The 66,377-nt window shown below is 35.3% G+C and overlaps 2 protein-coding genes across 2 annotated transcripts in view; one reads left to right on the forward strand and one right to left on the reverse strand.

Annotated features, from left to right (window-relative positions):
* The first annotated feature begins 33,456 nt into the window (after nucleotides 1-33,456).
* On the forward strand, nucleotides 33,457-46,195 carry LOC126969491 (ionotropic receptor 75a-like). The gene is made up of 10 exons (XM_050814957.1): nucleotides 33,457-33,579; nucleotides 34,335-34,392; nucleotides 35,294-35,406; nucleotides 36,547-36,755; nucleotides 38,985-39,029; nucleotides 39,646-39,830; nucleotides 40,247-40,373; nucleotides 43,167-43,329; nucleotides 45,043-45,219; nucleotides 46,047-46,195. Exons 1-10 carry the CDS (start codon nucleotides 33,542-33,544, stop codon nucleotides 46,087-46,089), a joined length of 1,158 nt encoding a protein of 385 aa, XP_050670914.1. The 5' UTR covers nucleotides 33,457-33,541; the 3' UTR covers nucleotides 46,090-46,195.
* Nucleotides 46,196-64,448: 18,253 nt separating this feature from the next.
* LOC126969514 (crustacyanin-A1 subunit-like) overlaps nucleotides 64,449-66,377 on the reverse strand; it is a 9,191-nt gene continuing 7,262 nt past the window's right edge. Inside the window, exon 4 of the mRNA XM_050814983.1 lies at nucleotides 64,449-66,207. Coding sequence (XP_050670940.1) covers nucleotides 65,990-66,207 — 218 coding nt within the window. The 3' untranslated portion in view covers nucleotides 64,449-65,989. The remainder of the gene's footprint in view (nucleotides 66,208-66,377) is intronic.

A 66,377-nucleotide genomic window follows, 5' to 3' on the forward strand; every position in this document is an offset into this window, starting at 1 on the left:
GAAAGGCTAGGCTCACGTACCACCGATCATGCAGGGAGATCTGTCCACGACTTCGCCTTAGCATACGGTCTGACGCAACTGGTTATTGCGCCAACGCGAATCCCAGATGTGCAAGATCATACACCTTGACTGTTGGACCTTCTGTTGACCTCACATCCGGACGGTTACCTAGTTTCCGTTGACCCTCCTCTGGGATCTTCGGACCACTGCCTGATCCGGAGCACCGTGCCTATCACGCGCCTAACACGGTCCCGATTCTTAGGCTGTCGCCGCGTGTGGCACTATAGGTCAGCAGAGTGGGTCGAGATGCGGTGCTTTTTTGCATCCTACCCGTGGAGGCAGATCTGTTTTTCGCTGGGAGATCCAGATGCCGCTGCTGACGCTGTTGCTGATGTGGTACTGCAAGGTATGGAACTTTTCATTCCATCCTCCTCTGTGCCCATCGGTGGCAGGTCCCAACCATGGTTCTCGTGCGTTCTGGTAGCTCGCCAAGGCTGTCCAAGGAAACTTCTGCCAGCCAGCCATTCCGCCACTGCACAGGGATGATGACTCGCTGGCCCATGACGCGAAAGAGAAAGCTGATCTCCTGGGCTCCCTCTTCGCGTCCAACTCGACTCTGGATGACCAAGGTGCACCACCACCGCATATTCCGCGGTGCGAGTCATACATGCCGGAGGTAAAAATCTGGCATGGCACCGTGCTTAAGGCGCTTCTCACCTTGGACATTTACAAATCGAGCAGGCCCGATGGCATTCCCCCGATAGTGCTGCGGACATGTGCTCCAAAACTGGCGCCGGTCCTAACCTGTCTTTTCAGGCTCTCCTACTCATCAGGCGTAGTCCCGAAATTATGGAAGGCGGCTTTAGTGCATCCGATCCCTAAGAAAGGTGTACGCTCAGATCCGTCCACCTACCACCCCATTGCCATTACCTCCATTTTCTCCAAATTAATGGAGTCGATCATCAACCGCCAGCTCTTGGGATACCTAGAGGGGCACCAGCTGATCAGCGACTGCCAGTACGGTTTCCGTCAGGTTCGCTCAGCTGGTGATCTTCTTGCATACCTCACCCATAAATAGGCGCAAGCGGTTGAGTCGAAGGGAGAGGCGTTGGCGGTGAGTTTGGACATAGCGAAGGCCTTCGATCGGGTGTGGCATAAAGCGCTTATAGCGAAACTGCCATCCTATGGGCTTCCCGAGAAGTTGTGCAAATGGGTCACTAGCCTTTTGGCTGATCGGAGCATCAAGGTTGTTATCACCGGTGCATGCTCCGACTTAAAACCCATAAACGCTGGTGTTCCGCAAGGCTGCGTGCTATCCCCTACGCTGTTTCTTCTGCATATCAATGATATGCTGCAAATCAGTAATATTCATTGCTATGCAGACAACAGCACAGGGTATGCTTCCTACAGGCCGTGCCAACATGTCCCGGGATAGCGTCGACGAGAACCGGAACAAACTTGTGTGCTATGCTTTGCAAAGTCTAGGAATGGGGCCGACAAAATTTAGTCCAATTCAACCCCAAGAAGACACAAGTTTGTGCGTTCACCACTAAAAAGTCTCCCATTGTCGTATCCTCTCGATTCGAGAACACTCCTCTGACTGCCACAGCCTGTATTGGCATACTTGGCGTCGATATATCGAGCGACGTTCAGTTCCGTGGTCACTTGGAAGAGAAGGCCAAACTGGCCTCTAAAAAGTTTGGTGTACTCAGTAAGGCGAGACAGTACTTCACTAAAAGCCACCGCCTGCAACTTTATAAGGCGCAAATTCGGCCTCACATGGAGTACTGTTCTCACCTCTGGGCGGGTGCTCCCCAGTACCAGCTTCTTCCATTTGACCGCATACAACGAAGAGCGGCTCGAATCATCGGCGATCAAGTCATCTCCGATCGGCTTGATTCTCTAGCATTGCGTAGAGATGTGGGTTCTGTCTGCATCTTCTATTTCTCGCATTTATCACGGGGAGTGCTCAGAGGAGCTGTTCGGGTTGATTCCAGCCGCCGAATTCCACCACCGGACATTACGTGCAAAGTACCATCCGCATCACGTAGACGTCTGGCATTCCACAACCGCGCGTTATGTCCGAAATTTCATGCCTCGCACAGCCACTTAGTGGAATCAACTACCGGCAGCGGTCTTCCCGAACAGATACGACTCGGGGACCTTCAAGAAAAAAGCATACTCCCACCTTAAAGGCCGGCAACGCATTTCTTGACACACCTGTTGTTGCGGATGTCCATGGGCGGTTGCCTCACCTCTCCCCATCCCGTGAGCCTCTTGCCCATTTGTCCCCTCTCATAAAAAAAAAAGTTCCTTTCATAGATCTGATAATGTCTTTGGAGGAGAGAGTTCCGTTGGGATGAGATGCTAGCACGATATTATCTGGTTCCCTCATTCTACAAAAATTTAAACGTGTTTCAAAATGCGAACTGTAGTTATTATTATAAAATTATTAGTTAATAATACTAATTATTGTTACATTATAACTCCTGTTAATAGAGTTAATACTAGTTTGGTTTTTTAACTGTTACTAGAGTTAATACTAGTCATACTAATTTGGTTCCGTAACATATGCAACATTTATCAAACTTTGTGCCTGTGAGTTAGTTTTAGCGGCCGGTGCGTTGTGTGACCACTTTCAAATTAAAGTTGCTCAAACGTTAAAGTTGATCCAGTAAAATTACTACCGGTTGATAAACGACGTATGAATTCCGACAATGCCTTCTTATCGAATATAACTCGAAATAAATATGATTGTCTAGATCTATCCATTTACGTACACTTGATTTAAAGTGATACGAGTGGGAGGCTCGTTTGCACAGGATGCCGGCTAAAATATAGGTACCACAACGGCGCCTATTTCTGCCGTGAAGCAGTAATGTGTAAGCATTACTGTGTTTCGGTCTGAAGGGCGCTGAAGCTAGTGAAATTACTGGGCAAATGAGACTTAACATCTTATCTTTCAAGGTGACGAGCACAGTTGTAGTGACGCTCAGAATTTTTGGGGTTTTTCAAGAATCCTGAGCGGCACTGCATTGTACCCAGGGCGTATCAATTATCATCAGCTGGCTGACCTGCTCGTCTCTACCCTTATTTTCATAAAATGAAAGATCTTTTCTCGAAAATTTTATTGAAGACATTGTTTATTATAATACGCTTTAGCTGTTAAATCAACTCATTTCAAAGTCAATTTATTTAATTAAATTAGTTTAAAACAATTACCACCACTTCGATAAAGTTGTGAAGAAGTGGCAAGAAACTCCTTTTTAATCAACATTCACAGCTTCATCGTTTTACAATCAAGTATTTAATTTTGATTGACTATTTATTATTTACAATATATGTACAATGATACAATAAAAATACTCAAAAGTTAAATACTCAATAACTTACAGGAGTAAAAAAACTCCAAGTGTTATTGAGTACAGTAGATGCATCAATACATACAATAAATACGAGCTATAATACGATCTATTTTTTTTGTATGAAAATAAGGGCTACTAAGGGTAATTGATACGATGCAATGTCGCTCAGAATTATTGAAAAACCCAAAAATTCTGAGCGACACTATAACTGCACTCGTCAGTCTTCAGACCGAAACATAGTAATGCTTACACATTACTGCTTCATGGTAGAAATAGGCGCCGTTGTAGTACCCATAATCTAGCCGGCATCCTGTGCGAAGGAGCCTCCTACTGGTATACTAACGATTTTTTTAAATATGAAAATATACCTCACCATCTACTAACTACAGACTCAATATTTAAACTATTTTGTGAGCTTGTTGTACCTATAATAAACTGAGCAGAGAAATCATCAGTTAATATAAATGCTTTACACATTTGTTAAGGTTCAGGATCACGCCAACGACCTTTTTTTATGAAAATAAGGGACTAGATGAGCAGTACGTTCAGCTGATGGAAATTGAAACGCCTTACTCATTACAATGCAGTGCCGCTCAGGATTCTTGAAAATTCCAAAAATTCTGAGCTGCACTACAATTGCGCTCGTCACCTTAAGACATAAGATGTTAAGTCTTATTAGCCCAGTAATTTCACTAGCAACGGCGCCCTTCAGACCGAAACACTGTAATGTTTACACATTACTGCTTCACGGTAGAAATAGGCGCATTTCTGGTACCCATAAGCAGTCCTCAGCGTTTGGGCGGAGGTCACCTCGATTCACGCGTGCACACCACACCCAAACAAATATAATTCGTGTAAAGTCAGTGGCACACTGCCTCCCGTCGCCCGCACATGGATCAGCGGACGGCCGTTTGTAATGAATATAGTATAATTTCCCAAATATCATGGTTTTTACATTTATACAATGATGAAATTATTATTTTCTCTTGTTAGAGCGATAAAAATATCACCAGTAGTTTAGAAGCAGTAGCAAATTGAAAGTTGAAGACAGCTTTATTTCAATAACTTCTGTATCATGGTATTGTAAGTTTTACAAAATTTTTAAACGTTCAGATCGGAGATAACATAAAAGTCCCTAACATATATTTTTTTTTATCTTCTAGCTAACATTACAGAGCATTAGGCCCTCAAAAATGATCATTTCACGATACGAAGACCTTTAACGCAACAAAACAAATCATTTTTCGAATCCGTTGACTGACCTGTTAAAAAAATTATTGAAGTAGGCGTTACTTTGCGGAAATCCATAACTATCCAAATGTTTTGAGTTTTCTTTAGTGTTAATTCCGCCAATATTTGTCTTTTAAACAATTCCACACGTGTTTCGCCTCTACACGAGGCATCGTTAGGACATGTTGAAAATCTGGCACGAGACGAGATGTCTCGTAATGTATTCTTATTATTAGATATTAATCATGTAAGATACTTGTTAATTCGTTGAACTTCTTTTGTCAATTAGTGTGTACCTGTGATTAAGATTAAATCTGTCTGTGATTAGATGAGATCCCAGTTACTTTATTGAATTATGCCTTATTTTGCAGAAATCTATAATAATCTATGTTAAATATGAGTTATCCCTAAGTCTTAATTCCGATAAGAAAAACTTAGAGTTATTTTAAAAACGGCTTAAAGTTAGGGGTTATACGCGTCTTCCACCGAAGAATCGACCCTGAACCCCCGACCGAATAATGAGGTAAATCGGTAACGTAAATATCTGCTGAACCCAATTTGACACTTGTTTCGCTTTTGTACGAGGCATCCTCAGGACCTTGACGCACTGTGGAACGAAATTTACCTCTCGGGGACTTGCATATTTATGTAGACTTATAAAGCTTAGAGGGATAAAACCTTATAACATTTAGAAAGATCTATGTTGCTTATTAATCGAAACGGCGACAGAATGTAATTCCAATTTAAATATAATTAAATGTTGGATGTCTGTAGAGAAACTAATAAAGCATATCTTAAAATAACCTAACCCTAATAACCTGTATGAAATATAGTATGGTTTGGACTATAGAAAACTTCATATTTATAATTTTTTGAACAAAACTCCAATCAATCACACTTGAAACTTTTCCCAAAAATTCCTTATCTTTGCTAGACCAGGTGCAAAAAATACCTTCACCGTTAATAGGCACGATGTCAGGTTTTAGATTTCTCATCTATTTAGTCGGTGGATGTCTATTAGTTTGGAAAAAACTTTATTTCAGTAATTAAAATTAATTTATCTTTGAGTATCTACTTTAAATACGCGCTGAATCGTATATTAGTGTCATAGTCGCCGAACATGACGTCACGTCTCAGAAATCAATGTTTACACGAAATATAACAACCACATTTTCAAGTTATTCTATTACATTGCTAAATTCATTTGTGTTTAATTAAACTTAATTTGATTTGATCCAGACTTTTACTATATTCGTCATGTTATCGTTTGTTATTAAAGTGAATCTTTTATTACATCGTCTTTGTGTTGCATATCGCGTGACGGTCGGGCGGCGCCTATAGTTCGCAGCAGCAGACCGTGTAGAGTATAGACTATTAGTCATTTGTGCCAGTGCTCCACGCTATTTCCCATTATCATTCCAATTTTCCAAGTATAAAATTAAGATCATTAAGCGATTTTTATACCCTTAATGGAATATTATTCCAAAAATTTTTAGTTAAATGTCTATAAGGTGATGAATAGTTTCACTTTTACCATGGTTTCATAAAACCACACAATCCTTTTTTTTTCTTTTGGCGACGTCGTGGGGCGGGTCGTTTCCTTCCCTAGAATATGGTCGAGGACGGTGATTGCTGATCCATGCGACATTCTTGCATGGGCGCTACTTGTGGTGCCTGGATGATCCTGTCATCAGGAGCTCTACTTCACATAGCTAATTTTAAAATTAATATATTTATAGTAACATTAATATTATATATTTTCATGATGTTGATCTAATGCTCCTATCATGGCTTTATTTATGTACAGGGTATGTGGATTGATATATTCACAATAATTAATAGCTCATGAGGTTTTTTTACCTTTCTAATTATTAATGTACCCATGTTACTCATGACGTTTAAGGATTTTTGTAGCATCGCTTCAATTAGATTTTAATTAAAATAATTTGTAAAATGATGACACTGTAAATATTGATTTAAAAGAATGACAGACCATTTCCCGTAACGATAGTAAAATGTAATACGATAAGTTTTAACAAACATAACTTACATTTTTGACCTAATTAATTAATCTGATTTGATTTGTTTAATTTAATTATAAAATATTAACATTACCTTGATCCTGAGTCACTCTTGATGTTTCTATAATACCTAGGAAACACTGAAAATGTTTAGAAAATGAAAAGCGGCTTAATGTAGAAAGTTGCTGATACTTTTATTGTTTTTCGAAGTAATACAGTCCTGCTGTATGGCGGATGACTCATTATCTTGACACCTCCCATAGTCAAATATTCAACAGTCCATTTTGCGGAGAGCGCTGAAGCATTGTCCTGGTGATGGAGGATCCTGCTTCGCGGGCGCTGCTATCGAATTTTTTCCAAGACAATGGGCAAACACCGATTCACATACCAGTCTGCAGTAACTGTCCTTCCATCTTCTAGCACGACTGTCGCGAAATGACCTTTCTGACTAAAGAATGAGGCAATCATCTTTTTTCCTTGACTTTTTCCTTTCTTTACTAAAGTAACCAAGGTTAGCCGATCCTCGAAAGGAAACACCCACTGAGCTGATTATCTTTTGATTTCGGGTTCGTAGGAATATATCCAGCTTTCATCACCTGTGACGATGTAAAATACAGCATTTGAGTCACCGCAGTTGAACTTATCTAACATTTGGCGACACCAGTCCATGCGAAGGTGTTCCTGTTCGTCGGTTAAAGTACAGGGAAACCATCTGGTACAAAGCTTCCTGACTCCTAAATGTTCGTCTAATATTTTTTGAACTTGACTCATACCAATGCATTTCATTTGCAATGTTTCTTACTAGCCAGTTCTAAACATTTTCAGTGTTACCCACGTATTATCTAGGAAATTTTATTGAAGTAGGCGTTACTTTGCGAAAATCCATAATTATGTGGATAATTATGGATTTCCGCATTGATGCTTTGAGTTTTCTTTTGTGTTGATTCCGCCAATATTTGTCCTTAAACAATTCGACACGTGCTACGCCTCTACACGAGGCTTCCTCAGGAGATGTTGACTCGCCAAACTCTGGAACAAGACTGCGAAATATTGCCGGAATGAACACTAAAGAAAACTCAAAGCATTTGGATAATTTTATATTTAACCTTTCAAACTAGTACGGTTTTAAGAAATATAATGTAAAGTTTGCCATGACCATGAAAATGATTGAATAAGGCGTAATTTTGCGGAAATTATAATAATCCGAATATTATGAGTTTTCTTGAGTGATAATTCCGCTAAGATTTTTCTTTAATCAATTTGACACGTGCGCCTGTACACGAGGCGTCCTCAGGAGATATTGTCTCGCCAAATTTTGGCACGAGACTACAGACTAGTCTGTTAATGATTTCTTCACCACCTAGAAATACCCATTTATTTAAAATCCTCCAATTTTGCTTACACCCCATCCTGTATTTATGAAATGTAAAAAATTTTCATTCTATAAACAAAGTCTCCAACAGGAAAACAGAACTAATGAAATAACTCCTCCGAATATAATCCAAAATACTAAACAAACTACCAACTAGGAAAAATAACAATCTGTGTATACGATACGATGTGAGCGTACGTGCGTACTTAATTAAAACTTGTCTGTGGATGACGCGACTTCATTTTCGTATCATGTTCAAATATTTTATGCCGCAATTTTGTTGCAGAAATTTTACTGGGTTTAGTTTTTTTTACTTTATATTTTGAAACTGTCATCTGTAAATTATTCCATTTTCTAATTAATATGAGCATTCCGTATGTTAGGGAGTTTACTAAATAACCCAAAACAAATGTGTTACGAAATTTAAAAGAATTGTTAAAAAACGTTTGTGTGGGAAAGGTTATTATAACATAAACGATTTTCTTAATGACACCACGGACTGGGAATAAAGCGAACACCCTCAGGCTCTTTAATTATAAATGTTTATTGTACGATATCACATTGTAATTCATATTTTATATTTAAAAAAAAAGACCGCTGAGTTTCTTGCGCCCATTCTTCTCAGGTCTGAGGCAGTCTCTTTTGAATGGGTGGTAGTTTTTGACGTTCAATAAGTGATTTTAAATCCTATTTTGAATAAAAATATTTGAATTTGTATTTGAACACTTCTTTGAGTAAACTATTAAAGGCTTTCATATAAAGGCGATAGAGAAGCCTTCATCAGTACTGGCCACGGAGATTCACTTGGGCGTTTAAACGGAGATCAAGATAAAAGTCTGGTATCAGTTATAAAATCACTTTACTTTACGATCCACATTACACTTTAGCCCAAAAATCAATCCCGTATAACCATGGCGGTTAGACAAAGAATGCCCCCACTTGGATGTTTAGCGACATCGACACATCGTTCCGCCAGAAATGACAGTTGTCAAATCTAGTTCCGGAGTAATCTACAATGACATTTTGAATGCGCTGTCACATATTAAACCATAGGTATTTTTATTTATCTTTGATTGACAAAATAATCACCTAAGACTATTTAATGGACGGAGTAATGAAATCCATACTGTGTGCGTGTTTGTTCGTCTAAGCCTAGATAATCCCAGAAGACTAGCAGTCTTTTTAAATTGTTGCACGATCGGCTTATGAAAACATGAGACGAGACAAGCAGAATGTTCAGCTGATTGTAATGGATACGCTCTGCCCATTACAATGCAGTGCCGCTCAGGGTTCTTAAAAAACCCAAAAATTCTGAGCGGCACTACAATTATTGTGCTCGTCACCTGGAGACGTTAAGTCTATGTTAAGATGTTAAGTCTCAACTGCCCAGGAATTTCACTATACAGCTATGGCGCCCTTCAGACGTAAACACAGTTATGTTCAGATATTACTGCTTCACGGCTGAAATAGGCGTTGTTGTGGTACCCATAATCTAGCCGGCATCCTGTACAAAGGAGCCTCCCACTGGTGAATTGAACTGGCGGATACTGGAGATCGGAGAATTTGTGCCCATTTGTGTTTCTTCTGCCTCCATGCATCCACTGCACAAAGGGCTGTCTGATACACCTATAATAGATAATTGCTTATTCAAGGGACAGTGACCGGTGACCATCCCTACTATTTTACGTATTTTGTCCTTGTCTGATCAGGTTGCAGGCGAACCTCTTTGATGGCGCCAGAACCGCATGCGGATATTTCAGCAGTATATTTTTACAATGTATTTTATATACACATGTGAATTTATAAACTATACTATTAATTTAGCGCAATGAAATAATATTTGAAGCTAAAGTTCAGTTTCGAACATTTAAAGTAATTAGTATTAAAACAATATTTGAAAAGGCTATCACAATCACAAACAAACATTACTTCTTGAGGATATGACACACACGATATTGTTTTACCTGACGGATTATAACGGAAGTTAGTCATGGAATAACCAGAATTAAGATTACCTGATGATAAGGGGATGTCCCACTGCTTAGTTGGTTGGGTGATGTATCACTTGCCCGTAGCAGTGTCTAACGTAGCAACGTAGTGTATAAGGCTACGACATATCACACACCAATAAGAGATCGCATAACGTTCGTGTTCAAGAATGATTTTCAGTTATCTGTTCAGGAATTAGTTAATTAGCTAAAAGTAGACATACGTAGTCATGCACACTAAAGTAATAAGCCGGGCCTGTTGTCATGCCTTGCCCAACAGCAAGAGTCATTTTTTCAACAGAAATAGGTGTAATTATTGACACACTTCTACATATTAAACTATCTAGCCGATAACAATATGCGAAAGTTTGAGTGAAAAGTACTGTGAATGAAAGACAACAATACATTTTATATGATATACTATAAATATATACCTAAAAAGAGCGCAAAAAAGGAATGCTGGGAGAGTTTCTTGCGCCACTTCTTCTCTCTCAGAGTGCCATTTGTTTCCGAAGAGTAGTAGTATCTTATATATTAGAAATGAAATCAAAAAGAATTCTAAAGAAATCAATTTTGAGGAAAATAAATGCCTTTATGCCTTTAAAAAAACATACATTCATACTTAACATTCATGAGTCGGTATCAAACATCCATATCTATCATATAAACGTTCATATGTACTGTGATTCGAACCCGGAACCTTCTTGCTCGGTAGCCTAGGTTACTAACTACTGGGCTATATAGATCGTCCAGTATAGCGGCATTATTGACCCGAATAAATACTGCACAAAGTTCCTTTTAATACTACTAAATATCAAACAATAAGTAAGTTCAGTTTATCGTTCGCAGAACTCAATTTCTTTATCGAAGGTCGATTGGCCACTAATGACCAAACTGATTCATTTCTCCCCGACCAAATGAAACCTGTTAAATTTCCACTGTTCCCTAATCGAACATTTATGTCACTTTTTAGGTTTCCTTTGCACATAAAGTTTACTAAAGAATCTTTAATATCTGTTTGGTTTTATTAATGGGAATGGAGTGTATTTTCGTATACGTCACGATTTTCTTACAACATTGTGAAATAGTAAACTAGTCTAATTCCAATTTATAAACAATCTTCTACATTTATGAACCCCAGCTGTTGTGAAAATTCACTTATATTTTCATTGGACAGTCGTAATACAATTGCCACGAAATAAATTTATGTTACTGTGTTTTCCAATTTTCTTTTATGGGTATAGTTTTTTATGACAGTCCTAGGGTTAGTGGATGAAATTATATCATAAAAAACATAATATAACTTCCACGGTAGTTATCAAAAGCGATTTCAATGATAATTTTCATAAATCGACTGAATTATTATTTTTTTAAATCATAATAATATGTAGGTATTTTGTAAACTGTGAGTGGCATTTTATGTGTACCAAAAATGTATGTGCGTGCTTCAGGGGTGTTGCAATGCCGCTCAGGATCCTTAAAAGACCCAAAAACTCTAAGTGGCACTACAATTTCGCTTGAGACATAAGATGTTAACTCTCATTTGCCCAGTAATTTCACAATGGCGTCCTTCAGACCGAAATACACATATTAATTTATATATTATGGCTTATACATTACTGCTTCACGGCAGAAAGCATCGTTGTGGTACCCATAATCTAACAGGCATCCGGTGCAAAGGAGCCTGTCACTGGTATTTAATAATAAGTTCAGTTCTCATAATCATAGAAGTGAGGGTTATCACTTTAAAAATATAACAAATTGTTTAGATTTACAAGAGCGTAATCTCAAGTCAATTTTCTAATATGCATATATTGGGGTTGCGCACGTTATCAACTGTAAAATAGATCCTGTAGATGAAGCCACAACCTGAAAGTTGAACAAGGCATACAAGATTTTATGACGATACGTCACTCGAACGGTTAGTTCAGCTGGCAGAGCACTCGCACGGAACGCGAGAGGTCGTGGGTTCGAGACCCGCATCGTTCATAAAATTTTGTTTTCCAACTTTATTTGTGCAGTTAGAATTTAGTTCCCATACTGTTAGCTACTCAGTACATGTTTTACTGTACGATTCTCACTTACCCCTGATCTATTTTATGAAGTAGGTATTCAGGTCCCATACTAGGTTAATATCATTGTACATATAGTCATAATTTAGTGTAGATTTGTGTAGATAATTATTTCTTTTGTTTTCCTTTTTGTGTTTATTAATTGTTTGATTTTTATAAATTTAATTTACTCCAACTAGCCATAATATTAAGAACATTGTTTATTTCTCTTTAGTTTCAATAAGTATTGTATAAACATTTATTTTTGTACCTAACATTGAATACCTCTAAGTTTTTCATAGTAAGATGTGGATAGCGTATCTGACTACAATTTTATTAGACTTAATTGTTATTTCTTTATGTATCTACTTTGTAAGTTGTAGTTGTTTTCTTTTTCTAATAAAAACAAAAAAAAATACTATTAGCTACTCAATAGATCTCTATCCCTGAGTCGCAGTTTCGACTAGCTCCAATATTGTACGATTCTCAATTGCCCCTTCCCTCTTAAAAATATGTTATATATGTATTCAAACTTTTATCATCGCGGCTCTTTAACATTGTAATTATTATGACGGGTACTCACAATATATATTTTTCATTTCTCATACTCAGAAAGTATTATTGTTTTGATCGGATTATTGGGTAGAAAATGCTGCTTCCCTCCACAGAGAGGGAATAACTCATACAAATTACTACCTAAAATACCTAAGGGCCGGAATGAACTTTAAAAATAGAACTGCTGACAGCTGTGAAGAGTTTTATGTAAAAGAAAAACTCATAAAAAAAATTGCTGCAGCCATGTGACTTTCAAAACAGCCAGTGTGAACTTAGCGCAAATTCTTTGAGCGGAATAAGCTGCAACAATTACGCGGTGAGTTCCATATTTAAAATTCAAAAAGTCGACATAAATAGTCCTAATTTGACAATTAATTTTAAATAGGTACTACTAATATACTAATATTATAACATTTTATCTATGAATAGTTTAGATAAACAAATATCTCGAAAATTGATTCTTTCGACCCTCTGTTAACAATCTACTATTATTAATTTGATGCCGATATTTCATATTGTCAGTAGCGTGTGTCGTGAATTAGGGAATCAAAGACCAAAACGAACTAGGAGCCATGTGGACAGATTTATGTACTATTAATGTCAAGTGTCAATGTGATAAGTGTTTCTCGCCGCCTTCGCAGTTCCGCGGCGACCACGATTCATGCAATAGCATCGAAATATCGGCATCAAATTGATAAAATCTATATCGTGAGTACAGTACTATCTCTTATTTGCAGTTTGCAGCAGATCCTATACCGTTCACAACTCATTTACCTCTGATGTAACCAGGGCTATAAATTTCTGTACTGGCCATTTGTAATGCAGTTATTTAATATATTTTTTATTTATTTATTGATACGGAACATCAACATCATACTATATTTAACAAACACTTAGTAGTATCTAGTAGTTATTAGAAATGACATCAAAAACAATTCTAAAGGAATCAATTTTGAGAAAATTAATGCCTTTTATGCCTTTTTGCCTTTTAATGAGTCTTATTTTATAAGGGAACAAACACTGATACACATGACTATAATAGATGTACACATCACTCAGTTTGGGTCATTAGTAAAATCTAAATTCAGAAACATATAACTAAATAACAATAATGGTTATGAGATCAACTTACGTAATTTTTTTTTTAAGTTTATAAAGCTACAAATTATAAGATCGGATAAGGATAAGGTTATATACCATATTTGAAAAAACAACTGTCACCTTCTTAGTATGTTTTTCTTGGATAGCCAGATCTTTTTCTGCCACAAATACAGAAGGTTTCATTGTAAAGATTATTAGTACGCTAAACTTAGACTCACATGAAGTGGAAGAAGAGTTTATAAAATTGCATTTGGTTCCAGGCTTCTTTGTGAATGCTACCACCGCGCTCCATTTTAATATATCATCAATATACAAATGATTTAAGTTTTCTTTACTGTTAATTCCGCCAATATTTGTTTTTAAATAATTCGACACGTGCTTCGTCTGTACACGAGGCATCCTCAGGACCTGTTGTCTTGCCAAAATCTGGCACGAGACTGAATCAAATGAGCCGGAAGCCGCCTTTTCCGCCGGCCGGGAAACACGTGTCGAATTGTTTAAAAACAAATATTGGCGGAATTTACACTAAAGAAAACTTAAATCATTTGTATAATTATGGATTTCCGCAAAGTAACGCCTACTTCAATAAAAAAAATATCATCAATATATAAGACAATTAATAAAGAATGATGAAAATATTGACAAAAATTGACGCAAAAATGAGAATTACTTACACTTGATAAATGAACATTGTCCGCTAAAGACGTCTAGACGGTTTGACTGAGGGATCATACTGTCTCACTTTATTAATTAGTAAGCAAGACAAGACAAGAAGTAAGCAATTTTTCAACAAATACTTTACAAAGGATATTTTTATGCATATTTTTAATTTTTTTTCATTAGGCTTTTTTTTATGTGTTAAGTGATCACCGCCGCCCACAATCTCTTGCAACACCAGAGGAATCATAGGAGCGTTGCCGGCCTTTAAGGAAGGTGTACGCACTTTTTTTGAAGGTACCCATGTCGTATCGTCCCGGAAACACCGCACAAGGAAGTTTATTCCACTGCTTTGTAGTACGTGGAAGAAAGCTCCTTGAAAACCGCACTGTGGAGGACCGCCACACATCCAGATGGTGGGGGTCGTGCGCCTAACTTGTGGCGTGTCGTGCGAAGGTGGAATTCGGCGGCAGGAATCAGGTTAAACAGCTCATCGGAACACTCCTCGCTTATAATAAGTCTTATCACCATAGTAATTACTGTTCCTATCTATGAATATTATTCACCCGTGAACACAGACCTACTTTTATGGTTGGTGTACCAGCAATAGACATTGCTCTTGGGTGCTATGGTGTTAAGTATATGTATAAATAGTAATTATGTATTATCATAAAAGAATAATATATAAATTTAATTTATTTTTAACGTTATTATATTACGTTACATGAACACATTATTTAATTCATAGATTTATTGTTTCTTTTAATTTTAGTACAGAACTAAATATTTTGTTTCACTTATACGTAAAAAATCTTAACATAAATCATTCATTTTAATTCTCTTTTGAAATACTTGTGATATTCTATCGTGTTTGCTCATTTCTCAAGAGAGAATTCTGTAACAAAAACTAAAGCTATTCAAAAGTAAGGTGTCACTTGAAGCAGTTTAAATTACAAAGGTAACACGTTGGCTACAATCCAAGTGTATTTTAAAAACGTTAGACCTGGGTCGGTAGTTATAGCGTATTGATAAATTCATAGTTTAAGAGTCGCGGTTTCATATATCAGGTTTTAATTAGCAAGCGGAGACAGCACTTTCATCCATAAAATTTAAATAATTTGGAAATGGACTTCACTTGATGGCTGGTGATAAACAACCGTCCATTTTGTCGTAAATGATATTCCACCTTATAACATCTTCCATACTTGCAATTATTTCTAAATTAAGGATGACTTTAACCGCTTTTAATGGCTCCTTTATTTAAACGGGGGCTAATTTTAATGCGTTTTTGTTAAGCTTCCTTTCCCAAAGGGTAACCATGAAAAACTCATTACGCTGGACATCTGTAAATCCCCCCATTTGTCTGTTTATAAGAGTTTGTATCTCACAAACGCAATATCTAGACAGAAAAATTTGACAGAAGACTCTGTCAAATTTTTCTGTTTGCAGACGCAAACGAACAGAAATACCCATAACAATAAAGCCTTATTCGACGGTATTGTACCCTTCGCGTGCGAGCCGAAATAAATCAGAATTAAGAATAATATTATTACAAAACTCACCTTACCTTAAAATAATTGTAGCTGTTGATTATTTAGACTTGTTGAAATTTGATAATAACTAAAATGCCTAGGCTACACGTCTGGAGTATCTCATCATCGTCAGATACATTCAATCAAATTCTGCCTGCCTAGTTTATTTATCAAGTAAAGTATAAAGTATTTCACATAAGCTTATTAACTCGCTACTAGTCAGGCCCCACATCATACCAGCTAACTACACCTCGTTTATTCTACAGAAGATTTTAAAATCACCACGAAGCCACCACACGTGATAAAGTTCACGCCACCGCTGGTTCCGTTCATAAATTTTAGTTTAAGTCGAGTTTCGTTCACAACCATCTCCGATATTGTAATTTACTGGCATTTCTTGCACTTTGTTTGCATACAGATCTTGATCATAAATATATATGGATTTGTTTCACAATAGCTGAGTGTAGTCGTGAGCAGCTTTTCGATAAATTAAAAAAATGGCAGATATATTCTCTTAAAACCGTAACTTATTTCAAAATGATTCATCAGTTTGTAAATGTTGTAAATGTAAACAGATTGGAAGAGCTAAGGACAAACAGATTGATTTAACTGAAAAAGGCCTTTAATAAAGTGATCTTACAAGAAGGTGGTCCCTACACATCTACAGTTGACGCGTTTGGCATTCTAACACAACTGTTGTCTATAATCATCATGAAATGTAAGGTAAAATAAGGGACGAGACGAGCAGGACGTTCAGTTGATGGTAATTGATACGCCCTACCCCATAACAATGCAGTGCCGCTCAGGATTCTCGAAAAACCCAAAAATTCTGAGCTATACTACAATTGCGCTCGTCACCTTAAGACATAAGATGTTAAGTCTCATTTGCCCAGTAATTTCACTAGCTACGGCACCCTTCAGACCGAAACACAGTAATGTTTACACATTACTGCTTCACGGCAGAAAAAGGCGCCGTTGTGGTATAACGTAGCCGGCATCCTTTGCAAAGGAGGCTCCCACCTCAGACAAAGGAATAGTCAGTAAGCAGGTGAATTTGATGCATCCAATGTAGGAAAGAGTTATCCTCTGGAGGCTTGGAGATTATCCCTCGTCGCTGTGGGATTGTATTTACATACGTATCAAGTTACTGTACGAGATCGCGGAATGGTGTACGTGAACTGCATTATACGATATTATGCATTTTGATTGGGTATTTACTGAGATATACTAGGACTTTAGATCATATCATGTTATATGATTACGCTATCGTGATAGCCTATGCTAGGTTTACACCACGGATCGGAACGCCAGAGAACCTATAATAATATTGACGTCTTTTGAGTAGTAAGTATACAATTTTTTATTCACTTTGCTGTTCTATATGTCAGTCATGTATTTTCTTTTCAGAATTCCGTGGAATTTACGAAAAAAATTATTAAAAGTTTTGGAACGTTTCTAAAATCAATCTTAAATAAAACATGATTTTTTTTTCTATTGCATAAAACATTTATAAATGTAGTTAATAAAAATATACGAATCTCGATCAAAATTATCTCACTTTTTCATGGGAAAATTCTTCACTGAAAATCTTATAATTAGTTTTAGGAACTATCAGTTACGTAGCATGGACAATAAATTATAATTCATTGGCTTTAGATCTGGACTAGCTGACTAGTCTTCAGCTAAAAATCACTGATCGTGTTCTATTACTCTTCTTTAGTTAAAGTTAGAAACACGAGACATAAAGATTTAATCTTCTTTTTAGATCTAGATTTAATCTTTACTTATGCCAAATTTTCAAGCAATAAAATTTTATTCTTTTTGTTGATGACTGAACACGAATAATCACCATTAATAGCTTTTATTCGACTTATTACAAGATCTGATTATTAATATTAGGATACACATAGTGTACGGCAAAAGGCGCCCCTCTCAAAACTTCCATCATTTGGGCTTCCCGAGAGCTTGTGCAAGTGGACCTCCAGCTTCCTCACTGGGCGCAGCACACAGGTCGTTGTCGACGGACATTGCTCGAACCCGAAGCCCGTGAATGTTGGAGTGCCCCAAGGCTGTGTGCTATCTCCTACGCTGTTTCTTCTGCATATCAATGATATGTTGGACACCTCCAACATTCAATGATATGCGGATGACAGCACTGGTGATGCCGTATACACGGGCCATGCAGGTCTCTCTCGGGAAATCGTCGACCAGTGCCGGGAGAAACTTGTGTCTTCTATCGAGTCCTCTCTTGAGAAGGTCGCGGAATGGGGTAAATTGAACCTTGTCCAATTTAACCCCCAGAAGACTCAAGTTTGCGCGTTTACCACTAAAAAACCCCATTTGTCATATCACCGCTCTTCGACTACACTTCCCTTAAAGCCTCGCCTAGTATCGGAATACTGGGTCTCGAAATCTTGAGCGATTGCCAATTTCGTGGCCATCTGGAGGACAAAGCCAAATTGGCTTCAAAGAAATTGGGCGTCATTAATAGAGCACGGCAATACTTCAAGCCGGCCCACATTCTAGCGCTGTACAAAGTGCAGGTCCGGCCACACATGGAGTATTGCTGTCATCTCTGGTCTGGCGCACCCCAGTATCAGCTTGATCCATTTGACCGCGTGCAACGCAGAGCAGCTCGAATTATCGGGGACCCAGTGCTCTGTGAACGGCTGGATCAACTGGCGTTGCTTAGAGACGTCGCTTCATTGTGTGCCTTCTACCGCATTTATCACGGGAAGTGTTCCGAAGAGCTGTTCAACCTGATTCCTGCCGCCGAATTCCACCTTCGCACGACACGCCACAAGTTAGGATATCATCCCCACCATCTGGATGTGTGGCGGTCCTCCACAGTGTGGTTTTCAAGGAGCTTTCTTCCACGTGCTACAGAGCTGTGGAATGAACTTCCTTGTGCGGTGTTTCCGGGACGATACGACATGGGTACCTTCAAAAAAAGCGCGTACACCTTCCTTAAAGGCTGGCAACGCTCCTGTGATTCCTCTGGTGTTGCAAGAGATTGTGGGCGGCGGTGATCACTTAACAACAGGTGACCCGAACCGTACGCTCGTTTGTCCTCCTATTCCATAAAAAAAAACACAACTTTATTAACATATTAAAATAAAGTATCAAAATAGAATATCATTTTCATAATATTAAATTTCAAGCTACGTTTTGTATATTACAGTTTTTAGCGAGAAAAATATTGGGTTAATATAACGCTATTGTACATCTCATTACAGCGAGTTTATTAAAAAGAAAACGATATTAAGAGTACGTAATGGCGTCGTGAATATCAGCTAAACTCATCCTTTTAAAATACGGAATTCGGTACGAAATAAACGTACCTACTAAACATAAGTAGGGTGACACTCATGTGTTGAATACTTGAAACAAAATCTTTATTTCGTAAAGGCTTGACCACACCCGCAATCAAACGAATATTTTAAGATGAATCACAAAAGCAATGCCGGACTTTGAAAGAAAGAAACAAAAATCATTTATTCAATTAGTAATTGTAGTGTCATAATGACATAAGTATCATTAATAAGTGAATGTCAAAGATTTAATCACCATTTCAGGAAAATTTAGTTTTGAGAAAATGTGACAAGAAACATAGTGCCGCTCTTTTTAATTTATATTTACAGTTCCAGCATTTTACAATATATTTTTTACAATGTAGGTAAATTGATGCACCAAAATTACTCAAACATTTTGATTTGCTAGTACTCGTTAAAAAAAGAAAAAGAAGTGATAAATTTAAGAAAACCTCAAAAGAGTAACGAGTACAGTAAATATATAAATTCGCATACACTCTAAATAAGTAAAGGTATTTTGCGATCAATTATATATTTAAACTAATAACATAAAATGGTATATTATCAATTTAAAAATAATACCAGGCACCACAAGCAGCACCTGTTCCCGAGTATGACGCATGGACCAGCCATCCATTTGCTTTAACCGTAAGTATCCATCCCTACTCTGTTCTTTAACTATTTAATATTTCTTTACATCATTCTGACAGCCGTTTAATTTATGTTGAAAATAAAATGAATCTATTATTATATTATTACTACAAAAATTCTCTAAGCTTGCTGGTCTACTTTAACGTGACATTTGCAAACTTGTGGTATACCTTCCACAGGAGCCATAGTAGGAAGAATATAATAGAATTATATTATTACGATTATCACTGTAATAACATTATGTGTCATTAAAATTTTCACCAAAGGAGCGCCAAACTTTTTGGACCTTAACCAATAGACCAATAAAATTTTTAAATTAGCTTACTACTATAGGCCCGTGTCAATTATTCATAAAATGCATTTTTGTGTATAAAATAGAGAAATGAGAATTCGTATTTTTAAAAATGACACTACCATTAAATTTCGTGTCAGATATTTGTGCTTATATTGTATGGTTTGATTAACAAAAATTTTAAGTAAGCAGTTAAATAATTTGATTTTTTGATTTTTTTTACAATTTAAGAAAACAACCGACCAAGAAAGACCAAGAATAATAAAAAACACACAAAATATGGTTTTATTTGTATTAAAGGTAAGAATTTCCTCAATACAAAAATTATCCGAATGAGTTTTATGATGAAAATAATTAATAAGTAAAAACTTCTGATAAATGTTTTCGTGATCATCTTTTTGTATATTTTGGTTATCTGAACGCATGGTCACACCAAATCGAGTCGTAACAATGTACACACCAATGAATTGGTATTTTGAAAACTATTCGGAAACGATTCATTCGCCGTTCAATAGTCCGTATGTTTTAGTAGCGTCAACAAATTAGTTCACTTGAATGAATTTACTTATTTTTGATGATTTTTTTAAATTTCAATCACGGAAGATTATTAACGGAATTACGGATTTTTTTGCCGAATATAAATAAATATATATTTTATCACAAGTTAAATAGAGTTATCATTCACAATGATAATTGGCAATTTTGATTTTGCCTTTGTATAAATTTTATATAACAAGAGATTATACCATAGGTTCGGTCAAAAGTCGCATTTGCTAAAATCAGGTGAATTATAATATTATCAAAGTCATCTAATATATTATCAAAATATCAATCAGATAACTGAGATTTTCTGATGATATTGTTATGTTTTTCTGGGATAGGTTTATAACTGCAAATGGTCGAATCATTACAGAACCAAATCTTACAAAGACCATGTTAATGACAAACATCTGTAAAATACCAAGAACAGCTGATGGAAATATAATGGAACACACCGTAATCAGTTTTGATAGAAGAAATAGAGATATAGAAATAAAAGGCAGAATATAACAAACATGAAATAAATACTGGATTAAATAAATCTTAAAGAGTTACATAGCAATAAGTTTGAAAATGGATATTATGAACTCGAGCCTGTAACAGGTAGCGAGACTTACAGACGTGATGGACTATGGAACAAGACCACAAGAAAAATGAAGGAGCCGAACGCCACTGTCTCAGTTGGACGATAGTAATACACATACGACATGAAAGCACTGCACTACCGTCTCAAAATCAAATGGCATTCTGCGGACGAATCATAATCTAGTGACACAAAGTATGATCATTTAGATATTCGACTGTTGAGAAGTAAGATTTATAGCAGAAACTATTTTTAATGAAACCTTTAAATTTATTTCTAGATAACTAACTTCTCAACAGTGGCTCTACTTTATTTTAAAAGTACTTATTTAGTACTTTTTAGAACAAAAAAATCTTATAGCAGGCGGTACTTTGCGGATAATATTCGTATCTTTTTTTGGGAGATGCTATTATTTGTTATGGCGCATTGCTCAAGACGGGCTCCTACCAGAGGAATTCTGTTTTCGGTTAGCATTTTACAACCCATGATATTATATATATTAAATAAAATGGTTTTTATAAATTTAAGAAAACCAAGATTTGATGTAATGGTGATTTGGTGCTTTTAAAATATCATTTCAAATTAAATAGATGTTTTTAAAATTATTATTAAATATTTTTATTTTATTATTTTAGAATCTAGGAGGTATTTTACTTTATAAAGATTACGTTGCTTTCCAAGAAGCGCTGTCAAGAAAGCTAAGTAATGTTTACAACGATAAAATTGCTTCATTCTTAGGTACATTAATTTTAGAGCTTAGTTATATCATAATTTCTGTGTCGTATAGTCTCTTGCACTTGTCTCTTGAGCGGTAAGTGAAACTGGTGTTCAATTGTAAGTCACGTGCATTCACAGTCCACGGTACAATAATGGGAGACGAACGTTAATTGTGTTCTAGGTGTGCCGCAAGAACATCTTCCGCCAATTGGACTATATTTCTGACTCATGGCCGTTAAATAATTGTAGCAATGCTTATAAATTTTGTGAAATTACATTTAATAAAATAAAAACGGTAAATTAAAGACTATTTCACTAGACTGCATTCCTGTGTAATTTGGAAATGGAAAAACCCTAAAACAAGAAAGTCGTCATACCAGATTTCACTTAACTAATGAATTAGCCAAAGACTTTTTAGAAAGACAAATTGACAATTTATGCCTTACATAATAGTTTCAGGCACTTTAAGTTGTTTAGTGCAAACGGGAATTCGACTAATGGGGGTAGGTAAATGATTGAACAGAAGCTCATTGTATTTTTATAAATGATATTTATAAATACAAGAAAAAATTGTAGCAGTCGGGACCCTTTCTAGAAATGGAGGCTTTGTGAAATGAGAGCACATACCTTTATTACATTGCAGATTGCTCCAATCTGCTGACGATTTTGCTGACTTTAATCCTCTATATAACATTAAGATTGTCCTCTATATAATTTACAATACTAAAGTAACTATCCTTTTTTGTCAAAGAAACTTTAACACATTTCTTGAGTACTCAGTGAGTTCTAGTATCTATGCTATTAAATCACACGAATTGTGCAACTTCTTATAATAAATATTATATTGATTGTGTTGACGGTACCTTTCCGTTACAATGTAATGCGGCCGCTTATTGGCTGCGCTGAAAGCTGTATCTAGAACAATATTGAGATTTAGGAGTCGTAGCTCTGCCCGAGAACTGTTTCCTAAACGTAAATCATTTATTGTAGTCCAGATGCTATGTTCTAGCGCAGGTAATGCACACATTTCCTTTTAGGGTACCGTTATCTAAATATGAGTACTCCTGACAGGCTTGTTTACTAATTAAAAGAAATGTAAATCGAAGCGTCATGTGTATTTTTGGTGCATCATTATTCATAAATTGAATAATGATTTTGTTAAGTGTTAAAGTCAATATTAATTTATCAACGTTTAAAGACAAGATTTTATCTGTCCATAGTTATGTCCAATATAGTTATAGTCCAATGCTCTGTGTCGATAGGTTAGATTAGATAGACAGATAGATCTAGTAAGTTAAACTAAGGATAGATAGGTAATTAAATGTAAATATGGAAACGGCCGTTAAAGCTTAGATCATTTATACGTCTAGATAGACTTATGACAGCTGTGAAAACGCCGCAAAAAAATTAATGTATAACTAACCTCTATTTTGAGAAATGCACGCACACTAACACAAAGTGTAATACAAATCGCGAGTGTAAGACGTAGCACGCACACTAAACTAATTTTCCTGGCCTGTTTATCGGTTGTCTTACAGCAAGACACTCTATCTAGACAGATAGAGATAAATCTTAGATAATTTGTACGTCTAGACGTAAAGATTTAAATAGTGATTAGAACTGGACTTTTCATAACTGTTGGAACTAAATATGTTAATGTCTATCGCACTTTTATATATTTTTAATAACAGTATGTGTCATTTTGTTCGATCGACTCGATCTCGTTACTGTAGCGAGAGTTGTGATATAAAAGTAATAAGTGTTAACCTGACACTGCTTAAATCAGTCTGAAGAGAGAGAGAGAGAGATAAGCTGCACAGAGCTTCGTTTTACCAGTGGGGGGCTCCTTTGCACAGGATGCCGGCTAGATTGTGGGTACCACAATGGCGCCTATATCTACCGTGATGCAGTGATGTGTAAGCATTATTGTGTTTATGTCTGACGGGCGCCGTATCTAGTAAATTACTAGGCAAATGAGACTTAACATCTCTAGGTAACGAGCGCAATTGTAGTGCCGCTCAGAATTTTTGGGTATTTCAATAATCCTGAGCGGTACTGCATTGTAATGCGCAGGACATATCCATTACCATCAACTCAACGTTCATCTCGTCCCTTATTTTTATTATTAAAAAAAATCTAAATGGCATTTTATTGATGTATAAACAAAAAAAGTTTTATGAAAAAAAAAAAAAGAAAAAAGGTCTTTTCCGTTTAATAATATTTATGGCAAGCCACAAAATATGTAACATTATTTTCTGCCACGAAACATCAAACGTTGTCACACCGATAAAACTCTTGAATAAAATTCTCTTTATGATGATATTAAATTGGCGTAATATTCTGAAATATGATTCCTAGATCAAAGTTGGGCTTGACTTCGGTAATTCGAATGAATTTTTATATGCTATTACGTTTCCCTTCAAATTACCTTAACAAGAATTGCTTTGTGATATTTTATTGATGGTTCTATTTGATGTTTGCTGTAGAAATATTGTTGTGTGTTCATGTGAAGCAAAACTAACTATGCTTTGCCTGTGAATCTGCGTTTTATTTTTGCGTATTTTCGTTTATTCTATAAACCCTACATTAATTTCCGTATCCCTGATAACAGTTGTTCTTGGCTTACGGCTGTTCCCAATATACTATCTACAGATAGAGATAAATTACTTCTTTCTACTGTCAATAATCTGAAGCTGTCCCAATATACCTGATAAGTCATTCTTATCGCCTTATATTGGGACACGCGTCCCAATATAACTTTTCATACAAACTTCTATCTTTGGTAAGATAAGGTGAGTTACCGTCGATAAGTTTATTGGGACAGAAAATCAACGATAGTTACGATTTTTATCTTAACTATGCCACAACCGGAGATAGACTGAATATTGGGAACGGCCGTTAGATCATGTATCATACGTCTAGCGGCCGTTTTCAATAACGTATCTCTAGTTACGAATACATTGTTGTCACCGTTTAATGACAAGATTTTATCTATCCATAGTTATGTCTTATATAGTTATAGTTCAATGCTTTTCGGCCGTTCCCAATATACTATCTACAGATAGAAATAAATTACTACTTTCTACTGTCAGTAATTAGCTGTCAATAATCTGAAGCTGTTCCAATATACCCGATAAGTCATTCTTATCGCCTTATATTGGGACGAGTGAATTGCAATTTCCATACAAACTTCTATCTCTGGTAAGCTATACGTCCTCCCATTGACAGACAACGTGTATGGATAAGGTGAGTTACCGTCGACAAGTTTATTGGGACCGAAAATCAACGATAGTTACGATTTTTATTATAGCAGGCCACAACCGGAGATAGACTGAATATCGGGAACGGTTGCTAGATCATGTTTCATACGTCTAGATTGACTATGACAGCTGTAAAAACGTCGTGAATTTAGAACTAACCACTATTTTGGGTAATTCACACACACTAACACAAAGTGTCTTACATATTGCGAGTGTAAGACGTAGCTTGTCACACACACTAAACTAATATTCCTGGCCTGTTCTTATCGGTTGTCTAACAGCAAGAGACTATCTAGACGTATAAATTATCTAAGATTATCTGTTAGAATCTATGAAAATATTGTTTCGTTATCTGTCTTGTTGTGTAAGTTCGAATTTTCCTTTCGTCAATTCTTCAATTCTTTACATTCCGAGCTTTTGCTCAGTTTTCTTAATAATAACATTTTTTTTTATGGAATAGGAGGACAAACGAGCGTACGGGTCACCTGTTGTTAAGTGATAACCGCCGCCCACAATCTCTTGCAACACCAGAGGAATCACAGGAGCGTTGCCGGCCTTTAAGGAAGGTGTACGCGCTTTTTTTGGAGGTACCCATGTCGTATCGTCCCGGAAACACCGCACAAGGAAGTTCATTCCACAGCTTTGTAGTACGTGGAAAAAAGCTCCTTGTAAACCGCACTGTGGAGGACCGCCACCCATCCAGATGGTGGGGATGATATCCTAACTTGTGGCGTGTCGTGCGAAGGTGGAATTCGGCGGCAGGAATCAGGTTAAACAGCTCTTCGGAACACTCCCCGTGATAGATGCGGTAGAAGACACACAATGAAGCGACGTCTCTACGCAACGCCAAGTGATCCAGCCGTTCACAGAGCACTGGGTCCCCGACAATTCGAGCTGCTCTGCGTTGCACGCGGTCAAATGGATCGAACTGATACTGGTTATATATATATATATTATATTTTATGTGTCACGACATAGGCCTTCTCCAGTATTTTCCATTGTTTCCTATCCACCACCACTCTGAGCCAAAAGGGGAGCTGTGTTCAATTTAAATTCTTCCTATCGTCTTCTTAGCTTCGATTTCGTCTTCTATTGTTTGCTCCAATCTAATCCAATTCACTTTTACAATGGAGAAAATTCCCAGTCAATGGAGATGCATTTTAGTTGGTCAATGCATGTCTGTTAGTTTCGTTTTACACACACCTTATGTCTGTATTACTGATTTTGTCTATTAGTTTTTACCCTAGAATGCTCCTTTCCATGGCTCTCCGACATTTTTCAAGTATGGTTTTATGTCAAAGCCTAGGTTTCACATCCGTTCGAATTCGGGTATAGTTATTGAATAAGAGAATGTCAAAAATATTGTACTCTGTGAGCAAAGTATCAGTAACAATCAAGTAATCAATGTTTATTATTTATATAAAACTAGCGGACCCGACAGACGTTGTCCTGTACACACGTCTTAAATTTGAAAAATCGGTCTAGCCGTTAGGAGTAGTTCACTAACATACACATAAGCAGGAGAATTATATTATATGGACGGAATTGAGAATCTAAACCAATGTCAAATTCACTGGCACACACAAAAATATCATCAAAATTGGTCCAGCCGTTTTGGAGGTAGTTCTATTGTAAATCTAAACCATTCTCGAATCCACCTGAAGACATACACCAATCTCAAATTCAATGGAACACACAAAAAATCATCAAAATCGGTCCAGCCGTTCAGGAGGTTGTTTTCAAGGACATACACACGCACACAAGAAATATATATATATAAAGATTATCCAAATTAACAAACAAATTATGATATATAGGGAGTTTGTTGATATCATTTTACAACTTTTTAATATGTTTTATCTAGAGTGCTCAAATGAATTAAAGCTATAGTAGAATTTCTAAAAAATATCTGCTAAACTCAAAATATATATTTTTAACAACCAGCGAACCAAAATTAATTCGGACAGTTACCATTACTTTACAATTAATTTGGGCTCACTACAACGTATTTTTATACAGCTCAGTACAATGTCTATTGTTTTTTTATTGGTTATACCTAAATTATTGTAAGTTTGACTTAAAACTTCGATGTCAAAATCTACCACCGATTATAAAAATATCCCACAGATCTGAGAGAAACGCGCGCCAAAATCTGAGTGTGTGTCTTTTGATTTATAATAAAGTTAGTTACAATAATATTTAGTAATTAAATGGCCTGAGTGCGGTTGCTCAATTCCCATGGTGACCACACCACAATGATACCAGACATTTAGAAAGTAATTTACTTATAAACTTACCATATAAACGTTAAATTTATTTTTATTTCGCCACACATTTTGTATATATTTTATTATTCGACGGACCGTCTATGATGATAATACCGACGGTATTACATAATTATATATTTATGCATAAGTAGTGCAACTATAAAAGCAGGCAGCAATAATTTTTAATGTCAAAATGAAGTTACCTTTTCTTGTCATATTATGTTTGATTAGACTAACAGAATGCTTAAGCACACATCAAATTTCATTGTCTTTGGACTTTTTCAAGGAAAAACATGTGGATACAGTTTGTATCTTATCTTGTCCAACATCAGCTCGTACAGGTATAGTATCGATAAATTTAAATTTTTCAAGATTCAAATGTAGATTTTTTTAATTAATAATTACATAATATAATTGGTTGGAACCTTGGTTAAGGTGATAAAACCTGTGTCAGAAGATCCCTCTCTTCCATATCTAGAAACATAAAATAAGTACCTAATTAACACTATCAAGGTGCGGGTGTGTGTGTGACGATGTGTGTGAAGTAAGAATAAAGTTCTTAGGATTTATTATCTGTTTTTTGGTTATAAATATATATTGAGTTAATAAAGTGATAAATTAATACGTATTATAGAGTAGGGAGATATAAACTGTATTTTTGTTTACTTTAAAATCAATAAAAAGGTCTCGTTTCCTCATAGTTTTAGGTTTTTCATCTAGTTACAAATTTTTTACAGTCATAATTATGTTTTTATTTACGTATTATTTAACAATTTTGTAAAGTCGTGTAGATTTATTTTAGTATTGATACTCTCTATATAAAAGAGATTTCCACGTATATAGATACTCATCACGATATCTCTGGAACCATTAGAGCTAAAGACTTGAAATTTGGTACGAAATTCTTTTCACCGAGTAGAGGTCAGCTAAGAACGGATTTTACGAAATTCCAAGTTTTTTTTTATTATGAACAGAACAACGTCTGTCGGGTGTCGTCAACTAGTGAACTTATAAATATCCTGTCGCTTCTTCTTTTCATCTTAACATTACTATCATAAGCTAAATTTTTATTCAAAATTGACTTAATTGATTGTATTTATTTGTTTTAAAATTGACATTCTGACAATGCGATCATGTGATATTTGTATCAGTTGGATAGTAAGGTGATAATGATAAGTTGATTTTAAGTTATATCACATAATATGACTTATAAAACACACATATTAAACTTTTGATCTAACTGTAAAACCTTCGATTAAGGATTGATCTCCGCTGCGCTCCAACTCGATACCGCAGGCTAAGACGCAACTGCAGCAACATTTACTGCGCCCAAATGGGCGTAGGTACTCGAGCCAGTCTCGAATAAAGTGTGATGTTGACGTGCTATATGTTCTGTTAGACTTTGCTAATAATCGAAACTAATATGTCTGGTTGCGTACTTTGTAAAAATAATATTATAAGAAATAAGAAAGACAATGGGATCACATATCATCAGTAACTATTTTGTATTTTATTAATCTCAATGTAAAATAACACGAAGCGTATGTTACAAAAATTGAAGGATGCTATTTAGGGTCAAGATGACCACGCGCACAAGCATCTAATAGTTGCCGTAATAAAAAAGGTATTGTTCTTAGGTAGTGCGGTATCTAGTTAGAGCGCAGCCGAGACAAATCCATAATCTTAGTGTAAAATAAATAATGTTTTCATGTTTTGTTCGATTATTTTATTAAATATGTGTTTTTTTTCTACATTGTTACCTTCATTATAATTAAAATAAATAAAGATATATTTAATATTTGAAGTACCTAGTTGTTAAATATCTTTCGCTTTGATTGTTTTTTTAGGTTATATCAACTTGATAAAGCATGCAGCGAAGATATCTACAACTGTCTCACTTTTCGTTATTAATACAACGCAAGATAAAACATTATATCTGTGTGTTCAGCAAAAGTATTCAAATACCGGTATTGTTGTAAATGGAAACTGTCCATATTTAGATGATATTTTGATTTATGTAAGTAGTTTTTATATTAAAAATAAGATATAAAATAAAACTGTAATATAAAAGCGTAAGTATCAAGAACTATTGTATAGTTATAACTTAAAAATCCATCATTAAAGAACAGTAGCTAGTTTTTCCTCTTGTGTTGGACGTATACATTGGCGACGGTGATCACTTTACTCCAGATGACCCTATCATCGTTCGCCCTCCACTCCCACAAAAAAAAACACCAATTAAATGAATTTCTTACAAAGCAAAGCATGCAATTTTAAAGTTTTAAATAATTTTTTTTCCAACCTAAAACCGCTTAATAACTATTATAATCATAAGAGTTACAGTTATTATTCAATATCTTAAATGAAAAAAAATCAAACAAACAATTGAGGTAAGCGGGCCCGGAGTATTGAATGTTCATTGGTCAGATAATGATCACAACATGTGACACGTGCGATCGTTTGTCCTCCTTCATAAAAAAATACGGACGCAGTAGACAATAATTCACTTCTTCATTACAGGCTTCTGAAAGCACTCTTTTTGATTCAAACCGTATTTGGTTTGTAATATACGAACAAAATACCGTAAATGAAAGTGCTTATGTAAAAGATTTGAATCAAAAGAAAATTGATTATAATAAATTGAATTTATCCGTGAATGCTGATGTGACATTGGCTGTAAGTGATGGTAAGTTTGTGTAAATAAGTTAACGCATTTAAAGGTATGATTCTGTGTGTGGAGTCTGTGAGTGCCCTTATAGAGGAGTAAACTAAAAATATCCTAGGAAATCTGCCAGGAAAAATGTTATAACATTATTCGAGAAAAAAAAATCAATCACACCAACAGCCCAATATAGCAATACTTCATATGTTGCCGGACCTGCGATTTGTAGAAATAAAAATAGTTTGAAACAACATATGTTGCCGGACCTGCGGTTTGTAGAAATAAAAATAGTTTGAAACAACTAAAAACACGCTTTGGTTGAAAAGATAAAGGTTGAAATTTAAAATTAACATCATCTCCTGCCTTATTGATGATAGATGAAAAAATTATATAAATAAACAAAATACTGATTTTGCAAATTGATAAAAGGAATAATTTTACTAAATGAATGTGTTGTCATCGGTCCTCGATAAATCTACTAAGTTTGAACGCGATCTGGCCGTTTGAAGTGGGTCAAAGTCGCGCCAAATTGAGACGGTTACAAACAAACATACATACAGGTGAAGCTAATAAAAAGCGTGTATTAATGTAGGGATCGACTTGAATATTGCCCTGCTCTATTTATGACACCCAACTTCTGAGAAGGGAATTTGGCTTTACATCGAGATAACCGCGGAATTGGTACTCGAGATTTCGAGACCCAGTATTCTGATACAAGACGAGGCTATAAGGGAAGCGTTTGCGAAGAGCAGTGAGGCGAAATATGGTACGTTTAGTGGCAGTGAACATGAGTCTTTTGGGGGTTAATTCGACACTGGTCAACAATTTTCCAAGTAAAACTGGCATGGCATAGCAATCCATGGAGGCGTTCAACATATAATTCATATGCAGAAATATATGTATTTTGTATCAAGGATTTTTGTTTGACCACCAGGTCTGATAATTGGAGAGTTAAGTCCTTAACATGATTTCAGTTATCTGCTAAATGTATTGTTAAAAAATTATTATATTCGTGTTCCATAGGCATAATATTTAATTAAAACAATCACGACAAAAAGCTGTTTAAAGAGTTAAGTTAGACTTTATTCTGTATTATTTTAGGTTCAGAAAAATATATCTTGTACGAAGTTTTCAACTATGGCAAGATGCAAGGTGGTTCCGTAATAATTGATCCTTTTGGCAACTGGAAAATGAACACAGGTAACTTTTAACAAGATCAATCTGCTTATTAGTATATTTCTTTCGATCTTAAGATTGAGACAAGTCGTTCCACTTGTATTCCCTGGCTGAATAGAATGCATGTCGCAGTCATTTGATTTCCTCTATATTTATTACTACACACTGAAGCCGCTCTTCAGAATATTTTACCAGTGGGAGGCTCCTTTGCACAGGATGCCGGCTAGATTACGGGTACCAAAACGGCGCCTATTTCTGCCGTGAAGCTATTGCTTCATTTTATACATTACTATGTATAAACATTACTGTGTTTCGATCTGAAGGGCGTCGTAGTTAGTCAAATTACTGGGCAAATGAAACTTAACATCTTATGTCTCAAGGTGACGAGCGCAATTGTAGTGCCGCTCAGAATTTTTGGGATTATCAAGAATCCTGAGTGGCGTTACATTGTAATGGGTAGGGTGTATCAATTACCATCAGCTGAACGTCCTGTTCGTCTCATCCATTATTTTCATAAAAAAAAATATGGAAGCGATCAGACATTTGGGATTAGATTTTGATTATGATTATTTTATTCCAATACCAATGACACAGTACAATATTTCTTAAGTAGATTTATATGGCAAAACAAAAATGCAATTTCCTTCTACATATATGAGTTGTAGTTGTAGAATCTTGTAGTTCTTGTTTGTTGACGGAAAATTTATTCCAAAATAATTATCTAGTTTAGAGCTAACTCGACATAAGAAACTAAAATAGATTTACATTCAGCATCTTTTTTCATTATGGAGAATACCGTTAATTTAAAAATCCTGCTTCAGTGTTTAGTACATTTAGAATCCAGTTTAGAAAAAAATCATAATGTATTTCATTAAATTAAATTTTTCGTTGAAGTTCTTTAAAAATAAAACATATTCCGTTTAATTTCCTATAGAGTGCTCTTTAATTGAAATTTTTAATGTAAGTTTTTTGTGTCGTTTCTTATCTCTCAGCGTTTCCAAAACCTAGCTTTAATTGATATCATATATTATACGATAGGAATCAAGTTTGAGAAAATAAATAACTTTTTCCTATTATCGTGCGTAAAGTTTGATTTTGCGCATGCATTTGCGTTCGCTAAGTACCACTTTCCCACACGTTGACAAGAGCGTGCGGGAATGTAGCTGAGCGTGCGGGAATGTTTGAAAATAATTATAGTGGTCGAACTTTGCGCAACTTAATAGAAAAATTAGTATACGATACAAGTGCGCAAAGTAGGTCTTTCCCGCACTAGCGAAGCGACTGAGAGTAATGTACTATTATGCTTTTCATATATTTGGATTGTGTTATATTTTATAATAAACTCCCAAATGAAATTAAAATATTACCTATTAAAAAATTTAAATGTATTGTAAAAAATAAATTAACATCTAAGGCCATAATATAATGTGAAAGATTATTTGAATGATAAAGATAGTTGGAATTAATGTTCTAAATTTTGTTAATGAATATTGTTGTACTCATTTGAATGCTATTGTAACTTTTGTACTTCATCCCGACTTGCACTAAATAACTTATAAAGTTTTACAGTGAATAAAGATTTTTTGACTTGACTTGACTATACATAAAACCGCTGTAACAGTAAATAACTTGAACCATCGCTTTAAGGTTACACCTTAGCTGAAACATTATTATTATAATTTTAATATTTTTAATTTTTTTTTCTGTTAATATTTTTTGTACTTTTAAAGGTTTAAATATAAAGCAAGGGTACAAATACATGCGCAGGTTTGATTTCCAAGGGCTTTTTCTTCGGCTAATGATTGTGGTATGTTACATTTCATATTATACAATTAAGCTAAAGTTAATTCTCAACAATGCGAATTTGATGTGTTTGAAGGTTTTTTGAAGTAAAACTTCCTTACGCACGTCTGACTCGGGGAATGAGCTAGTGAATACTTATTTTCTGCTTTATTTGAATGACAGGAAATTTTAGTCACAATTTACAATGTCATGTTAAAGTACCATTTAACTGATATGATTGTATGTACATTTATATTTAAATGTGTTCTTAGTGCTCGAATAAATTTTGAGGTCCTTGTGGTAATCTTAACTTAAATAATATTGAGGATTGATTTAAGTTTCAAGGAGACCCTGAAAAGTTCAAACCGGAAATTCTTTTGGAAAGAGAACTGTCGGCTGGAATATCTATAGTGACTCAAACAAGTGCTATGATACTACACGAGGTGGCGTCTATACATAATATTAGGTGAGATATAAGAGTTCTTTCGCACTACGTCCGATCCGAATCCGATCCATGTCCGTGGAAACACGGTCCGGTGTAGCCGTAGAATTAATTCTATGGTAGTTAACGCACTAGATCCGGCTTCCGTCATACGATTACTTTCCGTCAACCGTTAATCTACGTTCCGGAGAAAATTATTGATGGACCGGTTCTACTGAACCGAATTTACTTAAATTCTGCCTTTCCTCATCTCAACTTGCGTGATTTATAATATAATTATACCAACGAACCAAGTTTGTCTATATAAAAAAACCTTAGCCGATATGAGAGAAATTCATTACAGATATCAATCGCTAATATGTCTTTAGGCATTCATTAAAAAAAACCGGCTAAATGTAAGATGGACTCGCTCAAGTTGGTGCCGTACCATTATTTTTAAAAAAACACGACTGGTGTATGAGAGTGCCCTTAAATATTTCTTTTATTTTATTCTTTTGTGTTTATTATAGTGGCAACAGAAACACATCATCTGTGAAAATTTCAACTGTCATGAGATTCAGACGGATAGACAGACAGACGGAAGGATGGATGGCGGAGTCTTAGTAATAGGTTTCCGTTTTTACCCTTTAGGTACGGCACCTTAATTGCATTTTGTATAGGTTTTCTGTTTAATGTATTGGTGAGCGTGTACATCGCAAAATGACTAACTATGATAAATTTCAAGCAAATAATTGGGAATAAACTTCTAGAAGATAATGAAAGTGTATGTTGGATTTCAGATTTAGCTATAGTATTTGTGACAGATGGGTGGGCGATTATAAAAGAGAAAGTCCATATGTAAGTAAATCATTGTATGTTATTCTAGTAAGTACGTATTGACAAGTAGAAAAAGCCAGAGGAATAGCGAATGATTAGCAAGCTATGTTGCCGAATTTAAATTCATATTTTTTTATTCAAAATAGGACATAGAATCACCTAGGACGTTAAAAATCCATTTGAAAAGATATGTCTCAGGTCTGAGAAGAAAGGGATCAAAAACTAAGACGGCCCCATGAAATTTCATTGCAGTATTACTGTAGTTACATTTACCACACAAACGGATTTTAACAATTCGTTTGAATTTTGTAACACATTCATGTCAGATGTTACATTTTACCCTTTACCACCATTTCGGAAAAGGTTGAGATTTAATGAAAAAACCTCTTTTCTTAAAGCAATATATACAGCGCCTATATTATACAAATTATTTTAAATTCAAATATATAACATAACAAATATATAATAATAATAATATTGACACACTTTTTACACAAATTATCTTGCCCCAAGTTAAGCATATATAGTCTGTGTTTTGGGCTACAAGACAATGATATATTTATTACAATATACTTACTTAAACATACATAAATACATTTAAACATCCATCACTCGGAAACAAACATCTATATTCGTCATATAAATGCTTGCACCTACCGGGATTCGAACCCGGGACCTCTAGCTTACTAGGTAGGATCGCTAACCACTCGGCTATACAGGTTGATAGATAAAGAGATTCAAAATAAATAAAAGTTTGAATGCTTAGTCAATGCTTAATGATTACTTAGATGCTGTGAAAACGCGTGCGTGATCAAACGAGGATAGCGGGAAGAAGTTAATAAATGTGTTGATAATATTAAAATTAAAATGACAAGAAGAATACATTTTTTCTAGCAAATAATAAAGCATTTCTGTCTTGCAGGCAGTGACTAATGCGCTTTACTTTCATGACATTGATATTACTCCCATTCTGCGTTTCCTGCCGTTCCATATGGACTACTATGACGTCATACACCAACCAGTCACACACGTAGAGTAAGTCTAATACATTTAATTTAATCGTAGCATTACTGCGACATGATTATATACACTAATGTGAATGCAATGGCAAAATTCATAATTAATAAAATAAATAATAAGCACGTTCACTCACTTAAAAAGGGCGGTAACGCGTGTTGTTTGAGTTGTTCCCTTAATCCGGCTTGAAGGACCATATATAATTTTTTATAAGCATCCTCATGATGATTATGTCTGTACTGAATTTATAGTGATGATTGAAGCTCTGCAGGTGATTTTTAAGGACCCTTTGAATCTTTTTTCTGTTGCTGTGACGCTTGATATAACACCTCGGTTCCTTATCTTTGGCAAACCTAGCACGTGTGTTCCTATGGTACTGCAAGAAGGGCGGCGGTGGTTAATCTGGTATCTCGTACTCTCATTTCTCCTCCTGTTCAATACCAACATATAAACATAAATAATAAGCGCCGTGTGTGTTTATCCTAGCTCTTGACTACAGGATATCTCTGAGATGTTTGAGATTCACTGTGCCTCTTGGTAAATGCCGCCTCCAACAGTTCCCACTGCATCATGTCCATGGCATATCGTCTCCAATTCGAACAAACTATAAGTTTGAACTCATCATCCCACCTATGGTGCAGACGGAATTCCACTTCTCTTACCAAATTTTAAGATACAATTTGCTTCACTAGTCCTGGGTGCTTCGCATAATTTGACTAATCTCCACTTACGCTGGTCTATTTTTGATAGCACATACATCATTTAGGTTTTGTCTTTTCTTTTATTTGGCTATTCCTTTGTGTATTCTTTTTCTTAACATATTTCAAAGTCTCGCAGCTGATACCTTAAATAAATATACGCCTATGATTTACACTGGGAAAGCTTTTCAAAACGGATAAGAAAGACAAGGTTTATTTTGTGAATCTTCTCAATTCTTTGTATATGATCCTCATTCAATACTTTGTTTGTACAAGGCAGGATATTATTCGAAAACAATGAAGAAGTACAAATCCAAACATTGAGCATATGATATTTAGATTAAGGTGCAAGGTACGCTGCTGCAAAGTGACAGGAATCAAGTAGCCTGATATACTTATCTACTTCTTCGCAATAATAATAAGTCTTCATTATTCGCTGAGGAAAATATTTTATTTTCAGAGCTCGCTATTTCTATCGAATACCAACGACTGGTGTTGGTAAATTTGAAAACCAGTTTCTAACACCGTTTAGTATTGGAGTGTGGTGGTGCGTGTTCGGTATCTTGCTGATGTGTGCTCTAGGACTGCTGATCTCTGCTGCATTGGAGAGACGACCTCAATCCACGGCTTACGCGGTCTTCTCTGTTGTGGCACTGACCTGTCAGCAGTGTAAGTTTGTACAAATTCAAATATTTGTAATCAAATAGAATGTGACATCACTTATTGAAATTCAAAAACTACTTATTGAAATTCAAAATAGTTTAGTAGTAGTCCACCCATTCTAATACGAATGCCTCAGACCTGAGAAGAATGGGCGCAACAAACTCAGCGGGAATATGTTTACAAAGTAATATTGTACAATTAAACTTATTATTTAATAGCCTGAGGGCGGTCGCTCCATTCCCAATCTCTGGTATCATTAAGAAAGTCATTTATGTTATAGTAACCTTTACTACACAAACGTTTTTTATCAATTCTTTTGAATTACGTTATACTTTTGTATTCAACATTTTCTGGGATCTTGTTGTAAAAGCATATATACATTGCCCCACAAAAGACTTAATAACTCGACTTAGCCGAGTAGTAGGCATTATAAGTTTATGTCTGTTCCTGGTGTTAACATTATGGTTAAGTATGACAGTTTCTAGCAAATTCACTTACGTGTCTATGAACATACATTAAATTATCAAGAATATATTATTGAGAAGCAATAGTCAAGATGTTAATTTCTTTGAATTTTGCTCTCAATGATTCTTTAGGACCTAGATGTATGTTATTTTTTATGATTTGAAATAACGTGACATGCAAGAAATTCACCTGATACGCATTTTAAAATGAAATTTTGTGTTAAGTCTCAGTAGGCCTTTTTTTCATCAAACCGAAACACAATTAGTGCTTGCCAAGCAGTACAAACAAAGGCACAGGTATGGTCGATCAAACCAGCATGCTGTGGGGCCCTGGTTACACTGACTTAGTAGAGAATTTTATCTTTATCACAAAAATTTCCTGCCGCCGAAATCCACTTTCGCATGACACGCCACAAATTAGGATATCATCCCCACCATCTGGATGTGTGGCGGTCCAGTGCGCTTTTCAAAGAGCTTTCTTCCACGTACTAAAAAGCTGTGGAATAAGCTTCCTCGTGCGGTGATTCAGGACGATACGACATGGGTACCTTCAAAAAAAGCGCGTACACCTTCCTTAAAGGCCGGCAGCGCTACTGTGATTCCTGTGGTGTTACAAGAGAATGTGGGCGGCGGTGAAAACTTTACACAAGGTGACCCGTACGCTCGTTTGTCCAGCTTTTTCCATAAAAAAAACGGTTGAAAATGTAAAATTTTATGACAATGTTAATAAAATTTATGACGACACCAAATTAATATGATTAGATCAATGATATGAAACTTCGAATCCTCGGATATTTTCCCATAATTTTTAATTGCGACGATATTTTAGATGACCCATATACCTAATAGTTACTGACCCTACCTACTGAGCTAGTAGTACCGCGTTCGAATCCCGATGTTTGCAACGAGTTATGGATGTTATGTATTTATGAATGGTTACGTATGTATATCATAATAAATTTATTGTTGTCTTGTACTCATAAAACATAGTGCATTTCATATTAAAGGGCAAAGTAATTTGCATAAAATTGAATCGATATTATTATTATGATCTATATTAATATTAGTCTGTCAAACTTCTCGTTTCTTCGTTCTCTATGTTTTAAAGTTAATATCTATTTTTATAACAATTTCTTGGAACAAGTTGTCTTGGAACTTTTCTTTCTCCTCTTTTCTACATCTATCTAAGAGTATAAATGTATGGTGTTTTTAATATATATCTTAATACGAGTATATATACATTACGTGACACGTTGTTTGTCCGCGATGGAATACTAAAGTAATGAACGGATTTTAATGGGGATTACTTCTTGGAGTGCAGTTTTGTCCAACTTGAGAGATAGGATAGTTTTTATTTTGGTTTGGGACCCATAATTGTTTTTTATTTTCAATATTTGTTTTGTATGGACATATTTTCTATAAGAGAATTTAGTGGCGCACGGGTTGACAGTTCCGCTGTGAAACAATTTCATTATTACAACAGGGAGCATTTTATACGAAATATTTCTTGATGTTTTGAAATATTATTGGCAAATTCTATTATATATATATTAATGTATATTTGTATATTTGTGTGTTTCCTAAACTAAGTAATTTTATTGATTTGTGTCAAGCTATAAATAAAATTACTTGGAAGAAGTCGTTGAGTACCGATAAGTTCACATAATTGTGCCACCTTATTCATTCATTCTAACGTATGAAATATATCCGAACTGAGTTCTATACTAAGATTCCTTTGTGTATGTATAAGTTAGTATAAAACTTTTTTCAGATTTTGAGGATGCCAGTGATGCTATTGTACGAAGAAATACAATAGGTAAGCAACTGTTACAGTTTAAATTCTTCAAAGTTGTGCTTGATGCTTTCGTGATCGTTACAGACATATTGTACAGATGAGCCAGCCCTATTGCAGAGACATCCAATGATAAATTAACATTATTGATGCCCAAAATTGTTGTACTTCAAGAAAAGTTAGAACATCACTAGACATTGGGAAGGGTTTTTGATATTTTTGTGGAAATTAATGAAAAAGCAGTGACAATATTACGTCTTCATTCATTGGACTTCAGAATTTTATTTTATTTTAATATTTTAAGAAAGCCAAAAACTAGTTTGGACTTACATACAAGCATAATTCATTCGAGCTAATAATAGGCTTGCATATGTACAAAATGGTCTAAGATTTGATATAATGCTGTAAGAATATAATAGAATAAAAATTACCTCTGCCCGATAAAGATATCGAAGCAGCCGTCTCGGATGAACAATGTATACATACAGTAACTTTTTCTCATTATGGTCCATTATATCCAGATAATATTCTTTTCTCTTTCTAGTAGCATCGTAATTAGTAGCACTAAGTGTATGTGTATTGTTTTTTCATGGCAGTGCTAGTTCCGTTTTTAAATAATGTGGTGTAATCTTGTTTTTAGCCCGCAAACTGACAATCCTCATCACCGGATTGTCCTGTCTGCTGATGTATAACTACTACACCAGCAGTGTGGTTAGTTGGCTCCTCAACGGCTCTCCACCTTCTATCAACACTCTATGGGAGCTGCTAGATAGTCCTTTACAACCTGCCTTTGAAGATGTAGGGTATACGCAGTCCTGGTTGCAGGTATAAATAAATGATTTAAATAATGGCGGGATTTGAACTCTAGAGTGAACGCCTCTAGAGCTGTAACCCAATGGGAGTAAATGCTGACGGCTCTAAGGATGCATACGTAAATCTTGGGGTATATCTACAGCCGCTATTTGAATAGTTGAAATCTGGCTCAATCCTATTTATTATTATTATTATCAATATTTAATTAGTAAAATTGATTAAAAATTAACAATTGTTTTAAATTATCTTGGTAATAATTTCCTAAATCATAACGCTAATGTGCAGATCTTTAAAATTTGTCCTCATAAGTAAATTAACGAATAAAGCTTATATGTTTATTGAAATATTCGTAAATTTAATATTCTGAGCTAAAGATATATCTTTAGATTCAATAATCATTAGTTTCAACCGATTAATTTTTATTGTAGCTATCTGATTATTATTACAACAAAAATAACGCGGACGCCGAAAATGTATTAAAGAAAAGAATAAAAAAGAAAGGAAACATTATCTTAACTTCTCCAGCAGAGGGCATTGAGATGGTTAAGAGAGGAGGTATTCGTTCTTATTTATTATTAAATATAAAAATTAACTTTGCAACCTGATTTAAATATTACAAAACACTGAATATCTGGCTACGTTTAAAAATTCTCATCGAGTTTTGCAGGATTTAAGTTATGTTTTGCTATTGCTACTAAATTCTCAATTATGACGTTTAAGTATTTGATTTGCTATTTTTTTTTAAATTTGTTTGCATTTCGAATTCCCAAATTACAGTCGAAAAGAAGATTAATTCCATTGAAAATTGTACAAACATAGTATTGGATGTTACCTTTTTTTTATGATAATAAGGGGCGAGACGAGGAGGACTCTTCAGCTGATGGTAATTGATACGCCATGCCCATTACAATGCAGTGCCGCTCAGGATTCTAAAAAAAACCCAAAAATTCTGAGCGGCACTAAAATTGCGCTCGTCACCTTGAGACATAAGATGTTAAGCCTCATTTGCACAGTAATTTCACTAGCTACGGCGCCCTTCAGACCGAAACGCAGTAATGCTTACACATTACTGCTTCACGGCAGAAATAGGCGCCGTTTTGGTACCCATAATCTAGCCGGCTTCCTGTACAAAGGAGCCTCCCCTTCTAACTGAAGAGTAATTATGACATAAACCACACTCTTCCATATCCATAAAATGCAACAGTACCAAAAATATAAATTTTAAAATATAAATCAATAAAAACAGCCTATTACAGAAATAGGAATGCCAATCTTGTTTGTATGTGTTTGCGAGTTACTACTAGTGTGTAGTAGTAACGTTGTTTGCGTCATATTTCACTTGCTCATTTCGGAACGAACCTGTAACTGTCAGTGTCAACGTCAGTTGTCAAGCTCTCATTTCCATTCCTCATCCCTCCTTCCGCACTCCGTTCCTTCTACGCCAACCTTGCCCAACACACTCTCTCGTCGGTAGATCTCTCGCTCACACACCTGCGCAGCGATCCGCGTAATTCTCGTTTTTTAATGGCGGACGCGCCACCTAACAAACCTCATCAGTAACCTAACGACCAAACACGAACTAAACGACGAAGAAACGATTTATTATAGGCCGATTGTTTCCCCCGGAGCCTGAAGAGGAGCACCAGCTCTATATCTTTCCTCACTCGCACACCTAAACCTAGAAGTATCATTATCGCAATATCCCGTTTCCAAATAATAATCTGTACCAAAATTGAAAACCAAGTAAAAAATGAGAAAAGGTATGCTGAAAATGCTTATTTACATTACACTGAGCCCAACATAATGTCTAAATTAATAACCACAACAACATTAACTTTTTTAATTTTAATCGAGCACAAAAATGCAAACTTAAAAAAAAAAGCGAGCAAGTCAAGTTGCTTTGTGGCTAGTTGAGCTACAAAAGGTTTTCTCGGGAACTGTAGCATAATATTTTAGACTTAATTACTACAAAAGTTGGTTATTACTTTTAGACGGAGTCTGTATCATATTTTTCATAGCATATAGAGACAACCTTCACGAAGAACGCTTAAATCTCGATAGGATTAGTGGCAATAGGATTGAACGAGTTTTCATCTATGTTTCAGTTCGATATACTTGAAGAATTAGAATGCTGGAAGAGTTGCTTGCGCCGCTTCTTCTCTCTCAGAGTGCCACTTGTTTTCGAAGCGGTAGTAGTTTCTAGTTTATTAAAAATGACATCACAAAGAATTCTAAAGGAGTCAATTTTTATTGTAAAATTTGATATTTTTTTAAATGTGGGATATATTACTTTATTTCACTAAGAAGTTTCTAGTTTTGAGGCATTTACCAGTTTTACAGTTAGGAAGGAACCAGACCTCAATTGTTTGCTCCGTCTAGGAATAATAGTATCTACGGCACCAAGTATTCGTCGTGGTAAATAGTTTACTGTAGCTACAATATTATGCAATCTTTCTCGAGGTTTATTCAAAAAGTTTCTTCTGTTTAATTTAATGGTGCTGCTTGGTTTCGTATTCATACACGCTCTTCATTGAATTTGTTCTAATTATTTCACAACTTTGTTTTTTTTTTTTTTAAGTGATAACCCTCACTTCTGGGATTGGTTACCGTGCGAGAACAAAATACGAGACGTCTCGGGTTCGAGTTCCGCATCGTTCATATATTTTGTTTTTATATTTAATTTGTGTATTTCAATACTGTTTATTTACGTGCCAATCAAACAAAGGATTTTGCCATTAACATAAGATCGATATCAGAGTTTGATACTAAATAACAAAAAGAAATGACTATCCAAAATTTAGAAACAATTTTGGATTTGAATCTTTGGCCTTCACAGTAAACGCTTCTGGTGTTGAAGGGTCGAACATGTGTTAGTGAGAATGATCAAGAGATGTGTAATAGAACATTTACTACTAGTTACATTCGTTGGGTGCCGGTGCCTGACGTAAATATTTAATATTTTTGAAGTTATACTTCTTTAGGCGCGTTATGAAAAAATATGACAGTGAAATTTTAATATGCGCGCGCATCACTGTAAAACAAAAGTAACAGGGTGAAGTTGGTTTCTAACATTTTGTGATGTTTGCGACGTTCGTTATTTTTTTTATGGTTTCTTCGTCCATTATTATGATAGGCAAAGGGTTCAAGCCCGTACAGCCGTATTCGCTATGTAATAATTAATTGTTAAAGCCATCGTTGCAAGATTTTTACAATATTGTTCTTTCTACAACCATAGAATAGCACGACGTATAAATAATTTTAAGGACTTTTGCTTTGTTAGGCCAAAGAAGTATAACTACTTGCGTGCATACATAAGTACCTATACACACACTTTTTTATTGTTTTCAGCTTTTGCATTCCATTGTGAAACGAACAGTGCTTACAAATACATAGCAAAAACATTCACGCCTAGAGAACTCTGTGACCTGGACTCGCTTCATTCCATTGAGAAGACTCTTCTATTCACCGCTCTGCAGAAGAACAGCCCGTACAGAGAATTCTTCGTATGGAGGTTCAGTAGAGAGTTATATAAAACTACAATACACAATACAAACACACTGCTACATGGATATAATATCTTTCTAAATTTAAATCCTAATTGATATCTAGAAAAATATTGAAACTATAAATGTACTGCTATTTGACTGTGTCGCCAAAATTTCGAACTCAATTTCCGATGAATGCAAATTAAGTATTCCACATAATTTTGGAGAAAAATAATATATTCAGTATGCACAATCCATATTTACCAGTTAAGCATTAATTTTAAGTCCGTAAGATTTTGTTCAGCATGTTAATAAACGCATCGGGTATTGAGGGAATTAATTGTGCAGCAATGGAGTGCAAAATGACGGTAATACGAATAAATTAAGGAACTCCTAGTGAAATATTATAGCTATGTAATTTATTTGAAATAACAGCAGTTAAGTTAAATATAACGATTAATTGTAATATTTTGATTGCTATAGATAGAATATTAAAATACTCTATATGGTATTTACGTGATGTTCAATCACTACTCAGTACTTACTCTCTGATTGTCTATAGGTAATTTGTTAGGCGCCATGTTTAACGCGGCTATATCACTTCTAGAACCTGCTATTTGTTTACTTAAGACAATATAATAAAAGTACTAGAGAGAGCTATTTTGTAGGAACTTTAAACATCTAAATAATCAGTTATGAGGTTAAAAACAATTATTATTTACACTTAAAACAAATAACTTGGAGCCTACTAAATAATTGTATTGAAATAAATATAAAACCTTTTGGTAAAATAACGGTTGATTCATCGAGTAAAATCCATTTATCATCATCAAAAATTGTTTGCTACGGATATCAAATTCCCTTTTGGCTTCATTGCGTGAGTTTCCCAGATAAAAGAAACATCAAACATACGGCAAATTCATTTATCGTAAAGCTTTTTTTAGTCGACATATCTACATTAGATTTATTGAACTCTGCGCCCTTGGCTCAGATACAAAAAGAATAATAAGATATAGAAAGGTTAATACCTTTTCGGCTGAACGGTTAATAATCCAAATTCAAATATTTTCATATAAAATAGAATTCAATATCAATTATTCATCGTTCAAAATCTACCACCCATTTCAAAATATGTGCCTCAGACCTGAGAAGAACGGCCGCAAGAAACTCAGCGGGCTTCCTTTTTTTAAATAAAATTTCTTCAGTAATATATCGTACAATAGAGTTAACTATTTAATAGCCTGAGGGCGGTCGCTCCATTTCAATTCTGTGGTATCATTAAGAAAGTAATTTATGTTATAGTAATCCGTAACACACAAACGTCTTTTAACAATTCTATTGAATTTTGTAACACATTTTTGTACATTTTCTGGGATTATTTTGTACCAAAAAGCATATATCACCAAAAACAGGCATACCTCGACTTAACCGAGTAGTAGGCATACCAAGTTTATGTTTGTTCATTCCAGGTGTCAACATTATGACAATCATAGTTTCTAGAATAATGTGTCAATGTTTATATATAACATTATCAAGTATATCAATAAATCTTAATAGATGCAACACTTAAAATGTTACTTGTTTTAATTTTTCTCTTAATTATCTTTTAGGAGGTTATAAATAGCGTGAATAGTCTCTCCTCGGCAGGTCAAAGATGGTATTAATATCGATTGCATTGCCCCATACAATTTTCTCTAATATAATTCGCCAAGATTGATTTAATAATTATTTTGTTTCAGCTATGCGCGTGTAAATGAACAAGGGATAATAAAATTGATACACAGCAGAACAAAGTCAGCAGAGACAAAATGTGAAGGAAGCTCACCCAGAGCTCTGGCTCTCGGAGGAGCAGCCCCAGCCTTCATCGTCCTCACAGCTGGTTGTATCCTGGGGACAATCATCATGTTTTTGGAGAAGTACTTTTTCCAACCTATTAAAATCTAAGCAATTTGCTATTTTTGTGTGAATACTGTTATTACTGTGATCAAAGTTTTTTTTACTAACTATGCTACTTTATATTTATCTGGGAAGCTATTTAGCATTTTAGTAAATAGAATTTGAAGGACTTCCTTTTAAAGTTCACAGAACCTGTGTTAGGGAAGACCGCTCTTTGCAACGGATAAGAATGCTTACATATTTAACAAAAACATAAATACTTAAATAAACTGGACCTAGTTGTGCAAAAACAGCCATAACACATTTAAAAAAAAATATAGTTATAAGAGCGGCCATGCTAATTTGGACGCGGCGATTTTTTAACAAAAACACTTGATATCTTTGTTAATCTCGCAGATTGTAAGCTGTCAAATCCATCCACTTCAACTTACGAATTTAGTACTAATTTAGTTTTAGTCTACTTTACGAATTTAATAAAAAACAGTCAGCTTGGTATAAAATGCGGCCAATTTTAACAGTTATATGCAGTTGTACTCTTTCTTTATCTATTAAAGTCTTAATGCAGATACGACACATCCTCAACCGTGACAAGAAGGTCTGAAAATAAATTAAATTATCCAACATCTATAATTATCCAAATTTTGTGAGTTTTCTTGAGTGTTGAGTCAACATCTCCTTAGGATGCGTCGTGTAGAGGCAAATCACGTGTTGAATTGATTAGAGACAAATATTAGCGGAATTTACACCCAAGAAAACTCACAAAATTTGGATAAGAAGATAACCTTTAATGAATCACCATGCCCGTTTTTATTCATTTATATATTCTAAGAACATTTTTTATTTTCAGGATCAAATTTGCACGAGAATCGAAAAATACAATCATTAAATAAGTGATTTAAGAAATTATCTTTTTCTTAATAAGAGTTCCCGTTTCTAGAAAATGCTATTATCGAAGAGTCACTTTCGCCGCTACTTCTCTCACAGAACGCTATCAGCTTGAAATGAATCGGTGGTAGCACTTTTATTGACTATGATAGCTAACATTTAAGTGGTTATGACAGTTGTAAAAATTATACACATTGTAAATAAAATCGAGTGTTTGTCCAAATTTTGAAAGTTTTCTTTAGAGTAAATTACGCTAATATCTATTTGTCTTCAATCAATTCGACACGTTCCAGTCTCAAGCCAGAATTTGGCGACTCAATATCTCCTGAGGATGCCTCGTGTAGAAGAAATAGATATAAGCGGAATTTACATTTAAGATAACTCACAAAATTTTAATAATTCTGGACTTCCGCATTTATTCAATAATTTTTTTACTACACATCGGTGTTGATACCGACTACCTTCAGACAGTCCGGGTGTTCTTCATCAGGATGAGTGCGAGACGGGGCGTTACTAGCTCACTACACTCACCCCAGGGATAAAGGACATCCCAATGTTTTTTTATTTTTATGGAAAAGGAGGACAAACGAGCGTACAGGTCACCTGGTGTTAAGTCATCATCGCCGCCCACATTATCTTGGATCACCAGAGGAATCACAGGAGCGTTGGCGGGCCTTTAAGGAAGGTGAACGCGTTTTTTTGAAGGTAACCATGTCGTATCATCCTGGAAACACTGCACAAGGAAGCTCATTCCACAGCTTTGTAGTATGTGGAAGAAAGCTCTTTGAAAACCGCACTGTGGAGGACCGCGTCACATCCAGATGGTGGGGATGATATCCTAATTTATGGCGTGTCATGCGAAGGAGGAATTCAGTGGCAGGAATCAGGTGAAACAGCTCTTTGGAACTCTCCCCTTCATAAATGTGGTAGAAGACGCACGGTGAAGCCACGTTTCTACGTAACGCCAAGTGATCCAGCCGTTCACAGAGCATTGGGTCCCCGACAATTCAAGCTGCTCTGCGTTGCACGCGTTCAAATGGATCGAGCTGATACTTCCAAAATGTTCCGAAATCGTGAGTAAAGCTGTCTTAAATAAATAAAGTTAATAATGTCTCACCAAAGTTTTCATAATTTATCTGTTACCATTGTCCATCTGACAAAAAAGTCAAACAGTAAAGTCGGTGCGTACTTGTTGACAAATATAATTATTGTTACTCCTGTGGAGGAGTTATTGTTCTTACAGAGCTAGTATAAACAGTAAGCGTATTATGTCCGTTATGGTGTGCTCTCACAATAAAACTACATTTATATCTATCGTAAGCTGTTATTCGTTCACAACCATACATAACATCACACAGATCAGTGCACAGTAATAACTGAAGCCTCCTTTGAAAGCCTTCGAAGACCCCTCTTTGATCAATTCAATACTTCTTACATTTCATCGTTAATATTTTTCCCGGAAGAAAATATTGGGACTTTAATAGTGCCAGTCGACGTATAAAGTTTCGGAGATTATTTTAAATCAAACGTTCCGGGAAAAGTTATAATAATATATTTTTTGTGGGCTTCTCCTTGATAATAAGAATACCCAATGCTGTCACTGTAAATAATCCTCAAAATATAAATCATACATTTCTCTGTTATTTAAATTATGTTGTGTTCCAGAAAAATATGTATTGATTTTAATTTATTAAAACAGACCATTTTGCAATTTACACTTCAAAGTATTTAAGTCCGTACTTGACAGACAAAAAGAGAAAAATATTCATCAAAATGGATTCTCATTTTTTTTAAATCTAAATATTATGATTTAAAATCACCTTTTTGAACATCATAAACTATCAACCATACGAAAATGTAACCATCCAACCTAAGAGGAACGGACGTAATAAACTCACCGCGTTTCTTCGATCGTTTTAATTTCGTAACAATATATATTGTATTGTACAGAGGAATTACAGCAGTATTGCTGGTCTTTAAGAAGCTTAACGCTATTTATTCAAGTTAATCATGCTGGAAATCTATCCTGGAAACTCCGAGCAAAGAAGTTCAGTCAATAATTTGGGAGTACGAGGAAAAAGTTCCTTGAAAACTGCATTATGAAGTATTGCCACAGATCCAGGTGGTGGGGATGACATGTGTCTATGTTGCGTGTGTTGTGAAGGTGTAACTGGGCGGCAGGGATCAAGTCAAATAGCTCTCAGAACTCTTCCCTTGATTACTGCGGTAGAAGAGCTACTAGCAAACATGCAGTTGGCAAGAAGATTTACAATGCTAAAAATTTTGCAAAATGTTGCAGCAAAAATTAAATTTTTTGTCTGTGCAAAAACTATATTTAAACGTATAACGCTCTCAGAGTGCAATTTAATAATGCGTTTCGGATAATGGTTTGCCTTGTCGTTGCAGTGCTTCAGGGACGTTTGCAAAGCACGAACAAATTTGGGTCTGTGTAACATTTTAAACTAAATTTTATTATTATTATATTTATCGTTTACCTCTTATTGAGTCATGGTTTTAAGAACTCCCGTTAATTAAATGATCCACACAAAAGCCAAGTGTGGATCATAATAGAAGATTGAGGGAATGTTGATGTTCAGAGTACATTTGGGATTGTTGTGTTTGTAGAAATTATCGAAAAATTCTACAGGTGTTTAATGTGGCAGCCATTTTGATATTTTGAGTAGAGTTTGTAACTGTAGGTTTTCTAAGGACTGGTGGAGTTGGGTGGGTATAAGTTATAGGTGAATAGTGGAGAGGACTATCGGGACTATTATTACTTTACGTATATTTTGTGTGTTGGGGATGTCAATATCTACTAATTGGGCTGTTTTGTGAGTCTTGTCTACAAGGGCTATGTCTATGTATAGCTATTGTGGTGAATGGTGCGGTCTGTGAGAATAGCTCTGTCAAAGTAGAGTTCAGGTTTGAAGTACAGCATCGGGTATATATAACTACAGACGCAAAGTATTCACTCAACGTCAAATAATTAAGACATTCACAAAAAATAGAAATAGATTACAAATTTGATAAATAAAGCTAAGGTGTAAGCCCTAGGTCCATTTTAATAATGGCCATTACAGCATTGGTACTCTGAGTAACAACATAGCACCAGCTAAATATATAATAGAAACCATCTACTCACATCCATAACGACATGGAATTGGCTCACTACTTACGACTATTGTTTCAATAAAGCTAGTGATGCACATGTTCATAGGAAAATCTACAAATTCCTATAACCCTGTGTTAGTAGAAGTTTCCGTTTTCCTGTAAATGGATTTGCAGGATATGGCCCTTAGACAATAGCCATGGCAAACTCCAATGATTTTTAGAATTTTACACAGTGATAAGTGATAATATGGGTTACTTTCTTATCATTATCGGTTGGGCCCGATAAAATACCGCGTCTATCTTTAAGGACTGCCGCAAGGTGCTACTAACCGATGCTGCATGTATTCAACACCTGTATTGCTACGGCAACGTAAGTACCTAGTACCCGTTCCAAAACGCAGGGGAGGTTCTGAACCGAGTGACTACAGGCCCGTCAGTTGGACAGCAGTCCTGTGCACTCCAGCGGTGTTCAAGTTGGCAGTATACAATACTCTGTATGAACAGATGAGTGCCCAGTTGTTAGACCCACATTTTGCTGCATCTTATGACGCGATTGGTGTTAGTTGTGTATGCTGGAGTGCAGGTAGACGTAGCCTATTTTAATTTTAGGAAGGCGTTGGACACGGTTGAAAATGAACGGGTATTTGGGGTGTACGCCAAATACTCTGGCTTTTTTCGCCAGCTACCTGCGGGCCAGACGTCAGTACGTCGACTGTGGTGGACACTGGTCGCAGCCCTACTGATCAGTCATCAGTCAAGGTTGTAGCAACATGGGGCCCCTCCAAATTATCTTAATGGTAAACAACTGACCAGAGGTGGTAACTGAGTCGACGTGTCTATTGTTTGCTTTTGACCTGAAATAAGCCATAGTAGTAGAGATCTCGGATCACGATAAACTACAGAGAGAGATAGATGCAGTCAGCAAGAGGAGCAAGAAGAATAAACTTCATTTTAATGTCTCGAAATGTTCCGTGATGACGTTCAGCCGCGCGTCTGCCCCACGCCACCATTACTACCTGATCTAGTAATCTAGGGGTTCACCTCAGCGCCATCATAAATTTCCAGAAACATGTAATAGAGTAACGGAATTTGAGTTTTGTCCTCAGACAAGCGAATGCGTTCAATAACATCAAGGCGTTTCATGCTTTGTATGAAGCCCTGGTGAAAAGCTATATTAAATGCATCCAGAAGAGAAAAAGAAGAAAGAAGAAATTAAGAAGAGTGAATATTTAGAAATAAAAAAAAGACAGAAAAATTTGAGGAAACCTCAAAATATAAAGCTATAAACGAGCTGACAGATCTAGTATGAAGTTTTTAATCTTAATTCCAGAAATATTTTCGAAGCAATTCTTATCATCACCTAACCCTACTTGCATTACTTTTTCCAATAAAAAGATCAGGAGAATAAATCTACCGACTACACTCTAAGTGAAACTAAAAATGTCTAGTAAACGACGTTACGGTTCAAAAACGTACTATAAAAATATTAAATATTCTCGTAATGTTCACAGTGTACCTCAAGCTTTATTTGTCAGCTATTACGACACACTCCAGGCGCCATTACCAGTAAGCCCCATGACACACAATGCTAGAGAATGTTCACAAAACGATAACAATAACAATTGACAGCGCTTCGGCTGAATTCATTATATTATATTTTGAAGTATGCTTAAATCACGTGCATAATCCATTTATTTCACTCGCGACAAATTATCTAAAACTGATTGGGAATAATGTCTCGAACAGATTTACAGACTATATATAATAATTGTGTAATTAAAACCATGATCATACGTTTATTTATAAACAAAAATACATGGAGTAGATAGTATTGACACTTTTACGACACGTCTAGAAAATGTTGAATAAAGGTTCTGAGACTATTTGAAAAAAGAACACGACTGATGACTTCTTCTACAAACAACCGGTCCGAGGTTCGAGGCTCTCAAAGACACGCCCCGCCACTGTTCGTTCCTTTGATTTTAGACTGTGAAAGCTGTGAACACGTGGCAGAAATAGCAGCGAACTGTGAACCACTATTTTCAGAAATGCACGGACACTAAAACAAAGTTAAATACAAATCGTGAGTGTAAAACGTAGCTTGTCACACACACTAAAGTAATAAGCCGGGCCTGTTTTGATATGTTGCCTAACAGCAAGACATTCTATCTAAACGTTTAAATTATCTTAGGTTCCAAGTTACAAGTTGGTCTTGTAACTTGGAACATCTTAATATTTTCATCAACTAATAATTTATTAATTTTTATAAAAAAAAAAACATAATTGGTAATACGATCAAAAATTAATAATTGTATTGTATTCTGTGCATTTTTCTGATTTCAGATCTTTTTTTTCAGATCAATTTGTATTTCGACAAATGAAATAGATCTAAGAATAATAACTGTTGTATTATTGTTGAACAATACGGCATAGAAATGAGTTTCGAGCATAATTCGTCCTTAAAGTTGGTATTTTTAAATAATTTTGTATGTTGTGTGCGAGAGAGTGGTATTTAAAATGATATATTTGCAAGTAATTCGCTGCAAACTACATACATCTATATACGACAAAAAATTATATTTATTCAAACAAAACAAATCTTATAACTATATTTACAATACTATGACTACATAAAATTAAAACTATCGTTACGTGGAAGCGTACCAAGAAGCCTGGCAGAAGTTCCGCGTTGGATAGCTAGGCTGATCCGTTGACCGAAATAGCTGCCAGCGCTTGGGTTTCCAGTAGCCTTATTGAGGCGCGAAGATAGTAGTTTGTACATTCTCCGCCACATAAATATTTAAAAAAGTTTTCTTGTAGATTATATAGATAAGTAAATATGTGTATTTTATGGGTGAAATTGTTATACAGTTAAAACTCATTCTATTGTTCATTTAGAAGCGACGAGATCTTTTGCACAGGAGCGCTATAGTTCCGCTATCGTTTAGTTAGTATTCAGGATAAACACTCCCCGCGATAACTGCAGTGTACAATGAATCGACGAACCAACATTGCATGGATGAGCGATCAAACCGTTAAGAGAGTATTGGATCCCCGATCATTCGAGCAGCTTTGTATTTTTTCAAGTTGAGGCTAGGGACCGAGCCAACGGCCTTGAGGAATTGAGCGGAGCTAGGTTACCTCTCTCGTACAAGATCGCCATAGTCCATCGCCTACTAAGCTAGAGGTCCCGGGTTCGAATCTCGGTAGGTGCAAGCATTACTAGTTACATTAGTTTGTTTCCGAGTCATGGATGTTTAAATGTATGTTTATATGTATGTTTATATGAATTTATGTATGTTTAAGTAAGTATATTAAATATATCATTGTCTTGTAACCCATAACACAGGCTTTATATGCTTAACTTGGGGCAAGATAATTTGTGTAAAAAGTGTGTCAATATTATTATTATTATTATAGTTTTAATTCATAATTAAAAGCATTTTTAAGTTAAATTAGTAGCATATAATACTAGATTTGCCGCGAACTGCGATGACCAATTACGGCTGTTCCCAATATACTATCTACAGATAGCGATAAATTACTACCTTCTACTGTCAGTAATTAGCTGTCAATAATCTGAATGCTGTCCCAATATACCCGATAAGTCATTCTTATCGTCTTATACGCGTGAATTGCAATTTCCATACAAACTTCTATCGCTGGTAAGCTATACGTCGTCTCATTGACAGACAGACGTATAAAGTGAGTTACCGTCGATAAGTTTATTGGGACAGAAAAGTCAACGATAATTACGATTTTTATCTCAAGTAAGAGATAGACTGAATATTGGGAACGGCCGTTAGAGTACACAACGCTATCCTTCACTCATCTGTTAATAATAAAGCCTTAGGAGACAAGTTTGCATGTTGGAAAGTTTAAAACTGCCCTTCTGAAAAACCAGAAGGAAAGAGATGTCGTGTCGTGAGCTTGTAAATAAAACAACCGCCTCGATCTTTACTTTTGTTTATTGCGTTTGCACTCGTGAATATTAACAGAAGTAAGTTTATCTACGTGACTTTATATAATGCAAGTTAGTTATAATTTATATAATGCAAGTTAAAGCCACTCGCGGGTAAAAAGTTAGCGTCTGTCTTCGCTAATCACGTCCTTTGTTGTCAAGTGTCTGGGTCACAGAACAGTTTAATGAGATTAGAATGGCCTTGTGAGCGGGGCAGGCGCCCCGCGTATATGTGCGACGGATCATATTTCAACGAAGATAGCTTCATCAGCTGACAGTCGCGATCTTATTGTGACAACGTATGAAACTCCGCGAAAATGATGAATTATGCCGTCTTGCACTATCATAATGAGTCAAAAAAGAAGCGTGGTGTGTAGTGTTGGATGGGTAAACCCGTCCTGTCCACCCGCGGCCACACTCAGGGCGGCTAGAGGCGCGTGTAGGCGCCCCTCCGCCACCAGGTTCGCCGGCGACGGATGCGGTCCGAGTGCTACACTCTAGTCCTAGCGCTCTACAAGCGCAGGTCCTCTTTGGTCTGGCGTACTCCAGTATCAGCTCAAACCATTTGAACACTGCACGCAGAGCTGCTCGAGCCGTCGGGGATCTAGTGCTCTGTAAACGGCTTGATCATCTGACGTTCCAACATGGCTTTGTATTATCAATAATATGTTTGCAATCTCAGCTCCGTATTGCCAAGTCCTTCAGCGATTTAAAACATAAAACGTATTTTGTATACGTTTTATGTTATGTTATGTTGCAGTAACGGTGTGGAGTCAGAACTCATAATTGTTACAAAATGCCTCACCGATAGAAGGTAGACTGGCTGCAATATTGTCACAATCTTGGAGTTACTATATGTGGTATCCATATTTTTTTTTTCAGAATATCAGATGTTACCGCTGTCAGCTGACCATGTAGGACTGACCTGCAATCAGTTCTGTTAATAAAATATATTTTATAAATTAAGTTGCGTATCAATTATTATTAACGTGATTTGTTCATATTCGATTTAATTGTCAAAACCGATTTTTGATAGGCGAGTTGTTCGTTATACGTGGCACATCACTATACTCTTGCACCCATCCATGAAGTATAACATTATCGGTATGACAGATTAACTATAAAAATACGAAACTTCATAGGCGTCAGCTATCAAAAGTAGGCGAATGCTTGTGTTTATTTGACTAGGGCGGGTAGTATAACATTGAGTGGCGACAGTGGTTCCCATACAAAATACACTTGATGGCCATTCTAATATCTTTTACCTATTCTGCGGTCTGGAGTCTATATCTGTCTCCCTCTCTCTTATGTGATTAGTTGGCACTCCAAAGAATACTGGTTGCCAACTTATGTGAATGCAATCGCCACAAGATGATTACCAGGTTAGGTTTTGGAATACTGCAGCTGGAAGAAGATTCAGAAGTGGCCATGCAAGATTATTTTTCGGGTGTACGCACTTGTAAAATGCTTCACGTCAACGGAGTGCAGTTAAAGTTTTTTTTAAATTTTAAAATTTAGTTTTAACCCACTATCTTTTAGTTGCCAGCATCGCAAATCAAGCACACAAAGTACAACTTCAGTTTCACCTTGCAACAGAAATTGTTATCAGTATATCCAGATCTGGCGCTTGGCCAACAACCAGCAGACAGCCGATTTTAGGAACCCAATTTGTTGCTTCTATGGAGAAGTATGTTCTAAATTTATAAATTGAAGCACGCTATTTGAAAAGCCGGACAACGCGGTCTTGTTTGGTTCTGTAGAAATAATAAGAACAAATCCTTTAAATTAATAAATCATCACCTTGAATGTATTAAAGAACCAATTATACCTGACCGTACCTTTTACATTATTTGAAATTTATATTTATTTTTAATCTTTTTTATATCTATTGAATTTGAACCTTATAATATAATAAGATAAGAAAGCGAACAGCTTCACAGTCTATCGCTAACAATCAAAAGGTTCTGTATCGTAATAAAAGAAAAACATCAACAAGGCCTTTACATATACATGTATATTTAACCTTTGTTTTTGATTTTTTTCTATATATATATATATGGTTGGAACAATAAATTTCGATTGAACGCTGCAGGACAAAGTTTTACAAAGTAAAGTGCTTGGATAATGTAAGCTGAGGCCCAGGGTTGGAAAGGGCGCTTATCTGGCTAATAAATTACAAGCTTGCTACTATGGTTGGTTATAGTAGCCATGAGCTGATGCAGGGTTTTTGATTTCATAAAAGACTTATGTTGTTTGCCGTTTGCAAATTTAATCAAAGACCATTGGCTTCAATAAGGCATGCGGCAATTGACAGTAAAATATCAACACTACCAGGAAAAATGCACCAACTACTCGGGTATCGACATAATGTGTCGATCACTCGTGAAGAGGATCTCTTTCCATAAAAAAGCCTGCGAAGATACATTGGCTGTTGCAAGTACCGAATAGAGCAGTTCTGAATGTCCACAAATCATATTCAAGCATTGATGTATGTACTCTCTCGTACCATTTGAATAGCCAATTTTATTCAACCTTCCGCTCATTCTCCATCTCGTCCCAATGTGGTTAAACCCAAATATTAAGCATTAAGTTAAGTCTAATTGAATATTGCGTCTTTCTGTATTCAGTATTTGAGCAGATATTGAAATCACGCTGAAATATATCGCAAAAGCTCAATTTTCCAAAGCTTCGGTAGCGCAAACCGTTGAGGTCACACGTCTGTTCACTACTAGTCCGTCACAGACCAATTTACTGTCGTAAAGTCCTCGAATGATGACCACGTACAGAAAAACGTAGTGTTGGTAAAGGCATAAAAGGCATTTATTTTCTTAAAATTGATTCCTTTAGAATTATTTTTTATGATATTTCTAATATACTAGGTACAACTTCCGCTTCGGAAACAAATAGCGCTCAGAGAGAGAACAAGCGGCGCGGCGTAAGAAACTCTCCCAGTATTCTTTTTTATTGCACTCTTTTTAATGAAATATACAATACTAGCTGACCCGACAGACGTTGTTCTGTTCAAATTAAAAAAAAAATCTTGCGGGTGGAATTTCGTAAAATCCGTTCTTAGCTGACCTCTACCCTGCTAAAGGAATATTCCTACAAAATTTCAAGTCTCGACGCCTAATGGTTCCAGAGATATCGTGATGAGTGACTATATACGTGGAAATCTCTTATATATATATACAATATTGTACTGTCATTGCTATTGCTGTAAAATAATCATAATCTAGTCCCAGGCTCTCCGATAACTTTAATATTCAGCTGTGGAGTAGTAGTGGTAGGCCTACAAGATGGACCGATGATCTGGTCAAGACCGTCGGAATAGGTTTGATGAGGGCATCTCTGGACGTCGGCCGAGGGCGTCGTGGAGATCTTTGGGGGAGGCCTTTGTCCAGCAGTAAACGTCTTCCGGCTGATATTATTTATAATGATAAAGTTGCCAGATGAAATATGAACCTTCACAAAAGATTTGGTACATCTTTGGTGATTATTTACTGTCAAATATTTATTTAGTTATCACCTACCTTTCATTAAGTGATTTAGTCCTTTCAACTTGTTACTGAGAAGAAAGTTTATTGACTAGAAGGTTTCGAGTCACACAACCTAAAGCGCGTAGCAAATTTTCATTAAATTATAAATATAATGCTTATACAATTATTGTTAATGTTAAGTTATAAATGAAACAACTTACTTTCAAAACTCAATAAATCTAACCTTGCCTGGTTTTCAGATTTGCAATATAAAAGTTGAATAGCATATCAAAACTTTTTAATAGCTTTCATATTGTCAGCAACAAACAAATAAATTAGCCGGAGCAATATAGCGATGTAGGTCGGGACAAATCAAATGGCTTCAGGCCAACTGCGGGGTTTCTCCATTCTATATTGCATTGACTGAACCTTCTATATGAGATTAGTTGAGTTTAACAAAACAACCCAACTACAATTTACGCTTAATTAACTAAACATTAGTTAGTCTGGGATATTGTTGATCTTCGTCACTGCAAAGAATTCTCTCGAAATTCAAAAGAACTGTTACAAAATGTTTGTGTGGTAAATTTAAACTATAACATAAATGACTTTTCTTAATGATACTATCCGGTAACAGCAAACGCCCCCATTTAATGATTAATTCTATTGACGATACGATTTATTTACGGTATGTGTGGATTGATGCATCTCCTATACTCAATAACTCTTGTGTTTATAAGTATTAATTTACTTTTTTTTCTATTTTTGACTTACCCGTGTAAGCCTTTCAGTTTTTGACATTTGAGTATTTTTATTGCGTCACTTTGCATATATTGTAATTGAAATGATTTGTAAAACAATTAAGATGTAAATCTTGACTTAAAAGAGTGGCAATGAGTTTCTTGCTACTTCTTCTCATTAGCTCAACCCTTTACGAAGTAGCGGTAATTTCAATAAGAAACAATTTTTTTTTGAAATTCATAAGTGTCATTTCCGTGACCACATGAATAAAGTGTTTTTGAATTTGAATTTGATATCATTATATAATATTTGTAACGAAATTTCAAAAAGCACGCTGAATTTCTTGTGCCCGTTCTCTGAGGCATTCATTAGTGGTAATTTTTGACGTTCAATAAGTGATTATAAATCCTATTTTGAATATATAATATTTGAATTTAAATAAGATAGGAAGAAAACCTTATTTGCGATATGCTAGCGTGGTTTACGTTCGTTTTATTTTAATTAGTTTTTATTTTATAGCATTATAATTATTTAGGGATGGACATACAATAGTATTATCAAGAATATATTGAGAGGATATATTTCAGTAATTTTTGCACTCGATGATTCTTTAGGACCTAGGTTATAAATAGCGCGAATAGCCCTCTTCTGTAGCACAAAAATGGATTTAATATCGGCAGTGTTGCCCCATAGCAATATACATATGACATAATACTATGAATATAACTAAAGTAAACTAGTCACACCGTATTTACGTCGGTTAAATGCCTAATTAATTAATGAATTCAGGACCGACCGTGAATGTCTTCCGGCTGTTGATGAATGAATAAAAAAATTATTAATATTATGTCTTAAATTATCAATAAACTAATATTTACCAGATTCGATTAACAAAAAGAGTTTGATTTAACGTTTGTGGAAGGGAATATACTTTGAATAAAGATATTTATCAATTATTTTAAAATCGTAAATAGCCTTATAAATATTTTAAAAATTTAGTTATCATAACAAAAGCATATTTAAAAAATTATGGATTTAGGTTTGAATGATTATGTCATAATTACTACTTTATATACTTGGTCCCTACTTTTTTGCAACACTCTGTACACGCTATCTATGAGAGTGACGTCATCTTGGTTCATTTATCTCGAATGTAACGTCAACAAAACAATGTATTTGTTTCTCAATATTCGACATTCTTTTAGATGATACTTTGAAATAAAAAAAACGTGATTAATGTATTTTTCGTTTGAATGTGCAAAATTATTTGTTAAGGGTGAATCATAACGTTTGCGTCATAACAAATAATTAACGAAACCATCAATTGCATCGGTTAAACGAAAAGTAATAATTTTATTTTGAATGGCCAGAAATAAAGTAAGAGATTAAAATATTAAAATCCAGGAAAAATATGTGTGGGGATTACGCATTGCGTTTCTAGCGTAAATTTCAATAGCGCCCTGAGAATAATATCATAAGCGAACAACAAAACTTCTTTTGTCGCTTATTATAAGTGTTTTTTGTGTTGTCTGTACAAAGTATGTTCAATAAGCAGGGGAGTGTATTGTGTTCACATTGAGACTCCCCGTGGGAGGTGCGCGGCCTTCCGCACTTTCTTTTCTCTGTGTAATTCTGAAGTACAAACCATAAGAAGAAGCGAATTACTTATGAAAAAATAATATTATCATACAGTATAAAATTGATTTTTAATAATTAAACTTTATTTATATTTTTCTAATACTATAAATTTATTTGTAATAAGGCAAAAATGTTAAACTAATATAAAACAATTAAATCAATATCTTATTATTAATAGTCATTAATCTAACAGCGGTCAGGTAGCTTTGACCTCTCTCTCTCTCTCTCTCTGCGTGGTCAAACTTTTCCTATGACAGAGGTATATGAAGGCACTTAGGTTATTATTACTTAGCTGACCCGGCAAACGTTGTTTTGCCATATAAAGTATAATTCACGCGATAGTTTTATAAGTCATAAAATATTGCCTATATATATTATATTGTACATCATTTTGTTCTATTGTCAATAGTTTTTGCAGCGCACGCAAAAATAGGTTTTCGATTTTATTTTACACCTTGTGTTACAAAATAGCAATTTTATTACGGATCCCTAATTTTGAAAAAAAAAACATAGCCTATAGCCTTCCTCGATAAATGGACTACCCAACACTGAAAGAATCATTCAAATCGGACCAGTAGTACCAGAGATTAGCGCGTTCAAACAAACAAACAAACAAACACTGCAGCTTTATAATATTAGTATAGATATTGTGTTATTATTCTAAGTAACTGACTGACGGACTGACATACCCCATATACACAACCACAAACAGACGCAAATTCAAACAAACAAGCACACTAACATTTACACTACTTACATACATACAAACATACATACATACACACTTACATACACAATACATCACGAAGAACACCCGGCGAGTGTATTCTTCTCATTTTTTCATCTACCATCTTCATTCTCTCTCCTTCCCTCAAGAACACAGCCGGTCCGGGGTTCGAGTGTCCTTAGGAGACGCCCTGCGACTGTTGTGGCGTAGTCTTTGCGGTTTCAACGGCCCACGTCCTGTCGCTATAAAAGCCTTCAGGGCTGACACCATAGAGGAGGTTTTTAGTCGGTAGGGGGTCGATTCCGACATATGGGCTCCGTTTCGGGGTCTTCATTACGAAAATGTATTTTTCTCCTCTAAAAAAAAAATATGAGCCAGATCTTTGTCACCTGTCCAGTCTGTGAGTCGCATGGACAACTCTTTTATAAGTGCTGATCCCAACTACCTATTGAGTTTTAGTAAATTAAATGCTCTTTTGAGACACAAAAAGAAAAAAATTTAATTATTTTATATAAGACCTTAAAAATAAATTTACTTTCTATCTGTCTGTAAAACTCAAAAACTATTGCACCGATTTTTTTGTTCTTTCCAGCAGTTGATAGCGTGTTTTTTAGAGGATGGTTTTAGTGTATAATTTGTTAAGTTTTTGTTTACATTTTGCTATAAATCAACGATATTTGTTGGAGGTGTCGGAAAAAAAAGCCGTCTGGGAGCTTCCAACAAAAACGCTGTCTAAGCCCTTTGAGATATAACAAAATAATCTATGGTGGGATTGTGTGTCTTATAAAGGTCTACAAAAAAGTCCTCATTGGCATATATTTATCTCTTAAGGATAACATATTATATCCATCTTAATACTTTAAAAATTGGCAATTATGAAGCGGTTATGTAAAAGCTTTTTACCCGAATACGATAATAATATCATTTTAAATAAGTTAGATACTCTTTTACACCATATAATTTTATTGCTTAGTGCGATTTGACCCTCCCCTGTACCACCTTACACATTTCCGATGGCTTTAGAGTACATTATTCCCGAATAAAAGCATCATTTTTTTTTCTATTAATACTACACCTAGTAGCTGACCCGACGGACGCTGGGCTAATATAACTTTTAGATGTAGAATGTTTGTCTATGATGTCATATAGGCCAAAAGGGTTACTGTTATAAAAAATATTTAAACAATATGTTATGTTTTTAAAGTGAAACCTTCACTTCTAGGATTAATACACAAATAAAATTTGAAAAACAAACAAGCTAACGGTTAGCTCAGTTGGTTAGAGCACCGGCACGGAACGCCGGAGGTCGTGGGTTCGAATCCCGCATCGTTCATAAAATTTTGATTTTCAAATTTTATTTGTGTAAAAAATATTTGTCATATAATTTACTCCCTTTAATGAAGTGACTCACTGATGTGTTGTAAATAATAAATACAATTTTATAATTCGTTTTTTCTTATGCTTTGTACCAGCCACACAAGAAAAGAAGTATAAAAGGTTCCAACAAGGCTTTATACGTATCAACTCTCTCCAAAATGCTAAATACCTTTTGTTCCACAGAATTTTGAGAGATGTGTGTTGGTACGAGTTAATCAATATTACTGAGCTCATTTCAATTTTTTACATAATATTTTTGTTGACTGTTTAAATGGCTAGCCCCATTGGCCTGAAAATGTAAGGTTTTGGGTGGCCCTGATTAAAACTGTTGATCTTCTCTTCTTCTTTTCTCCCAGTGCCTCACAAATTAGCTAAGGCTGGCAGTCAGCGCCAGATTTCACCTGGTCTTTGGTGAAGATGAAAAAGTTCCACGGCATTTGTACTTCCGGTTCACTCCCGAATATCCTATCTACCTATCATTATCAATTGTCGAAGTTCGTATATGGACTGCCTTAATATATTATTTAGTAAAAAATGGCTCTGTAGTAAATCTTACTACTATTAAAAAGAGCGCAAAAAAAATGTTGGAAGAGTTTCTTGTGCCGCTTCTTCTCTCTCAGAGCGCCATTTGATTCCGAAGCGGTAATAGTATCTAGTAACTTAGAAATGACATCAAAATGAATTGCCCTTTAACCTTTTATTATGACCTAGATAGGCAATCTTCTTTTGATGGTCTGGGTTGATTAGAATTTCCTTCCAGTTCGCCGTAGGACCTCAACATTGGTCACTCCAAACATCAAACTTATGGCAATCATGCGTCAATATTATGCTCACATTTTAAGTGTTTCGTCACGTTTCTCGAGTTGATCTTTAATACACCAGGTCTCACATCCGTAAACTGGTATAGAGAGCCAGGGCCAATATTGAGGTAGACGATTCCGCAAAAAATTTTGAGGCTGCGACTGCAAAGGAGCTGTATTATGCTATTGTTGCGTAGCAACGCTTCGAAGTATACGACGAGAGTTGTCAAACTTCATATCGTGCAGCAACGTAAGTGACGAGAGTTGTCAAACTTCAAGACATTGTTAATTTCAACAGCTCCGTCAGCAATACTCGTAGCTCAGCGTAAAAGTGTTTACTTTAGACGCTGTAGATCCGGGTTCGATACACCTACCAGTGTATGGATTTTTTTGGGTTTTGTTTCTAGTAAGTTAGAACTAAGAAGAGATTTAGTGTTCGGTGCGGTGTGACGCGTTGAAGAAACCGCCGCCCACAAGAGGAACAGAGGCAGACCGGCCAAGTGAAAGTTCAGAAAAAGTGAACGCAAATTAAGACTCGTTCCTATAAGCGGAGTATTATTTCCAATCCCTGACCCACTCTTGTGTCACTATTAACTGCGGATGCTGTGTTTTAGTCAAACAAAATAATGAATACAGCTATCCTATCAGCTTATACACTGAGGGTTCAAAAAAAGCTTGTAGATTATGAAACAATGAAATAAAAAATAGATTAAAGTCAAGGTAATGACGTAGTCGTTCGTGATAATATTACGTATACTCTAATAATCTCTATAATATACTCTTCATGGGGCGAATTCGGTAACCTAAAGTCGCAAGTTCAACATACGACCTCTGCATAACAAGCATAAAGTCGTAAGTTTAGTTTTTTGTATTTTATTAAAAAAACAGTTAAGATAATTGAACATTGTTAATATATATAATATAATGATCGGACAGACTGGGACTAGATTATGATTATTTTATAGCGATAGAAATGACTGTACAATATTGTATATTTTTATTGAAAAGAGCGCAAAATAAGAATGCTGGGAGAGTTTCTTGCGCCACTTGAGGAGACATTGTTTCCGAAGCGATAGCGAAGCATCTAAAATATTAGAAATGACATCAAAAAGAATTCTAAAGGAATCAATTTTGAGAAAATAAATGCCTTTATGCCTTTATAGTTTTCAGTCACATAACTCAGCATTTTTTCACATCAGATGTTTCTATAACTATTATAAATATTTTTTTATTGACTAATGACTTTTGTAGCTTAGATATCTCTAAACTATAATTATTACGTTATGACTTTATACGTCGGGGGTATCGATATGAAGCTCTAGCGTGAAATTTGCCATCAGTAATAATTGTAAGGGTGCCTACGTTGATGCTCCGACGGATTTGTAATATTACAACAGTTAATGGTGTCACCGAATTTTTATCCAAATAATAGCGCTGTGCAGTCATTATTATCGACTTTCACAATGTCATAAGATTTATATTTTTTATGAAAGAGGAGGAAAAACTAGTGTTGGGGTCACCTTAAGTTATTTTTTTTATGAAAATAAGGGACGAGACGAGCAGGACGTTCAGCTGATGGTAATTGATATGCCCTGCCCATTACAATGCAGTGCCGCTCAGGATTCTTGAAAAACACCAAAAATTCTGAGCGGCACTAAACTGCGCTCGTCACTTTGAGACATAACATGTTAAGTCTCATTTGCCCAGTAATTTCACTAGCTACGACGCCCTTCAGACCGAAACACGGTAATGCTAACACATTACTGCTTCACGCCAGAAATAGGCGCCGTTGTGGTACCCATAATCTAGCCACCTGTTATGATATCCCCACCGCGCTCATTGTCCTGCAACACCAGAGGAATCACGTTACCGTGTTACCTAAGTTATTCCTAAGTTTGTTACATAAGTACTAACACTTGATTTTTACCTAAGTTCACATAATAATTTATAATCTTGTTCTTAGTAGTAATTACCTTAAATTCAAATCTCTTGTATCCTTAAGCACGTAATTATGATTACGTAAATAAGCCTATTTTGTGGTAAGTAAACTGTTCCTCGTCGCTCGTCCCAACTACATAAAATTCCTGACGGGGACTTCGAGACCACATAAAATTCCAGTAGACCGAAAATCCACGTATTCCATATCGATCTTACTTCTACCTCGATACTCTGTTTCTATGCTAATTTTATTTTGTATAAATAAATAGATTTGTTTCTAAATATCTTAGTTTAAAGACTCAATTATATACTTATAATTCGATGTAAATATACTTTTAAAAAGGTCTGGAGTTTTTGATATAACTTTATATATGTGACGGAACTTGTTCAAATATATATCGTATATTGGCTTTAAAGATATCGAAGCGTCAATATGTATTAGCTGTCATGGGAGAGCAACTACGGAATTTCAAATTAAAATTCAAATATTTTTAATCAAAATAGGATTCAAAATCACTTATTGAACGTAAAAAAAGACCCAAAACCCATTCAAAAAAGACTGCCTCAGACCATTGTAACATAGTAAAAACAAAAGTTTAATTTAAAAATATTTATTTGTAGTAACAATAACGTACTTAAAACTATTTGTAAAAAAGTATTTTAGTATATTTACGAAGGTACTATTTTTTCATAATGATATTTATATTTATAAATAAAAACTAGTTTTGTATTGAATATAAAATAAGACGAGAGTGCGGTCGCACATATTCTAGAATTATTAGTGCTAGAATGGGCGAGACCATAAGCTCGTCACACTCATGAAAAAAATTATTAAGAGTAATTATTAATAGACTACTTAGTAAATTGCGCCTGACTCACGGACCTTTCGGCGGTTGCGCTTAATTACCAAAAGAGTCACACAGCGATGATGAATCCACACTTTTTTTTATTTATAGGGGATGTTTTTTCAATAAATTAAGTACCTAATTAATTATATAATTAGAACTCCTTAAATATCGTTAGTGTATCACAAATCAAATAATTTCATATATAACAGCTAGGTTTACCTTTAATAAGTTTATAATAAAAAAAAGTGTGGGTGTACTTATGTATGCACGCAAGAAGTTATACTTCTTTAGCCTAACGAAGCAAAAATCATTAAAATGATTCGTGCTATTTAGTCCGGTCAATTTAGACCAAAAAATGAGAGTGAAGTTACATAAAGTCCCAACAAGCTGAAAATCCGTGAAATTGTTCCAAACATAATTATAAACAATATTTAAAAGTTCCCCATCATTCCCGTGTATGGAAAAAAAATTATTCAAGGTCAAAGGTAAAAAAACTGAGATTTTCGCGAATTTCACCAAAACGGTAAGTTTTATCATAAAAGTACCTCAGGCAAATATTGTAGATCATAAAATTATCTATAGAAAATGTACCCATACTTTTTTTCTTACGAGCCACCGTTTCTGAGATATAACGATTCAAAAACTTATAAAAAACGCGCTAACTACTACCTCATAGGTGGCGTGGAAACGTGTGCATATTATGACGATAACAACTTTTATAACTTTTGGAATCGTTATATCTCAGAAACGGTGGCTCGTAAGAAAAAATGTATTGATACAATTTTTATAGATAATTTTATGATCTACAATTTTTGTATGAGGTACTTTTATGATAAATCTTACCGTTTTGTAGAAATTCGCGAAAATCTTATTTTTTTGACCTTTGACCTTGAATAAAAAAATCCATACACGAGAATGATGGGGAACTTTTAAAGATTATTTATAATTATGTTTTGAACAATTTCACTGATTTTCAGCTTGTTGGGACTTTATGTAACTTCGAATGTCTAAATTGACCGGACTAATTCTACGTTGGCTAAGATGGCTTTGACAATTAATTATTAAATGATGAATACGGCTGTATGGGCTTGAACCCATTGCATTAGGACAGCCTAATAATGGACGAAGAAACCAAAAAAAAAATAACGAATGAAACACGTCAGAAAAATTTAGGAATGGACTTCAACCTGTTTCTTTTGTGTTACAGTGATACTTTAATTGTGGATCTAATTCACCTATATTATATTCCATTCGAGGTGAGTACAAGATCATAAATAGAAGCAGACTCTTAAGCTATATTAATAAACATGTTCCACAGTAATGCAGCTAAGAGAACTGGAGATACAAGAAGTGTGAAGGCACCTCCAGTCTGACAGTTCTCCTTCTGGTGACCCACAGCTCTCCACGCGACTCCGTTTAAATCTGGAACCGAACTTATCGCAGCGTTCAGGAGTCGGCTTTGAGTTTCAGTTAATTGGGTCGATCTTGCTAACTGCCATGCATACACTGTGAATAAAATTTATTGCGTTATTTAATGAGAGAAAAACATGCAACATTTTATAAATGTGTCGAATATTGATGTCCATATAATTAATTAGTATATCTCAAAGAAAAAGTCTAAGCAGAAATTCTTGAAAAGAAACCTTGAGACTTCTAGTCAAATCAAATCAAAATTT

The sequence above is a fragment of the Leptidea sinapis genome, chromosome 18 (genome assembly GCF_905404315.1).
Source record: "Leptidea sinapis chromosome 18, ilLepSina1.1, whole genome shotgun sequence".
NCBI classification, from domain to species: Eukaryota; Metazoa; Arthropoda; class Insecta; order Lepidoptera; family Pieridae; genus Leptidea; species Leptidea sinapis.

Bases quoted from the DNA above. Each gene is read 5' to 3' on its own strand.
- LOC126969491 (XM_050814957.1), top strand. From the start codon at position 33,542: ATGATACTACACGAGGTGGCGTCTATACATAATATTAG. The intron at 36,756-38,984 runs GTAAGTTTGTAC...AACTTTTTTCAG, and splicing joins GGCACTGACCTGTCAGCAGT to ATTTTGAGGATGCCAGTGAT. The intron at 43,330-45,042 runs GTTCAGTAGAGA...ATTTTGTTTCAG, and splicing joins AGAGAATTCTTCGTATGGAG to CTATGCGCGTGTAAATGAAC.